This window comes from Bos indicus x Bos taurus, chromosome 10 (genome assembly GCF_003369695.1).
Source record: "Bos indicus x Bos taurus breed Angus x Brahman F1 hybrid chromosome 10, Bos_hybrid_MaternalHap_v2.0, whole genome shotgun sequence".
NCBI classification, from domain to species: Eukaryota; Metazoa; Chordata; class Mammalia; order Artiodactyla; family Bovidae; genus Bos; species Bos indicus x Bos taurus.
In genome coordinates this window covers 17,396,884-17,468,972 of record NC_040085.1, presented here as the reverse complement: position 1 = coordinate 17,468,972, position 72,089 = coordinate 17,396,884, and the positions used below count along the sequence as shown (strand labels likewise).

At 40.5% G+C, this 72,089-nt stretch overlaps 3 gene segments (V, D, J or C); all 3 read left to right on the top strand.

Annotated features, from left to right (window-relative positions):
- The first annotated feature begins 3,413 nt into the window (after positions 1–3,413).
- LOC113899360 lies at positions 3,414–3,881 on the top strand. The segment is given in 2 exon segments: positions 3,414–3,462; positions 3,622–3,881. Coding segments are annotated over 2 exon segments (309 nt in total).
- A 29,980-nt stretch (positions 3,882–33,861) lies between these two features.
- On the top strand, positions 33,862–34,756 carry LOC113899359. The segment is given in 2 exon segments: positions 33,862–33,948; positions 34,158–34,756. Coding segments are annotated over 2 exon segments (462 nt in total).
- An 11,958-nt stretch (positions 34,757–46,714) lies between these two features.
- On the top strand, positions 46,715–47,231 carry LOC113899330. The segment is given in 2 exon segments: positions 46,715–46,760; positions 46,876–47,231. Coding segments are annotated over 2 exon segments (402 nt in total).
- Positions 47,232–72,089: the final 24,858 nt, after the last annotated feature.

Here is a 72,089-nt window from a genome sequence, read left to right as displayed (position 1 = left end):
AGACTACTTCCCTTGGTATAAACAAGAACCTGGGAAAGGTCCCCAACTCCTTATAGCTATTCATTCAAATATGGGTGAAAAAAAAGACCAGAGACTGACTGTTTTATTGAATAAGACCACCAAATGTCTCTCCCTGCACATTGCAATCATCCAACCTGGAGACTCAGCTGTCTACTTCTGTGCAGCAAGGACACAGTGCTTCCCAGGCACCAGCTACCTGTACTCATACTTGTGACTGGGGAAGCCCCCTTCCTTTGGTGCAACCTTCAAAGTAGCATTTGTCATATTGTGTGCCTGCAAGTGGAAACTGATGCATTAGACAAGCATAGAATAAGAAGGTTAGGTTCAAGATGACCCAGAAAGTATGACACATTTTATGGATAATTGCTGCTTACTGAATTCTTGAAGGGAGTTAGCATTGTTTTGTTTTGAAATGTAAGATTGCCTTTACATTTGCCACTCACACTCCTTTTCTATAAATAACCTCTTGGTATCAATTCACAATCCTTATTATGAATGGGTTTTTTTAATACTGTGTTTTGAAAACAGCATTTATTATTTTTCTGATTATATATTTCATGCCAATTATAAGTAAATGTGTGATATCCAATAAATATGATATTGATAATTCTGCAATCATATAATATTGTGAATATTCAGCTTACCTTTTTAAAGAATTATTGTTACAATGAGCTTATAGTGTTTTTCACTTACTATTATATGTTGAATTGAGCATTCACCATTTACATAGTTGATTATGAGTAGATGTTTGTTAAAGAAATAAGAAAGGGTGACTCCTGCAATGCAGGAGACCCTGGTTCAATTCCTGGTTTGGGAAGATCTGCTGGAGAAAGGGTAAGCTACCCACTGCAGTATTCTTGGGCTTTGCTTGTGGCTCAGCTGGTGAAGAATCCACCTGCATGTGGGAGAGCTGGGTTCAGTTGCTGGGTTGAGAAGATCCCCTGGAGAAGGGAAAGGCTACCCACTCCAGTATTGTGGCCTGGAGAATTCCATGGGCTGTATAGTCCATGGGGCCACAAAGAATCAGACATGATGAATGACTTTCACTTTTACTTTAACTGGCATACATGATATATGAACTGTGTTAAAAACCTATAACTACCACTGTAAGTATACTTTTTGCAATTTAATGTATCCAAGATAGATCCACAAGTTCAGCTACTTTGTTAATTTCATTTTTGCTAATGATTGGTTTAAAAAGGAGTTTAGAATAGTTATTACATAGACAGCCTGGTATTGTTTCTTTTCAATATTTAAGATAAGATTATTTTAAAACACATTAATTCACATTTGGTATGAGAGTGTTAAAAAAATCTGTTCAGGACATGAAGGTATTTTGAATAGCAGAGGTGCTATCAGAAGAAACTTTCACTGAGAAGGGTAACAAAGTTGAATAACCTGAGGGGAAATTAATATTTTATATTAGTCAACTGATTGGTAGAAAAAGGTTGGGGGTTTTAGGTTGGAGAACAATTTGTGCCATGTGTGGTACTATCAGATTTAATGGAGATTCCAGGGCAGGATCTGAAAAAACTTCAACCAGTTTAGCTGAGGCTGTGATTACTTTGAAATAAGAAGGTAAGTTCTGTTCAACTTTAAGGGGTAGGCCACTGTAGGTAACAGCTCTCTGCTGTTTGCCATTGTCGACTAAAAAGATGCACAACGTGAGAGTTGAGAGCTAAGTTTTACTTGGGGCAAAATGAGGACTGCAGCTGGGGAGACCGAAGCTCAGATAGCTCTGAGAGACTGCTCCAAGAGGTAGCGGGGGAAAGTCAATATTTAAGATTTTGGTGAAGGGGGAATTCAATGCAATCAAGTGCTTACTTTACAAAAGATTTTCTGCTAGTCACAAGGAGCTGACGTCACCATGAAGGGATTTAGTGCATTTCTAGATATGAAGAGATGCAAGGACTGGGATCATGAAATCAGTTCCTGAAAATATCTAACCATGTAAAGTCCTGTTTCACCAGTTTCCCTGGAGCACAGAGTGCCTCACTCTCCACCCTGCACTCCCCTCAGCGGGGTGTTGAAGGTCAGCAGCTGCAGCAGCACAGAGTTCAGTTTCTGCAGAGGCAGAAGACAGATGCCCTTGCTGTTAGTCAGTGGCTGGCAAATACTCTTGGCAAGTGCCAGTTTGTAGTTGACACCATGTTGTTTAGTAATATCCTTAGGCATGGCTTTCCTTTTACATTCTTACACAAATATTATGATCAGTAGTGGTCTTATTTATGATCAACTGTCTTATGGAGGTCTCTTGTGGTATATTCCCTTAGAACTAGGTGCACAGAATATAGAGGCTTTGTGTGGCTTTTTGGGGCTTCCCTGGTGGCTCAGATGGTCAAGAATTTGCTTACATTGCTGGAGACCTGGGTTCAATCCTGGGGTTGGAAAGATCCACTGGAGAAGGGAATGGCTACCCACTCCAGTATTCTTGCCTGGAGAATGCCATGGACAGAGGAGCCTGGCAGGTCTGGGGTCGCAAAGAGTCAGACCTGACTGAGAGGGTTCCAATTGAATTAATCGGAACAATATAAATTCAAAGGTTTGATAACCTGATGACCAAAATCTAGCATCTATTTGCCCTCTCTGAACAGACCTGGGCTGTCAGAACAAATAGAGAAGAGAAAGGGACCACTGTGACAGGACTCCATGTCTGTGAGACTCATCCTAGCCTTCTGCAAAGGGAGATTATCTTTTCTCCTACTATTAAGTCCCAAATTAGATAACTGAACAGATGTTGTGGTGAAGAATTATAGTGATTGCTATATTGATATGTAGGTTGAGAAAGCTGCAGTAATTAACACAAACAGATTTTTCTTCTTTTCATAAAGCAATTTATTTTCTATCTTAAGTGAAAAAAGCATATGTAGATATGAGGATAAATGATCATTACATCTTATGTTGTTTCCATAATCCATTACATGCAGTATCTTAAAACAAGTTCCATCATAGATGCAACAGCTGAACATAGTAGTTAGTCAAATTATCACTCTTCCTTTCAATATCAAATTTGACTTGTTTTTATTTTCACATGTAATTGGTATCAACTGAAAATGGGTTTGGGTGGACTCCGGGAGTTGGTGATGGATAGGGAGGCCTGGCGTGCTGCGATTCATGGGGTCACAGAGTCAGACACGACTGAGCGACTGACTGAACTGAACTGAAGAGCTGGTTAATGCAAAAGGAAATTTGGGGTCAGTGAGACACTCTCCTGGTCCATAGAGAAGTTGACATGAGCCACATCAACTTGCTACTCCAGGAAACCCCTGTTTCCTGTTGTGGGGCAGCAGCAGCACATGCCCAGCAACTCTTCCCTCACCCTGTCAGGCTCACCTTGCAAGGCCTTGACATTGAAGAAGAAGATATTTTCCATCTAGTGGAAGAGCTGAAACATGCTTCTCTCCAGCCTTCTGAAAGTGGTCGTGGCTTCACTGTGTTTAGGTAAGGATGGTCCCGGTGGCACTGTGCCTCCTCTGTGACCTAAGGACTGGCGGAACAGGCAGTCTTATGGGAACCCTGGGAAGAAGTGGGGTCTAAAATAGGATTTCTTTATTCCATACCACTTATTCCTAAAGTTCTGATTCTATTTTCTTTCTTTAGGATCCATTATTGCCCAGAAGGTAACTCAAGACCAACCACAAGTATTAGGGCAGGAGAAGGAAGCTGTGACCCTGGACTGCAAGTATGACACCAGTGATTCACGTTATAGTTTATTCTGGTACAAGCAGCCCAGCAGTGGGGGGATGATTCTCCTTATTCGTCAGGATTCTTCTAACCAGCAAAATGCCACAGAAGGTCGCTACTCATTGAACTTCCAGAAAGCAAGAAAATCTGTCACACTTGTCATCTCAGCCTCATAACTGGCGGACTCTGCAGTGTATTTCTGTGCACTGAGAGACCCACAGTGAGTGTGTGTAGGAAGGACCTGCACGAAAATCCAGGGCCCTCTCCACCTGCTGTGGGGACCAGGGCAGGGAGTTGGCAGCACAGACAGGAAGCAATTAGGGCTGCACAGGCATAGGGTTAGAGAGAAGATATTCATTCTAAGAAAATAGTTCTCTAGGTTCAGAGGCCATATTCAGAGCTATCATTCATAAAAAAATCCTTATCCCTAAAATTTAGGTTTAAATTATTTATTTATTAAAAATGTAAAATTATGTATTCAGGACAAAAATTAGCCACATAAAATCCTTGCCATGTAGTGATTAGTATGAGCTAGAAGAATTGACTGAGGACATTCAGAAATGTCTGAATTACAAATCAGTAAAAATATGTGTGAATTGTTGGATTTTCATTTCAATTTATTCATGTTTTACCAAAAGTTTTCACTTTTATCTCAGGTTCAAAGGATTTGTTAACAAAATGAGCCATTTGTTATATACAAATAAGTAATATAGGTGTTTATTGGAGAATTATCTATGGTACATCACCAAATTCGGTTTTGACCAACATCCAGACTTGGATGGAGGTCAATACCCAGACCTGAGAGTTTTCAGCACTGGGAAGTCCCAGGTCACAGCCCATCTGAAGTCCCAATTATGAAAAGAGTCCTCTCCGTGGGTGAGACTTCAAAGATTGCAGTTCAGGGCTCCCATTTACAATCCCAGGGCAGCTGCAAACTGATATCATCATCAATCTGTGACCAAATTGCAGCTCTGGTTTCATGTTAATGCTGTTTCTTTAATCATATAAAACTTGGAGTGTTGCTAAGACTGGGGGGTCCCTCTAGGAGCTCAACAATCTCAAGATTCCTTCCCCATCTTATCCATGGTGCTGGAAGTCTTGTACTCACAGCAGGCAGTTACTTACAGTCAACTCACAGTCAGGGCAGTGTCCAGGCAGGTTAGAAGCAAGGTCAGAAGCCTGTTCTGCTTTGTCTCTGAAGCCCAAACAAGACTATTTAATTTTCTTAGCAATTCATTAAATATTAATTGACTATATGTTATATTACAGGCATTGTTTTGTCATGAAATCTCTGTGTGATTTTCCTTCTTTTGAATATCATGTTGTTTCACACCATTTAATAAATTCATTCATTTTAGTTTTGTTAGGTGAGTTAATAGTACCCTTAATTTACATTCTAAGGTGCCTACTTTGTGCTAATACTCATTGCTTCTTATTAACACCTCTATCACTGAACGGCTCAATTTTCATAATGTAAGTTTTTCCTGCCTCTCTTCAGTCTTATCCACAAAAAGATCAATAATTAGTGGCTCTTAGAAGGACATTTTGCGAAATACTGTATGAATTATGTTCTGTCTCTGGTCTTGCCTTTCACTGCACATGCCTCCAAAAGCATTTTTGCCATCATGTGCCTGATTTTTCACCCCTCTAGGCCCTCTCTTTCAATCATTGTTATAGAATCCCACCTCCTTCTACCTCGAATCCCATTTTTCTCAGTGTTTTAAAAGTTGAATGGTAATGGGTGGTTGCTAAGCTATCTTGTATAGTAGCTGCCTCTTATATTTGTATTTGAAAAGCAACTGTGTAGAGTAGAAATCTTCTTTACAATAAGTGAGGCTGGAAAACCTGGACAGCTACATGTAAAAGAATGAAATCAGAACACTCTCTAACATCCTACACAAAAATAAACTGAAAATGGATTAAAGGCCTAAATAAAAGACCAGATACTATAAAACTCTTAGAGGATAACATAGGCAGAACACTCTTTGACATAAATCACAATAGAATCTCTTCTTGGTCTACCTCCCAGAGTAATGAAAATAAAAACAAAAATAAAAAAGTGGAACCTAACTAAACTTAAAAGCTCTTGCATAGCAAAGGAAATCATAAATAAAACAGAAAGAAAATCCACAGAATGGGAGAAAATATCTTCAACAGAATTGACAAGGGATTAGTCTCCAGAACATACAAACAGCTCATGCAGATCCATAAAAAAAAAAAAAAAAAAAACAAGCAACTCAAATTAAAAATGAGGGAAAGATCCAATAGACATTTCTCCAAAGAACATGTACAGGTGACCAAAAGGCACATGAAAAGATGCTCAACGCCACTAATTATTAGAGAAATACAAATAAAAACTACAATGAGATGTCACTTCACCCTGATCTTTGGGCTTCCCTGGTGGCTCAGTTGGTTAAAAAAAATCTGCTTGCAATGTGGGAAACCTGGGTTTGATCCCTGGGTTGGGAAGATCCCCTGGAGAAGGGAAAGTCTACCCACTCCAGTATTCTGGCCTGGAGAATTCCGTGGACTGTATAGTCTATGGGGTCACAAAGAGTTGGACACTACTGAGTGACTTTCACTTTCACTCACACGATCAGAATGGCCATCATCAAAGAATCTACAAACAATAAATGCTGGAGAAGGTGTGGAGAAAAGAAGAAAAGGGAACCTTTCTACACTGTTGGTGGAAATGTGAATTGGTATAGTCACTATGGAGAACAGTATGGAAGTTCCTTAAAAGACTAAAAAGAGTGCTACCATATGACCCAGCAATTCCTCTCCTGGGCATAAATCTGGAGAAAACCATAATTTGAAAAAATACATGTACCCTAATGTCCACTGCAGCACTATTTACAATACCAAGGACATGGAAGCAACCTATATGCCTATGGAAAGAATGGATAAAGAAGATGTGGTACATATATACAATGCAACATTATTCAGCCATAAAAAACAATGAAATAATGTCATTTGCTGCAACATGGATAGAGATTGTCATACTGATTGAAGTCAAACAAAGACAAATATCATATAATATTTATAATACTTATATGTGGACTCTTAAAAAATGGTACAAATGAACCTATTTCCAAAACAGAAGTAGAGTCACAGAAATAGGAAACAAATTAATGGTTACCAAGGGGGAGGTAGGGGAGGGATAAATTAGGAGGTTGGGATTGTCATACACACACTACTATATATATAATATAGATAGATAACTAATAAGAAACCTACTATAGAGCACAGGGAACTCTACTCAATACTTTGTAATGACCTTCATGGGAATATAATTCTAAAAAGAGTGGATATGCTGTATATGTACAACTGATTCACTTTGCTGTACATTGGAAACTGACTTTGTAAATCAACTATACTCCAGTAAAAATTAATTTTAAAAAGTCTTAAATTTGTTTAATTCAAAAAATCTTACCATCCTAACAGACATTTTTTTTACCATATTAATAATTTTAAGTGTATAATACAGTGATATTAAATACATTTACATCATTATTAAATAGCAACATTATTCATCTCTAGAACTCTTTTCATGTTGAAAAGCTGAAAATTTGTACTCATTAAAGAGTAACTCCCCATTCCCCTGTCCCTCCAGCTCCTGACCACTACTATTCTGCTCTCTCTGAGTTTGACTACTGTAGACATCCTGTATAAGTGGAGTCATGCAACACAGGTCATTTTCTGTCTTCTTTCATTTATCATGATGTACTCAAGTTTCATCTATGTTGTAGCTAGCATGTTTTAGAATTTCTTTCCTTTTTAGGGTTGAATAATATTCTAGTGTAAGTATAGACCATACTTCGTCTATTCTTTTGTTGATATTTGGGTTGCTTCCACCTTTTGATGGAAACATAGATATATAAATATCTCAGTATTTTGGGTAAATACCAAAATTTCAATTTTTGATATAATTAGAAATGGAATTCCTGAATCATATGGCACTTATATTTTAAAATTTTTTAGAAATGTTTATCCTAGTTAATTTGAACAGCTCTCCTCTAGACCACTTTATCACAAGCCAGTTTCAAGGACTAAAGAAAGCTAGTGATCAGGAGCTGTGAATGAAGTTTTGGGACTCTGGTGGTTCACCTAAACCCAGAAAAATCTGTCATCTTTGCTATAGTGCATTGCTCCTCAGGTGCCTAACAACTGATCTGAAAGGAATGGCTTGAACTGCAGCTTGGATATTCTTTCTAATGTGTTGCAGTCCTCTTTTGGTGAAAGGGTCAAATCTGTGATTATTTAGTCACTTTTTATTAGTTCAATGTGCAGAAATAAAGAAGAAAGTTGTTAACAGACTGTATTGTGTGCGTGTGTGCTTTGTTGCTTCAGTCATGTCCAGCTCTTTGTGACCCCCTGCCGGGGTCCAGCCCTGGCTGATCCAGGGAGTTCAAAGCAGGGACGGCGTCGGCGAGCATCAGGATACAATAGCTTCAATTAGATATTAATTAGAGATGTAAAGAGTAATAGAATGAGGATAGCTCAGCAGGAAAATTCAGTGGAGAAAAGAGGCTGAGTAGCTTGGTTTACGCGGGAGACCAATAAAACTTCAAGACAAGAAGCTTGCACCACTTTACGTAGGCCACAGGCGTGCTTCCGTTCTCCCGAAGGAGAGGAGACACTGAGGCCTCCTCGGTCGGAACTTAGAAGCCCAGGCATAATTAGTAAGCATGGCGGGTTCTGCGGTCCAGATGGAGACTCAGCCAGAGTGAGAGACAGAGTGACATGGGGAGACCAGTCTTTCGAGGAACTGATCCCAATTCTTTATTTTTCATGGTCTACTTTTATACACTGAGATGTTATGCAAAAGTCACAGGGGGTCAGCAGTCCTGACTTTTATCAAAGTCAGGTGCTTCATACAAATGTATACAGAGGTCTTAGGGGTGTTACATCATCTTCTGGCCAGGGGGCCTGCTGACAATTTATGACCCTCTCCTTGTGACAGCGGTCAGTCAACCAGGACACTTATTTCTCCAGGGGTGATTATTCTTAAAACAGACGCCACCCAAATACAGTTACGTTCCTATAGGGTGAGGGTGTAGTGGGTTTTAGTTAAGGAAAGAATTTACTTAGCCTAAGGTCTAACATGATAAATATCAAAGGTTAATACTTATTTCTTCTATATATTCATTAATGTGTGTAAGGGCAGGGGATGTGGAGATTTAGCAACAAACATTTGCTCAACAAATGTAAAACCCTTCACCAATACAATTTCTAATCAGCCCATTATACTTATACTAATAGTTTTCTAACTTTTCTAAGGAACCTGTTTTTAGAAGGTTTAAAGCATCTCGTGCCTCTCACGGTTGGGAGGCTGTGAGCAATCACATGTGGCCGGACGAGCCTGTCAGGCAGGCTAGAGAACCTTCAGAGGAGTTTGTAGGTTAAAACACTCTTGTCATGCCCAGGAGTTTTTATTAACTGGAGCTCTAGGTTAACTCCTTCTCCGAAAGAGGTGGTAGGGGACAGGCCCCGTAAAGTCAGAGGTGTAGGTGGGAGCACAAAGTAGTAAAGTAGGCAGGCTCTGGTTATGGGGGTAGATGCTCAAGGATTTCCAGGGGGACTCCTGAGGCTCGATCCCGCCTTTGCGTATGTCGAGCCTCCTTCCTCATGACCTTTGCCACGGGCCGAGTGCCTCACTCTGGCCCCCAACAGTGAACTGTAGCCTGCCAGGCTCCTCTGTCCATGGGATTATCCTGGCAAGAATACCAGAGTGAATTGCCATTTCCTCCCCCGGGGGATCTTCTCAATTCAGGGATCCAACCTGCAGCTTCTGCATTGCAAGTGGGTTCTTTACCACTGAGCCACCAGAGAAGCCTCTGAAAATAATCTATAGTATAAAAAACAGGGAATCAAGTTTTGCTATCAGAGAGATTTCTATTCAAAATTATTAGTTCTGTCATGAACTTTCTAGACACTTGTGAGCCTTGTTTTATTATATAAAATGGGAGAGTGTTATATTCTTTGACATTTTATTGTGGCAAGTTATCAACAGTGTAGTCACAGGGACTGACAAGTAGCAGTTGATTAATTAATGAGAATAACCTCAATAGATACAGAAAAAGCATTTGAGAAAATTCAGCATCTATTCCTGTTTTAAAACTTACAGCAAATTAGGACCTAAGGAATTTCCTCAACTTAATAAAAAACCTCTACAAAAACTACAGCAAACACCATACTTGATGGTGAAAGAATGAATGATTCCCCCCTAATTTCAGCACTAGGGAAAGAATTTTGGCTCTCACCTTCTGTATTCAGTGTTTTACTAGGGATTCTAGCCAGTGTAAAAAGGCAAGAGAAACAAAAAACAGACAGCTTGGAAATGAAGAAGTGAACCTATCTTTAGTTACAGACAGCATAATTATCTGAGTATAAAATCCAAGTGAATCAATAAAAAAAAAAAAAAAACTATTAGAAAAAATAAGAAAGTTAAAGTCAAGTAAACACCTACCATATGCTCCAGGAATTCCACTCCCAGATATTCACCCAAGAGAAAAATGAAAGCACATGTCTATTAAAAATGTGACATACAATAGCTCAAAGCAACTTTGTAGCAGCCTCAAACTAGAGCTAACAAAAATGTTTGTTAACAGGTGAATACATTAACAAATTGTTTTATATCTATGTAATGGAAGACTTTTCATCAATACAAAGGAATGAGCCATTGATACTTACAACCATGAAAGAATCTTAATTATGCTGAGTGAAAGAAGTTAGACAAAAGAGTGCATATGATTCCGTTTATATCATATAAAATATGTAAACTAATTCATGACGGAAGTGCTGCATAAAAATTGGAGTAGGAGGTGGGGAGAGGATTGAGGGGAGATTATAAACAGATGTGAGGACACTTTTTTGGGTGATGCATTGTTCATTATCTTTATTGGAATAATAGCTTCACAATCGTGTACACATGTCAAATCTTTTTAATTAGTTTACTTAAAATAAGTGCAGTATAGTTTTGTGAATGTTGTGTATTAATTAAACAATTAAAAATCCAAATTAAGCAAACGTCTTTCTTCAATGTTGCATGAATCTTCCAATGTGACCTCAATTCCAAGTATTTCTCCTGTATGTTCTGGTCCTATATGTTTTTTTAAATGTGTGGATAGCAACTTTCTATTTATTTTCAACCCAGCATCATGTAAACATATTTTTTGCTTTCTGTTTAATGTGTCAATTTTTTTCAGAATTCCTCCCTAGCATAGTTCTGAGGCCATTTTTGACAACTGAGTTGGAAAATGAAGGAGAAAGGAAGGAATATATGAATCCAAAAGAGAATCTGAGCCTGATTTTATTACTTAAATCTACATCAGGGAAATTATTTGTATGGACTTTGGACTGATGAAGCTGCCTGATACAAATCTGTGGAGAGTAAACTCCAGGAATCAGACTGAGCTAAACTTCCATCTTTGTGTTTAGGGGAAGGCTTCCCCTGTGGCTCAGTGGTAAAGCATCTTCCTGTAACGCAGGAGATGCAGGAGTTGTGGGTTTGATTGCTTAGTCAGAAAGATCTCCTGGAGGAGGGCATGACAACCCACTCCAGTTTTCTTGCCTGGAGAATTCCATGGACAGAGAAGCCTGGCAGGCTACAGTCCATAGGATTGCAAAGAGTTGGTTACAACTGAAGCAACTGAGTACCCATGCATGTGTGTCTAGGGATGCATGGTTATAGGGTTTTGCAGAAGGTGTGTTCCACTCCAGAACTTCATCCTGATAGCCTTCAGGATTTTTTATTTTTTCAAAAATGAATATTCATAAACAGTAAGCTAAAGAAGTACTTGTTTTTGCTGCTGCTACTTCATAGCAAAAAACCAGTTTAAAAAATTTCCTTTCTCCCTGATCATTGATGGCCATCTTGCTCTAGGACACTAATTACAAAGAAATCTTATAAACCAGTATCGAACTGGCTGCAACAAAACCATCTGGAAGTTTCAAAAGTTATTAACTTCTGGGAATTCCCTGGTGGTCCAGTGGTTAGGAGTCTGTTCTTTCACTGCTGAGGGCCCTGGTTCCATCCCTGGGCAGGGAACTAAGATCCGACAAGCTGTGCAGTGGGTCAAGGAAAAAAAAAATTACACTTTTTGGTCTTAATCCTGAAAAGTACAATTCATGAAGTTATAGTTGGGATTCCTGAATCTGTCATTTAAATCAATCACACATTGATTCTATTATCACCTGTTGTATGAATATCAGCTATGTCTTTAATAATTTGAAAAGCTGGGAAAGAACAGACTAACTCATGCTCCAGGCTTTTGACAGAAATCCACATTTTTAGGTTTCCCAACCTGATGGAGGAAAATTATTTGATTAAAGTTTGGCAACAAAATGTGTTACATGGATGCTAAGAGAATCAGTCCTGAAGCTAGATTTTCACTAAGAGTATGGGGTTAATCTTGGCTGATTCAGATAGATTAGCCATCTTATCTTGAAATCAGAGAAATAGAAGAATAAGATATTGATGTCAGATCATTCTATAAGGATTTGATAAATTCAGTTATGATAGTTCTTTTGTTTTCATGTTTTAATGGTTTTGAAATTCAAAGTTATTTGACTATAGATAGGATAGTGTGAATTTTTCCCCTGAAAATATTTTATTAAAACGATAGCATTTCTTACAAATGATATTATTTTAGAAATGATAAAATACTATATTTCAAGTAGTAGTGGTTCCTGAATCAAAGACCCTTTATTCATTGTTTTTGCTTGGTATAGCAAATACTCAGTAAGCATGTAATAAATATAAGTCACTGCTCTATAAATTGGGGTACAATGCTGAGAAATAGAGATTCAGTCAATACTGGCAACTTCTTATTACTTCCTCTGTAATCAGCCACAAAACCCTTTTTTGACAGTCAGTGGATTATAGGTTGGCCCACATGGATACTTGAGACTATAAAGCACCATATTAACGTGCTTAAGAAAACTGATATCTTCTTAGCTACAGAAATACCTGGGATGCTTTGTTAAAGAACTTCCAAGTCAGGTAGTATCCTAAACACAAAACAGACCTGAGAGGTGTTGACAGCTGTTGATCAGATTTCCAAGCCCCACCTGAAGACTGACATATGCCTCATGGATAAAGTCAAGGATAACATTTTTCTGATTTGCAGAGGAGTCCAGGATACATGCATCACTTTTCTGTCCTGTAACACCAGAGGGTGCAGTTTTCTAACACAGACACATTTTCTGTGTGAAACTAAATTTCACTGTGACTTCAACATTTCTTCATGTTAAGAGTCAAGAACGTTATTCAGAGATACTCTAGAGATGAGTTCTTCTTCAGGCTTAGTGACTGTTAATACTCTTCCTGCTGGATAAGCAAAATGCCTTCAAAAATCTGGATTCTTTCCTCTGTTATGTCAACAAAACCTTTAATCATAATTTTATCCCAGAGCTTTATGCCTAAGATCACGCAGAACTCTTTTATTTTTCCCCAGGACAAACCCGTGGAGACTCAGTAACCCAGTTAGGCAGCTAAGTGACTCTTCCAAAAAAGTCTACCGTGATCATCAATTGCACTTATTCAGTCACCAGGTACCCCACTCTTTTTTGGTATGGTCAGTATTCAAGAGAAGGTCCACAGATCCTCCTGAAAGCCACGAAGGACAATGAGAAGAGAATCAGCAGAGAGTTTGAAGCCACATACCACAGAAAATCAAAATCCTTCCACTTGAAGAAAGCTTCAGTCCAAGAGTCAGACTCAGTTGTTTACTACTGTGCTCTGAGTGACACAGAGAAGGGAACTGCAGGGGGAGCTGAGCACACTCTGAGCAGCAGCGGGGCCTGGGTGCTGAGCATCCGACTATCTGATCCAATCTGTGGCACAGTCTATGGTGTTTTGTCTCTCAGTCTCTGGTTGATACAGAACTCATACAAATGACGAGGACATAAGAATCAGAAGTGAATATTCCCCATACCCAAATCTCATTAGTGAGTTTAGCAAAAGAGTATGACAGCAATAGTTCCTTGTCAAGGATTAAAGTAATTTCAGGGTAAAGTCATGTAAATAGTGAGACTTGGGGCCATTGAAAAAAGAAATAAGAAGCATTGGGATGCTCCTGTACCCTTGCAGAAAAATTTAGAGACCAGAAACATCAATTACATTTGAATAATTAGGGTGGATGACATGTTGTGTGTGTTTGTGTGTTTGTGTGTTCCGAGGTCATTCAGGGACTGAAGGTTGAAAATAGGAGGACTAAAATATATAAGCAGAGACTACCTATGTTCTGTACCAGAGCCTGTATAATAATCAGTGATCACTTCCCAAACCCAGCAGAAAATTGGAAGCTAGCCAGTGATGAATTGAGAAATGGCACATGTAAGTAAGAAAACCAAAATAATTAAAAACTTAAAATATAATAATTAAGTATTCACTTTAGGGAAATAAAATATTATTTAAGAAAGTAACATACCCATAGTCTTTATGATTCAACTAAATTTTCTTCTAGATAAGTTTTACCACCAATTTTTCCTTAAACTTTGTGTATTACTGAGGTTTTGGACTTTTGCTTATCAGCTAAGCTTTAAATTAAAAAAAATATTAAAGTTTATGAATGAGATGGAACTTCATTTCATTTAAAAGTCATTTATATGTTTTTGTGTAAATTTTCTATTCATGTATCTTACCATTCCCTACTGTGTTATGGGGCTTCCCAGATGGTTCAGTGGGAAGGAAATGAGGGTTCAATCTCTGAGTCCAGAAGAGCCCCTGCAGAAGGAAATGGCAACCCACTCCAATATTGTTGCTGGGAAATCCCCTGGACAGAGGATCCTGGTGGTCTGTAGTCCATGGGGTGCATGAAAGTCGGATGTGACTTAGCAACTAAAACAATACCTGTATTAGAGTCATTTAAATATAGATTTGAAAGAGTATTCTCTGTTAAGAAAGTTGTCATAAAAGTGTCATATATATGTCTTTAAAAAGTTTAACACAATCTTTTTGACTTTTTTTATGTTTGCTATGCAGAATTTTAAAAATAGTATGTAGTAAATTTATGAAACTTTTCTTTTATGGATTCTGAGTTATATATTTCATTGTTCACAATCTGTAGCACCTTAAATGATAAAATTTTATCTCATATTTACTTTAATTTATCTCAGATTACTTTTGGCTTTAAATTTGCGTGTGTGTGTCTGTGTGTGTGTGTGTGTGTGTGTGTGTGTTGAGGTTGAGGTTAAGGCTATCTGTTTTTCTCAGTTTTTGTTTATTTTGAGGCAGCTATCCAGGCTCAACATCTTGAATAGCTCGTTTTTCTTCTGATTTTTAAATGTTATATTTGTCTTTTTTCCTCTCTCTTTCATTTTTCCTGATTAAGATTTTCAACCCAGGCATTCTTTTCTGGTCAATATTTATATCTCAGTATTAGCAGTGCTTTTTGCCAGTTGCTTACTGGATATGTAAGGAATACATGTCCAGTCAACTTCAAGCCTGTGCTAGAAACATAGAGAAAACAATGTGGCTGGGAGAGCTGCCTTTGGAGAAGGAGGGAGAGATGAATCCACCCCACTGCATCACAAGATGTGTATGAAGCATCATCTCAGGCTATGGAAACTATCTGCCTGTGTTCCCAGCTCTGTCAGTCGGGGACCCAGGCAAAGTTGCTAAAAACATGTTCACAATTAGTCCTCACAAGGATGGGAGGTGGACAATCAACACTGGAGAACAAGAACGATTTTGTGTCATCTGTCTCCTTGAAGAAGATTTAAATAATGAGGACTGGGATTTAGAGTTTGGAAGAATCACATCTACTTGAAATGCCTTGAAATCTGCAGCTGCCTCAGTGTTTTGAACTCTGTCATTGCTTTGTAGGACATTTTAATTTTTTTTTCTGTTGCCACATTGATTTTTGATGAAGTTTGTAAAAATCTACTTTAGTAACTATCCTTGCTTCTGTTGAGGGTGCTGTTGAAAATTGATTACTGTATTTCGAACATCTTGCCCCTAATTTAAGCAGAACAGGTATGGACAGCTCTGTGGTCTAAGGCTCTTTCCTTCTCTCTCCTCTTCCTCTCCTGCTCCCTTTGCCTCTCTCCTCTCTTGTCTTCTCTCAGCTCTTCTGCTCTTGATTTTCCTGGACTGATTCTGTTTTCATCCTTCTCTGAAGTAAGCATTTCTAATCAACCATTTCTTTGAGCCATCAATGTTTAAAAATAATTTTATTGTGAAATATAACAAATGTTCACAAAAGTATGTAAAACTCACAATATATATTATTTCAGATCAGATCAGTCGCTCAGTTGTGTCCGATTCTTTGTGACCCCTTGAATCGCAGCACGCCAGGCCTCCGTGTCCATCACCAACTCCCGGAGTTCACTGAGACTCACGTCCATCGAGTCAGTGATGCCATCCAGCCATCTCATCCTCTGTCATCCCCTTCTCCTCCTGCCCCCAATACCTCCCAGCATCAGGGTCTTTTCCAATGAATCAACCCTTCACATGAGGTGGCCAAAGTACTGGAGTTTCAGCTTTAGCATCATTCTTTCCAAAGAAATTCCAGGGCTGATCTCATTCAGAATGGACTGGTTGTACCTCCTTGCAATCCAAGGGACTCTCAAGAGTCTTCTCCAACATCACTGTTCAAAAGCATCAATTCTTCGGCACTCAGCTTTCTTCACAGTCCAACTCTCACATCCATTCATGACCACTGGAAAAACCATAACCTTGACTAGATGGACCTTTTTGGCAAAGTAATGTCTCTGCTTTTTAATATGATATCTAGGTTGGTCATAACTTTCCTTCCAAGGAGTAAGCGTCTTTTAATTTCATGGCTGCAGTCACCATCTGTAGTGATTTTGGAGTCCAGAAAAATAAAGTCTGACACTGTTTCCACTGTTTCCTCATCTATTTCCCATGAAGTGGTGGGACCGGATGCCATGATCTTTGTTTTCTGAATGTTGAGCTTTAAGCCAACTTTTTCACTCTCCACTTTCACTTTCATCAAGAGGCTTTTGAGTTCCTCTTCACTTTCTGCCATAAGAGTGGTGTCATCTGTATATCTGAGGTTATTGATATTTCTCCCAGCAATCTTGATTCCAGCTTGTGTTTCTTCCAGTCCAGCATTTCTCATGATGTAGTCTGCATATAAGTTAAATAAACAGGGTGACAATATACAGCCTTGACGAACTCCTTTTCCTATTTGTAACAGTCTGTTGTTCCATGTCCAGTTCTAACTGTTGTTTCCTGACCTGCATGCAAATTTCTCAAGAGGCAGATCAGGTGGTCTGGTACTCCCATCTCTTGAATAATTTTCCACAGTTTATTGTGATCCACACAGTCAAAGGCTTTGGCATAGTCAATAAAGCAGAAATAGATGTTTTTCTGGAACTCTCTTGCTTTTTCCATTTTCCAGCAGATGTTGGCAATTTGATCTCTGGTTCCTCTGCCTTTTCTAAAACCAGCTTGAACATCTGAAAGTTCATGGTTCACATATTGCTGAAGCCTGGCTTGGAGAATTTTGAGCATTACTTTACTAGCGTGTGAGATGAGTGCAATTGTGCAGTAGTTTGAGCATTCTTTGGCACTACCTTTCTTTGGGATTGGAATGAAAACTGACCTTTTCCAGTCCTGTGGCCACTGCTGAGTTTTCCAAATGTGCTGGCATATTGAGTGCAGCACTTTCACAGCATCATCTTTCAGGATTTGGAACAGCTCAACTGGAATTCCATCACCTCCACTAGCTTTGTTGATAGTGATGCTTTCTAAGGCCCACTTGACTTCACATTCCAAGATGTCTGGCTCTAGGTCAGTGATCACACCATCGTGATTATCTTGGTCATGAAGATCTTTTTTGTACAGTTCTTCTGTGTATTCTTGCCATCTCTTTTTAATATCTTCTGCTTCTGTTAGGTCCATACCATTTCTGTCCTTTATCGAACTCATCTTTGCATGAAATATTCCTTTGGTATCTCTGATTTTCTTGAAGAGATCTCTAGTCTTTCCCATTCTGTTGTTTTCCTCTATTTCTTTGCATTGATCGCTGAAGAAGGCTTTTTTTTATCTCTTCTTGCTATTCTTTGGAACTCTACATTCAGATGTTTATATCTTTCCTTTTCTCCTTTGCTTTTCACTTCTCTTCTTTTCACAGCTATTTGTAAGGCCTCCCCAGACAGCCATTTTGCTTTTTTGCATTTCTTTTCTATGAGAATGGTCTTGATCCCTGTCTCCTGTACAATGTCACAGACCTCAGTACATAGCTCATCAGGCACTCTATCTATCAGATCTAGGCCCTTAAATCTATTTCTTACTTCCACTGTATAATCATAAGGGATTTGATTTAGGTCATACCTGAATGGTCTAGTGGTGTTCCCTACTTTCTTCAATTTAAGTCTGAATTTGGCAATAAGGAGTTCATGGCCTGAGCCACAGTCAACTCCTGATCTTGTTTTTGCTGACTGTATAGAGCTTCTCCATCTTTGGCTGCAAAGAATATAATCAATCTGATTTCGATGTTGACCATCTTGTGATGTCCATGTGTAGAGTCTTCTCTTGTGTTGTTGGAAGAGGGTGTTTTCTATGACCAGTGCATTTTCTTGGCAAAACTCTATTAGTCTTTGCCCTGCTTCATTCCATATTCCAAGGCCAAATTTGCCTGTTACTCCAGGTGTTTCTTGACTTCCTACTTTTGCATTCCAGTCCCCTATAATGAAAAGGACATCTTTTTTGGGTGTTAGTTCTAAAAGGTCTTGTAGGTCTTCATAGAACCGTTCAACTTCAGCTTCTTCAGCGTTACTGGTTGGGGCATAGACTTGGATTACTGTGATATTGAATGGTTTGCCTTGGAAACGAACAGAGATCTTTTTGTCGTTTTTAGGTACATACAAATTTGAGACTATGGTTTTTTGCTTATGAACTTTCTTTATGAATTTTAAAATTTCTCTGTATTAGGGTTCCCCAGAGAAACAGAACCAATAGCATTAATTTAATGTGCATGTGTCTTCACCTCTAATAATCCTATTCTGAAGGCCTAGTTTGTTATATGAGGGGATGATATGTTAGCTTTTTTAAGGTAAGTGTTTATGTGATATATCTTTTGCCATTCTTTTGCTTTCAAAATCTTTGGGCATTATATTTCAAGTTTGGAATAAATCCTCAGATATCCACACTCTCAAGTGTTCGTTGGCCTCCTATTTCACTGAGAAAATAGAAGCAATAAGAAAATTTTCACAAGCTCCTACACTTAACACTTTTTAAGGTAATTCACAGATTTCCATTTCTTTCCGTTGGTTACTGGAAATTTATTTCCTGCCTTTGATTGTATCATGTTTTCTCAATTCTTTATGCATCTTGTAGATTTGCTTTGTTGTGTGAGCTTTTGAAGCAGCAGATACCTCTCCCAGTATTTATGGTCTGTCTGGTCTTGACTAGAAGAGACCTTCCTCAGTCAGCAGTGCTAAATATGAGGCAAGATAGAGACCAGTCCCTTTGAGAGTGTACTCCTGAAGAAATTTGGACAAGGACCCGTTGGTTTCCTATCTTTTCATTTGGAGGAAACACCTCAGTTGTATCCTTTCTCCACCTTGCAGATCAGTAGTAGCTGTAATACCATGCCATTCTTTTTTCCTTTGCTGATAGCTGTTCTAGTGACCAAGCCCTGCCAGACATTCAGTGCTAAGTATGACCCAAAGCAAGTAGAAACTGGCTCCATGGGTGATGCTTTGAATTGTCTGACATAAGACCCCCTTCACTCTGTGTGGGGTTAAAACCAGTTCTACGCTGATTCCCAGTCTTGCAGGGCAGTGCTCGTTGTGGAACCACACTCTCCCTTCCCTTGTTCCTTACTATCCCAAGGGACCAGGCTCTGCTCCGTCCTGAATAGGGGGAGATAGAGACCATTCCTACTCTGAAATGATAGGAGTAAGGCCAGCTCCTTCTCCTCCCCCCATTAGCTCTCTTTTCCCCTGTGGAGGAAGAACCTCAGTTCTGCTCTTCCAGGTTCACAGGGCAGGACTGGCAGCAAAAGAGACGTCCTGCATTTTCCTTTGTTTCTCACTATCCCAAGGGATTGCTTTGTGCCTGTCATACTGGGCATGAGGTAAGATAGAAAGCCACCCCACAGAGCGTGCCCTGAGAGGACTGAAGGTCGGGTGCAAGCTCCAGAATCACTCCCTTCCCCCATGGGGGACACGGTGGGTACAGGCTATCTCCTTGGCACTGGGCTGAGCCCATCTGGCTGAGGGACGGATGTGGGTGAAGTGAAGTTGCTCTTCTCTCCCCTGTAAATGTGACTGCTCTCAGCTTGTTCTTCCGCGAGTGCGTTTACTTTTAGCTGGGTTTGGCATTGTCCTTCAAGGTATATTGTTGCTAACATCATTGTTAAGTCCATGTCTGTGGAGGAAGGAGAGATAGGGCTTCCTCCTTTGCCATTATGCTGATAGTCCACATCGTGTCTTTTAAATCTTTCAAAAATGTCAGGAAAGTGTTACCATATATATTTTCAGATGAGAAAACTGAGGCTTAACTCTCCTATCCAATAAGTCAGAATTCATACCGGGGTTTTTGAACATGTTTTATGTACTAACCTACTCTGTTTACAGAGACTTACAGGGGCTTATATTCAGTATTATGTTCAAAATAGTGAGAAGGAAACCTAGCAAGAAGCCTAACCCAAGTTTCTGAGCAACCATAGCTCAGACCCCAAGATGGCAGTATTTGCATTGGCCTTACCTGTGGGTATGATTGAGTATGAAGCAGCAAAATCTGGTCTTTGGCTCAATGGGGATGTAGTCTCTGATTGGCTAAGCATAATCCCTGAGAATCCTTTGTTAATGTAAAAAAATAAAAGGTATTGAAAAGACAAGTCAGTTTTGGGGGACAGCCCCGTGCAGAAGAATGGAGATGCATGTGAGATCCTCCCTGGTGGTTTTGTGGCTTCATTTTTGTTGTAAGTTAATGAAGAGTTTTAGCCAGGTTGACACAGTAAGTCCAGGGAATATTTTTAAAAGTTTTCAAAACGGTGTATTGCATGTATTGCTTTGGGGTAGAAGGAGAGAAGAATTTGGGACCGTGTTATGGTTCGGCTGGGATTCATTCTGGAAAGGAGTAAGAGATGCAAATTAGAAAGCAATAAAAATGGGTGAGCTATCTCTCAGATCTCTCTTTGCTTTTTGAACAGGCGTGAGTGGCAAAAATCAAGTGGAACAGAGTCCTCCATCCCTGGTGGTCCTGGAGGGAGAGAATTGCACATTTCAATGCAATTTTACAGTGAGCCCCTTTAACAACCTAAGGTGGTACACACAGGACACTGGGAGAGGTCTTGTTTCCCTGATAACCATGACTTACAGTGACAACAAAAAGTCAAATGGACAGTACACAGCGACTGTGGATGCAACTGCCAAGCATAGCTCCCTGCACATCACAGCTGCCCAGCTCAGCGATCCAGCCTTCTACATCTGTGTGGTGGGTGCACGATGCTCCCCAGGCACTCACACTCTGTACAAAAACCTGCACCTGGAGGTTGTCAAGGAGCATTTTTTGAAATGTTGTATGCAATTTCAAAGTGAGCTAATGCTTCTCTTTCAGACATAGATGAATTTGTATCTACTAACATAGAGGTATCCTAGCTCAACACAGACAGTTAACTGCTCACCTGGTTATTCCCAAGGATAAGACCATCATATTGCATTACTACCCTGAAGTAGATGATAATTTTGATTAAAAGGGAGAAGTCAGCTCTGTGTGGGGTCAAGCAACTCGTAGAATGTAGATTGAGTATAAAAGCAAAATGTTGACGAAGCTGATGACAATATTTGGTAAGACTGCTAATGTCTTTTGCATTTGCTTTCTTTATCTCACAGGCATTATGCACAGAAAATGACAATACCTTCCTTCTTGTATAATTTAATGTAGATTGGAAGAAGAATCCATATAAGACTTATGAAGCAGGGTCCGGATATAAGATAATTATCCTGAGCTACAGTGTCAATAACTAAATTCATATATATCAGCTCATTGAGAAGGTTTTTCACTGATTGGAGAGAAAAGAGTCTTACAAGATTTTCCCTGGAAAGGGTTGATTTTAATTATTCAATTTTTATAACTTGTACATGGTAGATGGTCAAGAATTTTATATAAGTAGAAAGATAAGAGAAAAATCTAGGAGATAAATAGTAGATGTATCTCTCCAACTACTCTGCAACTACTCTACACTTGATCTTGATGTGGTCCTCTCTCCATGTTACCTTTTCAGAGATCAGAAGACACTGGGTGAGTGTGTGCACAGGGGCATAGATCTGATTTCTGATTTGCTGAGGAGTCTCTCAGATTCTTGTGACAGCAAATTCATGAATATGCACTCAGATAAACAAGTTGCTTGACCTGGTAGTGTCTGAGAGCTCACAGATTCCAACCTGAGTTCTCATGAGTCTGGAGAATGGAAAAAAATAGTGAAGTCTTTGGGAGTTTCATTCCTGGTTCTTTTTTGGCAGCTGTGCTGTGATTTGGCTGTCTTTGAAGCTATGAATTAAAAGGGCAGATCCTAGTAATCTCTATAAATCTGAAAGTTATAGAAGGGTGGCTAGTGTTACTGGGGTCAGCTGGGGGGGGGGTTGTGAAAAGGAAACATATTCTTTCAAAAAATAATTGGCCATTAATATATCTCCTTTGTCTCTGGTTCTCTGTTCAAACAGGGGTGAGCAGCCAATATAAATTGGACCAGAGTCCTTCATTCCTGAGTATCCAGGAGAGAACACATGCCGATCTTAATTGTACTTATCAAAAGAAAACATTTTACAACTTCGTTTGGTTTAAGCAGGAGCCTGGGAAAGGACTTGTATCTTTGTCTTTAATTCAATCAAGCCAGAAAGAGGAGGTGGACAAAGATTTTAAAGAACTCCTGGGAAAAGAGAAGGTTTACAGTGTTTTGCGTATCTCAGCCTCCCACTCTGGAGACTCAGCTACCTACTTTTGGGCTTTGCATCACAGCGCTCTCCAAGCACCTGCAGCCTGTCCCACAACTGCCAGCTGCGCCTCTTGACAGGGGTCTAGCCTTAGGGTAGGAATGAAGGTATTTCCTTTATTCACAGAGAGAGTTTTCTTAAAATCTCTGTCTCCAAATAGAAATCAAGGATAATCTATCCCTCCCTTATGTGATGAATCTGAATTTATATTGAATTAAATTTCCTTTTGTTACTATTGAAAGTTCATTCCTCAGTGCAAATTGTACTCCTCCTGGGCCTGTTTGCCGAGATTTCTTTTCACAGTCTACCCTTCAGGTGAGAGGGCAGGCCCCTTTGTGCTCAGGCTCCAGTTCAGAAAGCAAGTTTTCACCATGCCGTACCCTCACCAGTAGCGTCATACTCATTGGTTCATAGTCTTCATGATATTTTTTTATATCTGTGTACCATTTATACAATTATTTACTAATTTAATATTAAATTTACTTAATGACTGTGCAAAAAGTTATCCTTGTTTTAATGGATGTTAATATGAAACCATATATTTCATGTGCAGGTTATATTTTTTCTATTACAAATTAAAATAAAACCTTATATGTAACATATTACAAATTAAAATAATACCTTATCTGCAACAATTACAATTTTCTTTTATGTACTGCCTACCATGACCTCTTGCATCAATCATACTTTAGGAAATACTGATTCAGTCCATGCCGTTCATTTCATAGGTGAAAGAATTAGGATTTACAGGATTTGAATGGCCACTTAAAGCATGACTTATAGCAAAAGGGAAGCTGGTAACAGAACTCAGACACTCTGACTTTTTGTCAATTGCTTCTTCCACTAAAGATAAAAACTGGATCCAGAGTTTGAAGGAAGGAGTCTAGTATTTTAAATTTAAATTAAGCTGAAATTTTATTACTTAATTATATATATTAATTTTAAATAAATTAAAAGATATAAACACATTTAAAAAGAGAACACTACCATAATTTCATGGCATAAAGGTTATGACTATCACCAGTTTTCAGAATTTTTGGTGCATGTATTATACAGCTATATTTTTCTGTGAGAGGGACTATAATATACCTGGAGTTTATAAACATATTTGTTTTTCTCAACATTGTAGATATTTCCATGTCAGAAAACATATCTTAAAGGCATAATTTAAAATGATTGGCTAATTTCCATTATTTAGATGTATTTAAAAAACTAATCACTCTTTGGTATTTTTCCAATTATACAGTATTATAGACAATATTTTTATGAACAAATATCATTTAAGTTGTAGTTTCAATGGAAGTGAAATTGCTTGGATAAGGGAAAAAAACATGACACTAAATGTTTGGTTTCCATGAAGAGATTTTTCACCAAGCTATGGCTTCAACAGCAACCCATGAAGCTGCTGACTTTCCAATTCTATACCAAGTCAGGATATTACTACTTTAAATTAGTTTTCATTTTACTAAGTGAAAAATTTCAGTTTTAATTTTCTTTTATTTTAATCAGTAAGGTTTTTGTCATTACACATTTTGGAATAAAAAATAAGATTAGAAAACATCAGAGTACCTCATAGAGAATAAGAACTAATATATTTTCATAAAAGTGAAAAGGCTGGCTTAAAACCCAACATTCAAAAAATTAAGATTGTGGCATCTGGTCTTCATGGCAGATGGTAATAGATGGGGAAATGCCGGGAGCCTGTGAGGCATTCCGCTCATGACAAAGGTCATGAGGAAGGAGGCTCGGCATACGCAAAGGCGGGATCGAGCCTCAGGAGTCTGCCCGGATATTCTCGAGCATTTTCCCCCCCAAAAACCAGAGTCTGCCTACTTTATTGCTTTGTGCTCTCACCTCTGACTTTACTGGGGGCTGTCCCCTACCACCATCTCTCTCTCTCTGTCAAAGAGTTAACTTACAGCTCCAATTAATAGAGTTCCTGGGCAATTAGGAGTGTTTAAATCCAAACCCCTCAGATGGCTCTCTAACTCTCCTGACAAGTTTACCCGGACTCCTGCAGCTATGCATACGATTGTTTACAGTCTCCTAGCCTCCAGAGGCATGGGAAGCTTAAGATATTCAAATAGCTTAGAGCCTCTCAGAGAGTTAAAAACTGTCAGAATAAACTAGTAAAGGATTTCATTGATGAGTCAATGCTTGTTGCCAAGTTTTCACATCCCCTGAATTGTATCCTTGAATGTGTATTAATTAATAGTTGGTATATAGTAAAAAATAAGTAATGGCCTTGGTGTTAGTAACTTTAGACCCTTAAGGTAATAAATTCTTTTCTTTGTTGTAAGCCCATTACACATCCGCCCTATAGGAATGCAATTTTATCTTTGGAAGATGGTGCCAAACCTTAAAATAATTACTCTTAGAGAAAATAAGTCTTTGTTGATAAGTTCTTGTCAAGAGTCATAAAATGTTAGTAGGCCTTCTGGCCAGAAGATGATGTAAATCACCTAAACCATTTGTATACGATAAATTTGCAGGAAAGAAACCTTGGTGTTTGATAAGAATCAAAGACTGCTGACTTTGCATCCCCTATTATCCTCTATGTGTAACTTAGGGTATAAAAGCCCTTGTTAAAAATAAAGCTACGGGCCTTGTTCACCAATGCTTGGTCTCCCCATGTCATTCTTCCCTTTAACTTCCAGCTGAGTCTCCATCTGGAGCGTGGAACCCACCACACTTACTAATTATGCCTGGGCTTCTAAGACCCACTCGAGAAGGTGTCTAGGGTGAGGCACCTTCCGCTATTCGAGAGGGCGCCTGCGGCCTACATAAGTGGTGCAAACTTCTTGTCTTGAAGTTTTATTGGTCTCCCGCGTAAACCAAGCTACTCAGCCTCTTTTCTCCACTGAATTTTCCTACTGAGCTATCCTCATTCTATTGTTCTCTATATCTCTAATTAGCATATAAATAGTCGCCTAGGCCGTCTCTCCTTCGAATACCCTGGATCAGCTGGGGCTGGTCCCCAGCAGGGAAACAGTGATAGATTTTATCTTCTTGGGCTCCAAAAGCACTGCAGATGGTGACTGCAGCCATGAAATTAAAAGATGCTTCAAAGCTATCACAAACCTAGACAGCATATTTAAAAGCAGAGACATTACTTTACTGAGAAAGTTCCATCTAGTCAAAACCTTGGTTTTTCCAGTAGTCATGTATGGATGTGAGAGTTGAACTATAAAGAAAGCTAAGTGCTGAAGAATTGATGTTTTTGAACTATGGTGTTGGATAAGACTCTTGAGAGTCCCTTGGACAGCAAGGAGATCAAACCAGTCCATCCTGAAGGAAATCAGTCCTGAATATTCATTGGAAGGTTGATGTTGAAATTGAAGCTCCAATATTTGGCCACCTGATGTGAAAAACTGATTAACTGGAAAATATCCTGATGCTGAAAAAACTGAAGGCAGAAGGAGAAGGGGACGATGACAGAGGATGAGACAATTGGATGGCATCACTGACTATATAGACATGAGTTTGAGCAAGTTTTGGAAGTTGGTGATGGACAGGGAAGACTGGCATGCTGCAGTCCATGGGGTTGCAAAGAATTGGACACGACTGAGTAACTGAATTGAAATGATCTTTTCATAAAATAAAATGTAGTAAACAAAATTTGGAAAGCACTGTTCTGATCCAGGTTACCTTCTAACTTGTCTCTTTTCTATTACCCAGAATTTTGATATTCAAAATATAGACCAGCAATGTTAAAACTTGTGCAGAATCCCAGGATCGACTCCAAATCTACTGAATTTGAATCTTCATTTTAACAAATCCCCAGGTGATTCTACCACTTTCAAATTTGAGAAGCACTAATCTAACTGGTAGCAACAGTGATTTTTTAATTATAAATCAAAGTTGTTGCTACCTGCCCAAATGCTTCAATGGATTTCTATTGCCTCTAGAATAAAATACAAACTCTTGACTATGGTATACAAGATTCTGCACAATGTGAATCTCACCTGACCCTTCAATCTTACTTCATAACTCTCTTCCCTGACTCTCTGTGCAGTCACAATGCTGATCTTTCAGTTTTCTAAACTTGTTACGTCTTGTCCCACGTTGGGTCGTGTTCTTTCATTTGTCTGCAATTCCTGCCCCCTGCCCCCCCGCCCCCGATCTTGGTGAGCCTGACCTGTTTTCATCCTTCAGGTCTCAGGAGGAGAAGGGGATATCAAATATCACTTGTTTATGTTTGGTCACTAATTGGTGTCCAACTCTTTTGTGACCCCAGGGACTGTAGTTCACCAGGCTTCTCTGTCCATGGGATTTTCCAGGCAAGAATACTAGAGTGGGTTTCTATTTTCTTCTCCAAATATCAGTATTGTAGATAAAACCTTCTGACTTTTGCTGAACTTCCTGACTAGTGTAGCCATCCACAAACCCTTTCTTAACTCTGTATCAAACACCCTGGTCATATCCCAATGGTAATAACCATAATGAGCAGGCATATTTTTGATTGACATGTCAATATATTCATTGCTAGTAACTCCAGTTAGATTATAAATCCTGTGAGGTCAGTATTGTTGTGTGTTCTGCTCATGGGCTTTACTCTTAGTGTCTAGAACAGTGACTGGCCTATAGTAGTCAGTTGATAAATATCTACTAAGTAAATGTTGTGTGGGCCTTCTCCCTCTTTGCTTTCCTTTTCCCTTTTTGTCATTTCCACCCTTGAAACTCTTAACTACATATATGTTCTCATTGCTTCTTAGGTGGTATAATTCAGTTATCTCTGGCTCTTACTTGAAGACTCAGGTTCCAGCCTTCCTTTGCTCAGTAGGCTCTGGTAAATAATTAGATCCATGCAGGGTCTCAGTCTGTCATCAGTCAACTGACTTAACTTTGTATAGTGTAATCTTAATGAACTGGGTCAACTTGAAAGCTAGAAACCCTGCAGTGAAATATGTAAAAGAGAGAAAAAAAAAAAAAAAAGACATGTCCCAAAGACTTTGGAAAATATAAAAGGAATTTCAAGTCAAATAATTATAAGCACATGTCAAAATTTGATTTCAAATTACTGTAAGAGAAAGTCTCAGGAAACATATTCAAATAATTAGCCTTGGTAGAAACATTTTATAGGAAATAAGTTTTTTTTTTTTTTTTTTAAGCTTTGATTAGAGATCATAATTATGGTCAGAGGGCTGGTTCATTTTTATTCTACTTTTGATTGTGTACTGGTATTAGGTTCCTCACATGATTAATAGTCATTTGAGGGTGTAACACTAATTTCCCAGGAGTCTTTATTTCATTACAGTATGTAACAGAATTCCTAAAGCATTTCATTAGAAATAATAGTTAAGGCCCATGTGAGGCTATAAAGAATATCCTTCAGAAAAGATCCATTTTAGACCAGTTTGGGGAAACATTTTTCTCAAAAGTAATTCAAGTATTTATTATAGTATCTCTAAAGGTGGCAGAGAGGGTTTTGTCAGGTCTTGATCTTACTTCGAAGAAGGCAATGGCAACCCACTCCAGCACTCTTGCCTGAAAATCCCATGAACGGAGGAGCCTGGTAGGCTACAGTCCATGGGGTCTCGAAGAATTGGCCACACGACTGAGCGACTTCACTTTCACTTTTCACTTTAATGCATTGGAGAAGGAAATGGCAACCCACTCCAGTGTTCTTGCCTGGAGAATTCCAGGGACGGGGGAGCCTGGTGGGCTGCCATCTATGGGGTCACACAGAGTCGGACACAACTGAAGCGACTTAGCAGCAGCAGATCTTACTCTCTTACAGGCTAATAGCTTGTTGTTTCTTTGGTGCTATCAGTAAAGTCACAAATCCTGTGTCAGAGATGAAGGATGTTATTACTTAGGACACAGCAAGCAGCATGAACACTAGCATATTTGCTTCAGTTGCCTTTGTCCATAAGTCTCTCATGGTGATTTAAGGGGTGTAAATGGATGCTGTGCATGTGATGGGACTGTGTCACAGCTGATGAATAGTGAGCTTGGGGAATTCATTGCTATTTTCACCAAGCAGTAAGCAAGCTCACTCTTTGTCTCAGAGAAGACATTACCCCATCCATCAAGGTTACATGCTGCAAGCACAACTCTGAGAAATGGTTCAGGTTGAGTGGTAATGACCTTACGTTGTTGGTAAACCCAGAACATCATGTAGAAGTATAAGAGACTCACAGCGAACTGCCTTTCAACAACATTCACTTCATGGTTCCAAATTGTATTCGTTTCTAGAAATTTTTCTTGAGAGTTTGCCACTCCATCCACTGTTCTTATTTCTCTGAATGACAAAGACTGAGATTAAATCTATTTGATTTTTCTCTAACAACAGTTAATTAAATCCACTATTAGCAGGTCTTCCCTTGTGGCTCAGTGGTAAAGAATCTGCCTGCAATCCAGAAGACGCAGGAAACAATGATTCGATCCCTGGGTTGGGAAGATACCCTGGAGCAGAAAATGGCAACCCATTCCAGTATTCTCAACTGGAAAATCTCATGGACAGAGGAGCCTGGCAGGCTACAGTCCAAAAGAGCTGAACACAGCTTAGTGAATAAATAGCAACTGTGAGCAGAAATTTGTACAGCAGAATGAGACCAGTCTGCATGATTAAGCTCAATCGTGTCTCCTAGGATCCCAGATTCAGTCAACTGTGAGTAAGTTCCAGGATATAAACAGCTTGGACGTAGTATAATATTCATTATGACCCATGCAAGGGAACTGGAAACACTGGTCTTTGGTTTAATTTCCAAAAAGGGACCAAAGATCAACCATCCTTCCCAATGGAGAGATGTTCTTTCTTCCCAAACACAAACATATAACTCCAAGGGAGACAGATTGGTCCAGTTTTAAATTTATTATTAAACTTGATTACAATCATCATTATATCACTTAGTAAGTTATATGAGCAGTGTCATTCATGAGGCATAATTCAAGATGGGCAGACACAAAAGCATATGCATTTGAATCTGCCATACTGAAACAAACTTGTGCTGATTTATAGGTTTGTACACATAAGGGGTTGGGAATCCATGTTGAACAGCTTCCATTGATGACATCAGGCACAGAAGAACACTCCAGGAAAAGCCATATTCATACCAATTTTTCTGTTTTCACAGACCATATGGTTGTTCTGCTTAGGCTGCAGTACTGGGTCTAGGATACAAAGACAGCATGAACAATCTTCCCTTAGAACAAACACAAACTTTCCAGGGTCTAAGGTGTTCCCTTCTCTAGTACCACGGTTGTTGCTCCTTTTCCACTACCACAAAATTGGTGTGATCATTCTAGTAGCTATAACTTTGCCATTTTTCCTAGTCATTTCCTAATCACACTCAAAACTTTTGTATAGAATGATAAGGAGCAAGAGGAATAGGGCATTTTCACACCATTTACAGAGATCACTTATATTCACCACCTTGGGCCTACTGGGCCATTTAAGGGAATTCTTAGAGCAGTGTATTCAAGTAAACCATAGTTATCTCCACAAGCTAGGGCAGTATTTATTCAACAGGAGAATCTAGGTGGCTGAACAAGAATTAAATAATTTTAACACCATTTTGACTTGCCTACTGCCAAGAAGGTGGACTAGCCAAGCTGGTCAGAGGTTCACTCTTCAGGGAAAGAAGGAAGCATCATGCTCTCTTTCCACTTCTGACAAGCTGTAGTAGGTGTGCTTTTTTTTTTCCTACTCAACCTGTTAAGGAAAGTTAGAAACCCTGGACCACATGTAAAAGAAAAACATAAGAATTTGGAGAGAAGAAGCCAGACTAGCTTAGGAACCTGGGGCTTGAGGAATGATAGAGCAGTGAGTTCCCTGAGCTTCCTTTTGCCTCATGTAACTCAAGTGAGTCCTGGAGAAGCCAGGAACCTGGAAATGCCAACAGATGTAGACAAAAAAGGCCATGAAAAGTCTTCTCTCTGCAGCCAAAGGTCCAGGAAGAGGACAGCTTAGAAAGCCAGGAAACTTTAGCACATTTACCTGTACACAGAGGCACACACCACAGACAGCTGTGCAGCAGCCGAGCAAACACATAAGTAGAAGGAAACGGACGCATGGCAGGAAAGCCCTGTGGTGTTTTCACTCACCCTTGTTCCATCTTTCCATCACTGGATCCATGACAATTTTTAGATAGCTGCCTGCATCCCCAGTGTGGGTTCTGGTGGTGGAGGGGGAAGAGCTCTTTGTCATGAAAGAGCAGAGCTTCACTGCTTTAACCTGTCTCGTAGCTCCCTCAAGGACTAATGCAAAGGACTTGTCTATGTCACCTAACTCAGCACTCTCTCAGGGCAGAGAAATTGTTACACAGAGAACATTTTCTAAGAAAAATTCAACAGTAGATTTGAATAGACAGGAGAAAGAACTTGAAGATAGGCTAATTGAAATCGTCCAGTCAGAGAACAGAAAGAAAAATGAATGAAGAAAAATGAACTGAGACTAAAGGACCTGGGGGACATTGTCAAATTTTCTGACATAAGTATAATAGGATTCCCAGAAGAGGAGGAGAGTGAGAAATAGCTGTGTGAGTTTTGTCGAAAGCAATGTTCTCTTAAAGAAAAGGATCTCACCATTAGCATCTTCTCCCTCATCCTACTTCCTACACAGTCATCAGTGGGAATAGGGAGGACCTGACCAGTCCATCTTTGATAGATACTGTTTACCTAGTTCTTGAGCAGAAAGGGACCTGCTGCATTGCTGTCTCTAGCCACTAGCTTCTACAAGGGCATGAGGCAGGAGGCGAAATGAGAAGGAACAGTACTTGTCTGTGCTTCTTTTTCTGTTAGACTCAGTTAAGCTTCTTGCATAGTAGCCCTCTGATAAACCTGGTTTGCTGGTTAGGGTACAATAGAAAGGCAGAGAGTGATTGTTGCTGTTCTTATCTAGTTGCTAAGTCATGTCTGACTCTTTTGCAACCCCATGGACTATAGCCTTGCCAGGCTACTCTGTCCATGGGATTTTCCAGGCAAGAATACTGGAGTGGCTTGCCATTTCCTTCTCCTGGGGAATCTTCTCAACCCAGGGATTGAACCCATGTCCCTTGTATTGCCAGGCAGATACTTTACCACTGAGCCATCAGGGAAGCTTCTTAGAGAGACTGATACCAGACCCATAACTTCGGAGATTAATCCTGAGATGCCAGGGCTGTGTACAAGAAGAGGGATTAGACCCATGAACACGTCCTTTGGGTTTTATTTACACTCTAGGTACTGAAGGCTGGTCCATCTACTACTACCATCAGCCCAAGTAAGCGATGATTCCACAGATATGCCACTGGTACAAAATGAAATTAAGAATTAAGTCCTTGACTTTGTTAAAAATCTGCCCAATTTGTGAGCTGGAAACATGTTTTTTCAGTTAGATTTTAGGTCATTGTGTCTTGAAAGGATTCTTTTGAGTTAGATTAGATTTCTTTAAAAATAGAAGTGGGGAATTAAGATAGAAGTGTTGGCCTGATATGAAGAAAAGTTACACAGATCCCCTGAATCATGAGAGCCTCACCCAGATTTCTATCACTAGAATATTTTAGGACTAGTTTTTCAGTGTGAGAGAGTGGCCATTAGATAAAACTGCTTCTAATCAGACAAGTGTTGCCATTTGATGTAAAACACACATGTAGACATCACTCTATCCCCACACACATTGACTTGGACCATATGCTTCTCAAATTTTTAATTTTTTTTTATTTCCAATTATTTTTATTTGAATTTCTTTGCTTAGCAAGAATTAATATTTCTTCTTGTCTAGCTCAAGTAATCCACCTACTATTTCTTGTTTTTAAAAACATTACCATATGGACAACTGCAAGAATACAATTACAATTGTAAAATACATTACAATATGGACAATTGCAACATTAGAGTGAATGGAGTTATTAATCTCCACATGATATTATCCACCTTCAACTATTAACAACTCTTGACCATTGTTTCCTCTCTACTCTCACCTACAATTTCCCTCTATAACAGATTATTTTGAATCAAATCTCAGATATTATAATATTCACCATAATTATTTCACTATGTATCTTAGCAAATTTTATTTTCATCAGTTCCTGCTGGAGTCCAACTCCAGCAACCAGGGATTCAACCTGAAGAGATGGATGGTGTCGGCCAATGAGACAGCCTCTCAGTTTTCTATGAACTGCCTGTTTATTCGAAATTTAAGATTCTCTTTTATACTTTTACAAAAATATTAGGCCAGTGGTTTGACATTTTCAGTTCCCCCTCTCCCAGATTTATTATCTCCATAAATCATTGTTGCTCTTCAAACAGAGTTCCTGCTTCAGTGATTCTCTCAGAATCAGCCTTATCATCTATTACCTACCTCTTCTAATGTGTCCTATAGTTAATTTGTGATTACATTGCAACTCATGCTACATTCCTCAGTTTACTATTTATCTTCCTAAGTCCTGTTTGCCCCTAACATCCTGAGCTCACTATCTCTTAAAAAGGCTTCTAGCTATAGTGTCTCTAAAAATTCCTGATTTCTATAAGCTATAGTAAAATATGCTAACTTTACAACATTCCTTACATCTTTAACTTCTCACTATTTTAATTATTTCTAAACCCTAAATTCAGTAAACTCCTTTGCCATAAACATTCTCCTCACAAATAGGCTTCAGATGTCAATCCCTCCCTTGGCCTCAAGCTACAGCCTATGTGCTCATCCTGGAACACTCTTTTGTAAAAGTCCTTGAACAAATGTCAATGATTAACTTAATAAATTATAATATATATTATTATGCTGCAGAAGGCTTTGTGCCTTCTCATGCTCCTCTCAAGACCAATAAGCACCTTAATATTCCTTTTCAGTCAACTCAGCCGAGGAGAGGAAAAGACAAGTCAAAATTACAAGGCCTAACTCCTTCATCCCAGGATCCATGCCTGCGGAATGAGGAGAGGGGGCTGGGGACTGTGCCTCCATTTTGTCAGTAATACCTAACGTGGCTCCCAACAAGTTCTCAATGTAAGGTCTATGTTTCAAATATTTCTTTGATCAAGGTCTTGAGTCCACAAGATGGCAGTGTCTTCTCAGGGACCCTGCTCATGTATTCCTTCCTGTGTGTGTGTGTGTGAGAGAGAGAGAGAGAGAGAGAGGGGGAGAGAGGGAGGGAGAAAGTGGGAGGAGAGAGGAGGAGCTCGGTGATGTGTTGCATGGGTAATGAAAAAAGTCTCTTTTGTCTTTGATAGAACAGGCTTTTTTTATGATTTCTAAAGCAGAAGAATTGAAATGTCTGAGCTCGGCTCTTTTTTTTTTTTTTTTTTTTTTTTTAGGGCTTAAAATTTGAATCCTCAGTGAACAAGAGGAGGAAAGAATGATGAAATCCTCAAGAGTTTTACCAGTGATCCTGTGGCTTCAGTTGATCTGTAAGTTTGGGGCATTTCTACGGGACCATAAAATACACTATTTGGAGTCACTGTCCCTTCTAGGCTCATGGAGAAACATGAACACTATTTCCCTTAAATAAGGGATGGTAGAGGTGGGAGGCCTGTGAAAAGATAACTTGAATTCTGGAGATGAAGCATCACCACCTAACCCACCTTCTCTGACTGAACGTTTATGTCTCTTTGCACAGCGGTGAGCAGCCAGCAGAACACAGTGGAGCAGAGTCCTGCGTCTCTGCCCGTCCCAGAGGGAGAGGCCGCCTCTCTCGGCTGCACTTATTCTGACAGTGCTTCTCAGTACTTCATATGGTACAGACAGTACCCTGAGAAAGGCCCTGAGTTTCTGCTGCAAGTGTATGCCAACAAAGACAAAGAGGAAGGAAAATTTACAGCGCAGTCCAATAAAACCAGCAAGCATGTCTCCCTGCGTATCAGAGACTCCGAGCCCAGCGACTCAGCCACCTACCTCTGTGCAGTGAGCACACAGTGCTCCCCAGGCACCTGCAGCCTGTGCCCAAACCTGATGGGGCCCCGGCAGTGCCTCTTGGAGAGCTTAGGCTGCAGGGCACAGACATTCTGTTACCTCTCTAGATGTAGATGAGGATTAAGAGTAACAGTGTAGAAGGTTTGATTGATTAGGGAAGTATTTTCATAATTCTGAAAACAGTTGATTCTGAAGGGAAATTAAAGACACAGTTTGGTCTGAATGACTGAAATATTTTTCAATCTTCTTATTGTACTCTAGTTTTGTACCATAACTTTACTCACTGGAATTGGTATTATGATGCTTTTATATATGACAATATTTTAAAATGATAACTGAGATACTCCCTCAAGTTCCTGGTACATTTTGCTCTTTCCCATGTAGTTATTCAAGGTGTTTGATATTCATTGCTTTACAAAATAATGGAAAAACATAAATGCAGAAGTCTTTTTTTAAGTTTTTTTTTTTTTTTTTGATGTGGACCATTTTTAAAGCCTTTATTGAATTTGTTACAATATTGTTTCTATTTTATGTTTTTTGCTTTTTGGCTGTGAAGCATGTGGGATCTTAGTCCCCAAACCAGGGATTGAAAGGCACACAAGTGGAAAGAGAATTGGAAAGTCCCCCTGTATTGGAAGGCCAAGTGTTAACCACTGGACCTCCAGGGAAGTCCCAGAAAGGAGTCTTAAGCAACTATTTTGAAAAAGTTGTAAGTCATGAATTATTTTAGTTATAGATCTGCCACCTCATCTTCACCCATCTTCATCTTCAACTGCAACCCCATTGGCGGATTAGATAAGGATACATTTGATGGGTGGATAGAAGGACTAACATCAGAAGGTGAGAATTGGTTGAAACAAAAAGCCTAGACAGTTGCAGGAATTCAGATCAGAGGTTTATGTTACCATTTTTGAGTAAAGGCTGAGTACAACTCAAAGTTCCAGGTGTGAGCCTTGTGGGAGAGTGCATTGATTCCTATGTACTTGAGTGTGGCTGGGGATGGTAGAGAGAATTAGCTACAGCCATAGATTATCCCACACCTACAGCAGGGTGTAGGGGTACAGATTTCCTGAGAAGGATCTCTGAGTAACCAATGTTATGGTGATTAAAGACCTACATGGATCAGTTATCAAAGACGATATGGTATGAGGATGTTTTAGAAAATGTTGGTGAGAGAGCTGGGAATACCAACAAGGATATGAATATCCACCCTCTCCTGACTCACTGGCACTGTGGAATTGTCCTATAACTTATGCCAAAGTTCAGGGAAGATGTTTGTGATCTGATGGAAATCAACTGATGCTTTTGAACTGTGGTGTTGAAGACTCTTGAGAGTCCCTTGGACTGCAAGGAGATTAAACCAGTCAATCCTAAAGGAAATTAACCCTGAGTATTCATTGGAAGGACTAATGCTAAAGCGTCAACACTTTGGTCACCTGATGCAAAGAGTTGACTCATTGGAAGACGCTGATGCTGGGAAAGATTGAAGGCAGGGGAGAAAGGAATGACAGAAGAGGAGACGGTTGGATGGCATCACAACTCAATAGACATGAGTTTTTGCAAGATCCAGGAGATGGTGAAGGACAAGGAAGCCTGGCATGCTACAGTCCATGGGGTTGCAGAGTCAGATATGACTGAGTGACTGAACAACAACAAATAGATCCAGGGAAAAAAGTTAGAAGTCACAGTCATTGTAAAGCTGAAGTAGTGGTCTGTTAGACATGACATTGTTTATTTAGTCCAAAGAGCGGGAAAAGCTGGAAATGACTAATTGAGATTTTTACTCAGTTTTGTTCACATAGTCACTGACTAAAAGGATGTAAAAGTATAAAAGACTACAGCCCATGGGGTCGCACAGAATCAGACACAACTGAAGCAACCTAGCATGCAAAGAAGGATGTAATCTAATCGGAATTTGCTTCAAGTTCTCAGTCTGGAAACTTATGACTCAGAAATATTTCCAAATCGTGGGAAAAGCACTTGAAAGGCAATGAGAAAGAGTATGAAATGTATTGAGCTCAAGATACTGGAATTCTCTTTCCACTTGTGTGTCTTCTGGTGCCACTGGAAAGAACCTGGTTTGTGGTGCTGGTCTGATTATCTTTTGTTGCTAAATTATCTTTTGAGTGACTTGATTTCAGGCTATACTCATGTATATTTCAGGATAGGTTTAGGATTAAGTGAGGTGGCATATTGCCTTACGTTGACTTCCTTAACAAAGCCAAAGTTGGGATTTCTGACACCCATCTTATTTTGAGAAAAGCAAGTTAAGTGGGGAGGGGAAGTGGGTAAAAATGAATGTGGCTGAGCTGAACTCTTGATCCAGCCTGATTTCATGGGGGTCTCTAGAGCATGAAATGCCCCCACAGAATTGATCCCTCCCACCTTGAGTCAAGGGGCCATGCAGCTGATCTTAGAATAAGGCATTCATTGGAGCATGGGTATACTTACTGGAGAATGGTGTAGATCAGTTTTCTGGGAAAGAGGGCAGCTATGAGCCAAGCATAGCCAACATTTGCAGCAGCTGGGTATTGGGTCCACTGGCCTGGAAAAGGGGGTCTAGGCTGACCACCAGCAGTGTCTACTACTAGCATGGAACTCTCTTGTCATGTGAGTTCATTCAATAAATGATAGACTTGAAAATTATTGTATTTACAAAGTTAATTTCTTTCTCTATTTCTTGAAAGTGAAAGTGAGTCACTCAGTCATGTCCAACTCTTTGTGACCTCATGGACTCTACAGTCCATGAAATTCTCCAGGCCAGAATCTTCTTGTTAATTGGGAAAAGCGAAAATCAAAGTGTTAGCTGCTCAGTTGTGTCTGACTCTTTGCGACCCCATGAACTGTATAGCCTACCAGGCTCCTCTGTCCATGGAATTCTCCAGGTCAGAGTACTGGAGTGGGTAACCATTCCCATTCTCCAGGGGATCTTCCCAAGGTCTTCTAAATTGCAGGGATTGAACCCAAGTCTCCCAAATTGCAGGTGGATTCTTTACCATCTGAGCCACCAGGAAGCCCTTTCTATTTCTTAACAATCTGGAAAAATTAAAATAATGTATGGTAAAAAACTTAAGAGGGAAAAATTTAAAAAATACAAAGAATTAATATTCAAAGCTAAGACTCCAGATTTTTTGAGAGTAGTGACCAAGGAACCATTATATTATTCTCTTAGATCCTTTGGTCATTCTCCAAATATGCATTTCCATATGAGACCATAAAGCATGACATTCTGCCACAACTTTGTTTCCAGATATAATGACTCTCATATTCACAGTTGATGACTTGGTGCTCCAAGGTATGGAAAGAGATACCATCTCTACTTATTAATGACTAGTGTTACTTTGTTCTTGGTTTATATTTAAGAATGAAGAACTGGGTAGTGGGATGGACTTCTTATGTCATTGTGTCCCTGTTCTCCACAGTTTCTTCCTGAATGGGATTCTTGGCCAGTAGTCTGGCCATGTGGACTTACCATGTTACTTGGCAGGCTTCTTTTTAGGATGAATGAGCAGGGAACTGCTTATTAACTTGTTTCTTCCTCTCCTTTCCACCTAATATCAGTTTGAAGTTGGCTTAGCTCTGTTACTTCCCTTGTACCTCAGACGGTAAAGCGTCTGTCAACAATGCGGGAGACTTGGGTTCTATCCCTGGGTTGGGAAGATCCCCTGGAGAAGGGAATGGCAATCCACTACAGTATTATTGCCTGGAAAATCCCATGGACAGAGGAGCCTGGTAGGCTACAGTCCATGGAGTCTCAAAGAGTTGGACACGACTGAGCGACTGCACTTCACTTAGCCCTGTTAAGTACTCACAGAAAAAAACAGCACTCCAGGTGTTTTGTTTCAACTTTAGTGAACATCAGGTGCCCACATACAGGACAGCCTGCTATGCTTCTCACATGTAAGTCCAGCAGCAGGGAGACTAGTATAACTATTCCACAGAGTGACCTTCAGTTCGTCCCCATGTGCTGTCCCTCCTGTCCTCCATCACACTTATCCTCTCTCAGTCCAGAATCTCTACAGGTTCCTAAGGAGTAAGTTTCCTTCACTTGCATGTCCAATAAAATCTTATAGTTCATTCTGGGCTGTGCTTTCTTCCTCTCTGTCTCACCCATCAGAATGCTCACATCTACTTTTTGTCTTATGGGAACTGTTGATATATTTCATCTTTTTATTTTTTTCATATTATGGATTTAGTATCATCCTGTTTATACTTGTAAATTGTATCCCAGTGGGACGTTTGGTGAGAAAGGAGGAGAGTACATATGTTTGATCAGATATTTTGAATCATATAAAATTTCTTTTAATATAAATTTATTTATTTTAATTGGAGGTTAATTACAATATTGTATTGGTTTTGTCATACATTGACATGAATCTGTCATGGGTGTACACGTGTTCCCCATCCTGAACCCCCCTCCCATGTCCCTCCCCATCTCATCCCTCTGGGTCATCCCAGTGCACCAGCCCCGAGCACTCTGTATCATACATCGAACCTGGACTGGTGATTCATTTCACGTATGATAATATACATGTTTCAATGCCATTCTTCCAAATCATCCCACCCTTGCCCTCTCCCATAGAGTCCAAAAGACTGTTCTATACATCTGTGTCTCTTTTGCTGTCTCGCATACAGGGTTATCATTATCATCTTTCTAAATTCCATATATATGTGTTAGTATACTGTATTGGTGTTTTTCTTTCTGGCTTACTTCACTATGTGTAATAGGCTTCAGTTTCATCCACCTCATTAGAACTGATTCAAATGTATTCTTTTTAATGGCTGAGTAGTATTCCATTGTGTATATGTACCACAGCTTTCTTATCCATTCGTCTGCTGATGGACATCTAGGTTGCTTCCATGTCCTGGCTATTATAAACAGTGCTGCAATGAACACTGGGGTAGACATGTCTCATTCAATTCTGGTTTCCTCAGTGTGTATGCCCAGCAGTTGGATTGCTGGGTCATATGGCAGTTCTCTTTCCAGTTTTTTAAGGAATCTCCACACTCTTCTCCATAGTGGCTGTACTAGTTTGCATTCCAACCAAGAGTGTAAGAGGGTTCCCCTTTCTCCACACCTTCTCCAACATTTACTGTTTGTAGACTTTTGGATCACAGCCATTCTGACTGGCGTGAAATGGTACCTCATTGTGGTTTTGATTTACATTTCTCTGATAATGAGTGATGTTGAGCATCTTTTCATGTGTTGTCTTCTTTGGAGAAATGTCTGTTTAGTTCTTTGGCCCATTTTTTGATTGGGCCGTTTATTTTTCTGGAATTGAGCTGCAGGAGTTGCTTGTATATTTTTGAGATTAGTTCTTTGTCAGTTGCTTCATTTGCTGTTATTCTCTCCCACTCTGAAGGCTGTCTTTCCACCTTGCTTATAGTTTCCTTTGTTGTGCAAAAGCTTTTAATTTTAATTAGGTCCCATTTTTTTATTTTCATATAAACTTTCAAACTGACCATATGATTTGGTCTTACATGTGAAAGAAAATCTATCAACAGGATCAAGAAGTAAATAGAAGCACAAGGGAGAACTGATTTCAAACTAGGACAAGTCAACGGAGTGCTCAGAAAGAAGGAAGTTGTTTTGACCTTGTCAAAAGGACTCCAGCTGACCAGACTTTCATTTCAGTGGAGATTTCTCTGCTTAATTTTTTCAGCATTAGGTTTCAGTGTTCTCTATGCTAAAATAAATTGGGTAGGGAAGTCTTTCATTAGAGTTACATCTTATTATTAGACCACAGAAGGAGTGCTCCTTGAATGCAGACCCTCTCTCCTACCTACATGGGATGCTAGTTGCTTTGCTGTGTTGAGTGTCTGTGTCAATTTACTGCTGTGTCCTCTGTACCTACAGAAGTTCTTCTCATTCCTGCTCTCCTGGCTTCACTCCTTCCCTCTTTATTGAGTTTATATAGTGTGTTCTTATTTTTCTCACAATTATTTCCAGAATTCATTTATATGTGTGCTATATTTTCTTTACTGTTAGAATGTAGCTCAGGTTTCTCTGCAGATACTCCTCTGTTGACATTCTCCTTAGTGTGAGGTCCCCTTAATTTGGCACCGTATACCTGTCTGTTCTGACCATTGACAACTGGAAGGGGACTTTCCCTTTCTGCACATAAACATGTGGTGCCCAAGTCATTTTTTTTTATGGCTTTAACAAGTATCAAAGTTGTTCACCTGAGACCGAGTCATATTTAGACTTTATAACTGACAAAGAGAAGGAAATGGCAACCCACTCCAGTGTTCTTGCCTGGAGAATCCCAGGGACGGGGGAGCCTGGTGGGCTGATGTTTATGGGGTCACACAGAGTCGGATACGACTGAAGTGACTTAGCAGCAGCAGACTGACAAAGAAACTTGTTGTTTTTTTTATTAATTTGCATTGATTAAATAATTAACGTTACATGTTCCATTCTGATGTTAAGTAAAAGTCCCTGATCTAATTTACTCTTTCCCCTTTAACACCAAACAAAGGAATAATCTCTCCCCATCCCATATCTGTTATGACATTCATATCCATCTTTCATTTTTTGAATGTGATGCTCACTGAACCACCTGAGTCCAGCAAGGAGCCCAGTCATAGACTTTTAACATTTCTGTCACTTCATTGCATTATTTTTATGTCTCCTACACAAGATTTGAATATTATTCAGATTGTCTCTGTATCTTAATAGGAAAATTTGCCTACTTATATTTGTGTTTACATGCATTTATTGTTCCAGCTAGTATTTTTAACTACTTGAAGCAGTGTCTTTGTTTGGACCAAAGTACAATAGACCAGGTGGATTATAAACAACATGGATTTATTTGTTTCTCACCATTCTGGAGGCTGGAAGTCTGAGGTCAGGGTGCCAGCATGGTGAGTTTCTGGTGAGATCCCTTCTCTGGTTTACAGACTGCTCACTTCTCTTTGTAGCTTCACATGGAGAGTAGAGAGAGAAACAGCCTATCTTGCATCTCTTATAAAGCCACAAATCCCACAACAAGGGCTCCACCCTAATTGCCTCTCAAAGACCCCACCTTCAAATGTAATGACATTGGGGGATTAGAGTTTCAACATATGAATTTCATAGCAAATAATGATGACATTTGAGATTATAGAACACTCCCTTCTTGAAATTCTTTATTTAGATTTAGAGACGGAGCACTTTCTTGGTTCTCTTCCTGTTATCAGTTGCTCCTTCTCAGTTTCCTTTGAGGGTTTTTCCTTCATCCCCCTGATCTCTAAACATTGGAATGCCTCAAGAATTTATTCTTAGAACTCTTTACTTTCTACCAACAATTTATTTCCAGCTAACTGTATCCAGTCTCTTGGCTTTAAAAACTATTTAAATATCAGCATTTATATCTGAAACCCACCTGGCTCCTCTGATTTCTGAACTTGTATATTAAATGATCTATCTGACATCCCCATTGGGGCATCTTCTTGGTATATCTCTAGGTGATCTCCTGATTTCCACCACTCCAGCTACTTCACCCTCTATACCTCCCAGCTGCTTTTTGTGAATTCATCCTCATTTAGGCAAAAGGCAGCTCTGTCTATGAAATTCTGTAATCACCTGGTCAGAAACCTTGAAGTTGCCCTTATCTCCTCAATTTTTCTCATATCGCCATTTGATCTGTTAGGAAAGTCAATTAGCTCTTTCTTCAAAGCAGGCCCAGAATTGATCACTTTTCACTTCCAACTCTGCTCTTACCTGATCCAAGCCACTCTCATGTCTTGCCTGGGGGTGGCAATAATAACCCTACCTGATCTCTTTCTTTCTTTCTTGCCCCTCTTCAGTCTGGTCTCCACCCAGTGGAGTGAGCTTTTGAGAACATAACTCAGATCATGTGGCTTCTGTGCTCACAACTCTCCAGTGGTTTTTCATCTCACTGAGATGAAAAGCAGATTCTTACTACAACCTGTAAGACTACTCCATCTGGTTCCCTGCCCCCTCTCTGACATGAGTCACTGTCTCCTCCTTACTCTCTCCACCTTCACCACATTTGATGTTGCCCTGACATGGCAATTGCTTTCCTGCCCTGGGGTCTCTGCAGCTCTTCTTCCTGTACCTTGAGTGCTTTTCCTCCAGGTAGCCACCTCGCTTATTCTTTCACTTCATTCTGGCCTCTGCTCAGGAGACAAGCTTGGAACATTTATTGTGGCACTTGAGGGTGGTAATAGTTGGAAAAAAGAAATACAAAGTGTTTCTCAGAAAATGAATTCAAAAGCTGTATTGCAAATCTATTCTACATTAATCCCCCTGCATACAAATGAGTTCCATTCTGAGAGTGTGTGCACAACTCCAATTTGTTTTTAAGTCCAACAAAGCTAGCTTTGTCCAACTAAGCAATCGATTATATAGTACTGTACTGCAATAGGTTTACAATACTTTTCAGACAAATAATACATAAAAGACAAATATGAAAATAAGAAAAAAAAATAAAATTACAGTACCTTGAAAATTATACCAGATATGTGAACTGACTTAAGTGACTGGACATGAGAATGCATGTTTGCATCTTTGAAAGTTTGAAACTTGAAGGTTCGTATAAAGGGGACTTAATTATTATGAAGCAGGGTGGTAGCATCAATAGGTCATCAGGATGTATAACTGAGTTCCATAACTCAAGTTGCAAACTGTATACTATTACACATAGAGAGGAGAGATAGGTTAATAATATATTCATATGTCCTTTAAAATTTTGAAATGCATAATAGAACAGAACACTTTACCTCATATCTCCCAAATTACTTCCACTGGTCTGTCCATCTCCTACTCTTATTTTCATCTAGAAAGTGTCTCTAGTCTTTAGTCTACTCCCAACCCAATATCTCTACGTAACCTCTGATAACATTTCTTTCTATCATTTCCAGGAAAAAGACAAAGTGATTTTGTTCTCATTAATTTTTTGTCTGACTGTTCTCTGTTATAAGAAATGTTTCCTTATTTCTGGATTCATTTTGTACTATCTCATGTGCCACTTTGTATATGAACACACACACATACACACACGTTCTTGTCTTTCCTATTACACTGCAACGTCTTGTAAGTAGACAGAGCTGAATTCAGTTTTTAAGTTTTAAAGACTTAGAAAAAGATCTCACTCATAGAAAAACTTTGAAAATTTGTTGTGGACTTATTTTGAGATAGATTGGAAAAATTTCATTCAACTTTGAAGATGAAATTTGACAAAATAGTTTAAGATAGTAGTTTCCATTAACTAACATTTTGAAGAAGGAATAAGTTTACTTAAAAAATCCCCACGCAAGCTGACAGGTCTTTTGTTCCTGATAATTTGTAGATGGTCCTCTAGGAGAGAATGGAGGGCTAGTGGCTGCTGATGAGTTAGTTGACCCAACAATTTTAGACCACTAGGGGCACTCTGCTGCTGCTAAGTCGCTTCAGTCGTGTCCCACTTTGTGCGACCCCATAGATGGCAGCCCATCAGGCTCCACCATCCCTGGGGTTCTCCAGGCAAGAACACTGGAGTGGGTTGCCATTTCCTTCTCCAATGCATGAAAGTGAAAAGTGAAAGTGAAGTCGCTCAGTTGTATCCGACTCCCAGCGACCCCATGGACTGTAGCTTACCAGGCTCCTCTGGCCATGGGATTCTCCAGGCAAGAGTGCTGGAGTGGGGTGCCATTGCCTTCTCCAAAGGGCACTCCAAGCTACTCCAAATGACAAATTTTTTTCTCAACGTTTGAGAAGAATTTTGGTGAACATTTAAATTAGGGTTTCTGGCAGTTAGGAAAACATCTGAACTAGTCAGATGGGGAACTGGGGCATCTCCATATACTCATCTGTGAGGAAGATCTGTTGCTTTGAATGGTATAAAGAGATGATTCCCCAGCAGAATTGAGCATCTGATTAGGGCCATGGTGAAACTAAAAGTTCAAGAAGAAATCACATGCATTACCTATCTAGAGTTTTGATACTCATGACTAAAAATTCTAAAATATGAGCCTTACGGACATTTCACAATTATTTCAATGATTTCTACCTTCTATTACACCTCCATTTCTCTCAGAGACAAAAAAAAAAAGAAGAAGAAGAAGAAGAAGAAAGGAGATAAGAAGATGAAACAGAAGAGAAGTAGTGCACAGAAAAGAGAGAAAATAAAAGAGAGACTGGGGAGAAAGAAATAGGAGACAGCTACTTGAATTGTGGCCCCTACTTCATAGTTACAGAGCAGAATCAGTGTGATGCACTTGCAAGGTGAGTGGGGAAAGTGCTGGAGAGGAGCAGAAGGGAGGTGGAATTGCCATCATGTACATGTCCTGCTTCTCTTCCATCAGTCAAAATCTTGTTGGAGACACTGTATTTTTTCATGATAATTATGTCTGAGGTTTACATAATTCTCCTAATTTTATTTATTCCCTCAAGAGGATTCAATAAATAAGCAATGCATTCAGTGAGATATTCCTTCTTTGTGAGAGCTTCCTTGTAAATGAATTCTCAATCATTGAAAACTTTGTGTACTGATTCTTGGCTAGGGAAATTGGGTCACTGACCCTGATCATTTTTTTCAGACTTTATTTTCCCCAGATGAAGCCCATATTTTTCTCTGAAGTATCCTTTCCCTTTCTTTACTCCTTTCTGACATGTCTGATTGCTGGGGCACTTTAAGTGGAGGCAATGCTGTGAGAGTGAAAAGCCTAGATATTTCTGTACCTGTGATCAGCAGTGTCTTAGGCAGTAGGGCACTGGTCTCAGCAGCAATGCCAGTACCTTGCTGAAAAACTAGAAAAACATGTCTTTGCTCTCCAATCTCGTTGTACTCCTCTCCATTTAGGACAGATGGCATTCAACCTGCTACTTTCTTCTCAGCTATTTGGGGGCTAGAGAAAAGACTTTCTCAAAAGAACTAGCTTCCTTAGAGGTCCACTGATCTCTGCATGCAAAGCTTTCTTCACAACCTATAGTTTTCTGCTCCTTATCCTGGAGTTCCTTGCTATTGACCCTAGATTTAATATGAGCCCCAATGGAATAACTCACTTGAGCTCTGTTGGCACAGCGTTGGCTGGCTTCAACAGAAAGCTCCTTGGCTAAACACAGGGGATCAGGAACATTTTAAATCTACCCTCTTTCTACAATTGCCTTCTTTTTTTTTTTAATTTTATTTTATTTTTAAACTTTACAATATTGTATTAGTTTTAGGCAATTATTACAATTGCCTTCTTTTTAGTTCAAATGATTGTTACTTTGTTAATGAACAATTTAAAAATAGACTGTAGATCTAAAATTCTAAAGGCCCATTCCTGGTGTGAGGAAGGTCAGAATCAATGATGATGAATGGAAAATAACTCGGTATGGTAATGTTTAAGCATTTCACTAACAAACCTATACAGAAGCTTAAATTTCTGTGAAGTCTGATCTGCTAATATTTTCCTATACTCTTTCTGACTTTTGTGCTTAGAAAATTCATGACCATCCTAAATTTATTAAAAAAATAACTATTATTTTAAAATATTAATTATCTATACTTAGAATTTATTTCGGAGAAGGCAATGGCACCCCACTCCAGTACTCTTGCCTGGAAAATCCCATGAACGGAGGAGCCTGGTAGGCTGCAGTCCATGGGATCGCTAGGAGTCGGACACCACTGAGTGACTTCACTTTCATTTTTCACTTTCATGCATTGGAGAGGGAAATGGCAACCCACTCCAGTGTTCTTGCCTGGAGAATCCCAGAGACGGGGGAGCCTGGTGGGCTGACGTCTATGGGGGTCGCACAGAGTCGGACACGACTGAAGTGACTTAGCAGCAGCAGAATTTGTTTAATAACACATGCTAAGGTAGGGGTCCAAATTTATTTGTTAATCTCTAGACGACTCTACATTTTTGAGGGCATGTTTTATTGAATATACCATCTTTTTCCTATTTTTTAATTACTAAATTTTCATAAGTAACTTGTATGTTTGGACTTTCTATTATGTTCCATTGATGTCTGGATCTTTCTGGTAACAAGCTTCTTTACTTAACATAGCATTACACTTTGTTTTACTAACTGGAGGAAATTCCTCTCCATTTTGTTTCAGAATTGGTCTTCCTGAAGCCTGAGATTACCTGCAGTATCATATTTGGCCTCTAGAGGGAGATGCTACACAACTTGAACTCCATAGAAAGCCAGAAAGCCACCAGCTCTTTGAGGAAGAGCTTTTACTTTGCGTGCCCTGTAAACCCACTCACTGCTCTGTCAGGGTGTCCATGTGGCTGAATTGTTTCCAGGAAAAACCTGCAGAAAGGAGCCTCCTGCTTCCTCAGAGCTCAGACATGAAGCGCACCCTCATCGCAGTGCTTGTGGTGATATTCACACTTGGTGAGTAAAGTCTCTTTTTATTTTATCTTACTATGGTCTTCTGATTCAGAATTGGCTTAACAAAATATTTTGCTCTGTTTGCAAGTCAATCCCTGACCCAGAATTTGTGTTACAGGAGGAACAAGAGCCCAGACAGTGACTCAGCCTGAGAGCCACACCTCTGTGTCTAAAGGGGCCCCAGTGCAGGTGAAGTGCAACTATTCGTATTCTGGGAGTCCTGTGCTCTTCTGGTATGTCCAGTACCCCAGACAGCGCCTCCAGTTACTCCTGAAACACACCTCAAGAGAGAGCATCCAGGGTTTCACCGCTGAGCTCAGCCAGACTGAGGCATCCTTCCATCTGAAAAAACCCTCGGCTCAGGAGGAAGACTCAGCTGTGTATTACTGTGCTCTGGTTAACACAGTAGCTGGCTTCACAAGAGAAGCAGAGCACAAACCCCCTACAGAAAGCATTTCCATGTTCCTTATTTGACCACCGTGGGGCATTGTCTCTCTAGAGACTGACTCTGAATTTACCTCTCAGATACAGAGTTGTCATCAGTTGTCAACTAGCTGTAGAATTGTTTTTAAAGGGAATTCTCATTATCTACTCTGTATATATTAATTTTAAATAGTGTATTTATTTTAGATATTAGTACCTGGAAAAATACTTCTGAAATAAACCTATGTAACAGCATGAAAATTCTCTTCTTGGCCCAGATGGGCTCCCCAGGTTTAAGTGATACAGTCCCATTTCTCCGACTCTGCTGCCACCTCATCCACACCCACGTGTATCATCACCACATGCTGAAATTCCTTACAAGTAGAATGGTACTTCCTGACATGTGATTGCTGATCTTTCTGCAGCTAATGCCTTTCTTCTCATGCACTTGATGGACTCATACTATCCAAATAGGGGCCATCAGGAGAAAAATCGTGGCAAGTTGAAAAAGGAAAGTTTAATATAAAGAATTATTAACAAATAGCAGAGCATTATTTACTAATGAACTCTAAAGAACTCTAGAAAGAACTCTAAAGAACATAAGAATAGCATCTGTAGGGAGACACTGTTATCTTTAAGACTAAGCCAGAGTTTCACAGAAAGTGACACATTATAATATGTACTCTCTTCTCCTGAGTGGTGATTCAGGCTTCACTGGGGAGTGTGTGACTGTAGCCTGCTGGATGGGGAAGTTTGCCGAGGTGCCAGAAAACAAGACTAACAAGCAGAAGAACAGCTCCCAGGGTTCTAGCACAGTTTGTAGGAAGCTGGCAAAGGAGCACGGCTGAACTTGCTCAGGTGCCTGTGAGACTTGCCAAGAAAGCACACGGGGGCTGTCACTAAACGTTGCTGGACGTGAGCATCACGGGTGCCCCACAGGATGGCCAAGCACCCAGAAACAAGAAGTGCGGAGCGCATGCCAGGACCCGGAAGAGAAGCTGCCTCTTCCTGCCAGGTCCTTTCCATCCTCTCTACCCACAAAGCTTAACATTGTGCCAGCTGGCAACGAGAAATGTTTACAAGGCCCATGTCTGGAATTACCCTCTGAATCTATGAAGGGGGAATTTGTAGTTCAAAGGCAATAAGTTGATAACTGTCACATCTTTCATACACACCCCTCCACACACAGCTGAACTTTCAAGCAAGGGTGAAATGACTGTTTCCATCTCACAAGCTAAGTCTGTCCTTTGAACAAGTGAAGAAGTTCTCATCCTTTCTCCCAAATGAGGAGACCCGTGGTCCCAACAGTCACTACAGATCACTGGCTGTATTAATTACTTCTAAAATTCAGAGGAAATTCCACTGAAAATTCTGTTATACGCAGACTAAATTCTAAAGTTAATCTCTCTCAAGTTGTATATAGAATAAGTATAGTGAGGAGAAGGAAGAAGGAAATGGCAGTGTACACAAAGGAACACATGAAAGTAAAGAGCAAGAAGAAAATGTAGGAAACTACTACATTCTTTGATTCCCAATTTGGTGGTGATGTTGCAATTGATATAGATGACTTTTTTTCTTATTACACATTTTATATTTTCCCTGCTCACAGCCATAACCTCCGTGAATTGGGTTACTTACCTAGTGGTGTGATCCAATTCTTCATTCTCAAAGGATCTGAGTACTCAAAAATCTTGTCTTTTTATTGGTTGTTGTAACTTAACATTAACCTTTAGTATTGGGCATGAAAGTGCCAAGAGGCTCCCCTAGGAAATCTCTTGGGTTCCAGACTGCCGAAGTCCAGCCCCGGCTGATCCAGGGTATTCAAAGGGGAGACGGCGCCAGCGACTATTTACATATTCATCAAAGATATAAAGAGTAATAGAATGAGGATAGCTCAGTAGGAAAATTCAGTGGAGAAAAGAGGCTGAGTAGCTTGATTTATGCGGAAAATCAATATAACCTGTGACACCAGGTTAGCTCTGACCACGGAGGCCGCAGGCGCCCTCTCAAATAGCGGAAGAGTTCCAAAGAGCAAGGAGAGATAAGAAAGCCTTCCTCAGGGATCAAGACAAAGAAATAGAGGAAAACAATAGAATGGGAAAGACTAGAGATCTCTTCAAGAAAATTAGAGATACCAAGGGAACATTTCGTGCAAAGATGGGCTCAATAAGGGACAGAAAAGTAAGGACCTAACAGAAGCAGAAGATATTAAGAAGAGGTGGTAGGAATACACAGAAGAACTGTACAAAAAAGATCTTCATGACCCAGATAATCACGATGGTGTGATCACTGACCTAGAGCCAGACATCCTGGAATGTGAAGTCAAGTGGGCCTTAGAAAGCATCACTATGAACAAAGCTAGTGGAGGTGATGGAATTCCAGTTGAGCTGTTCCAAATCCTGAAAGATGACGCTGTGAAAGTACTGCACTCAATATGCCAGCAAATTTGGAAAACTCAGCAGTGGCCACAGGACTGGAAAAGGTCAGTTTTGATTCCAATCCCAAAGAAAGGCAATGTCAAAGAATGCTCAAACTACTGCACAATTGCACTCATCTCACATGCTAGTAAAGTAATGCTCAAAATTCTCCAAGCCAGGCTTCAGCAATATGTGAACTGTGAACTTCCAGATGTTCAACCTGATTTTAGAAAAGGCAGAGGAACCAGAGATCAAATTGCCAACATTAACTGGATCACCAAAAAACCAAGAGAGTTCCAGAAAAACATCTATTTCTGCTTTATTGACTATGCCAAAGCCTTTGACTGTGTGGATCACAATAAACTGTGGAAAATTCTGAAAGAGATGGGAATACCAGACCACATGACCTGCCTCTTGAGAAATTTGTATGCAGGTCAGAAAGCAACAGTTAGAACTGGACATGGAACAACAGACTGGTTCTAATTAGGAAAAGGAGTACATCATGAGAAACACTGGGCTGGAAGAAGCACAAGCTGGAATCAAGATTGCCAGGAGAAATATCAATAAGCTCAGATATGCAGATGGAACAACAGACTGGTTCTAAATAGGAAAAGGAGTACATTCTATGCAGAGTACGTCATGAGAAACACTGGGCTGGAAGAAGCACAAGCTGCAATCAAGATTGCCAGAAGAAGTATCAATAAGCTCAGATATGCAGATGATACCACCCTTATGGCAGAAAGTGAAGAGGAACTAAAAAGCCTCTTGAGGAAAGTGCAAGAGGAGAGTGAAAAAGTTTTCCAGAAAAATAAACGAGCCAATCAAAAAATGGGCCAAAGAACTAAACAGACATTTCTCCAAAGAAAACATACAGATGGCTAACAAACACATGAAAAGATGCTCAACATCACTCATTATCAGAGAAATGCAAATCAAAACCACAATGAGGTACCATTTCACGCCAGTCAGAATGGCTGTGATCCAAAAGTCTACAAGCAATAAAAGCCAGAGAGGATGTGGAGAAAAAGCAACCCTCTTACACTGCTGGTGGGAATGCAAACTAGTACAGCCACTGTGGAGAACAGTGTGGAGATTCCTTAAAAAACTGGAAATAGAACTGATATCGACCCAGCAATCCCACTGCTGGACATACACACCAAGGAAACCAGAATTGAAAGAGGCACGTGTACTCCAATGTTCATCATAGCACTGTTTATAATAGCCAGGACATGGAAGCAACCTAGATGTCCATCAGCAGACGATTGGATAAGAAAGCTGTGGTACATATACACAATGGAGTATTACTCAGCCATTAAAAAGAATACATTTGAATCAGTTCTAATGAGGTGGATGAAACTGGAACCTATTGTACAGAGTGAAGTAAGCCAGAAAGAAAAACACCAATACAATATACTAATGTGTATATATGGAATTTAGAAAGATGATAACGACAACCCTGTATGCAAGACAGCAGAAGAGACGCAGATGTATAGAACAGTCTTTTGGACTCTGTGGGAGAGGGAGAGTGGGATGATTTGGGAGAATGGCATTGAAACATGTATAATATCATATAAGAAATGAATCACTAGTCCAGGTTCGATGCAAGATACAGGAAGCTTGTGGCTGGTGCACTGGGATGACCCAGAGGGATGGGATGGGGAGGGAGGTGGGAGGGGTGTTCAGGATGGGGAACACGTGTATACCTGTGGTGGATTCATGTTGATGTATGGCAAAACCAACACAATATTGTAAAGTTTAAAAAAAAAAGTTGGCTTAAAGCTCAACATTCAGAAAACTAAGATCATGGCATCTAGTCCCATCAACTCATGGGGAATAGATGGGGAAACAGTGGAAACAGTGTCAGACTTTATTTTTTTGGGCTCCAAAATCACTGCAGATGGTGATTGCAGCCATGAAATTAAAAGACGCTTTATAACCCTGTGTACGAGACAGCAAAAGAGACACTGATATATAGAACAGTCTTATGGACTCTGTGGGAGAGGGAGAGGGTGGGAAGATTTGGGAGAATGGTATTGAAACATGTAAAATATCATGTATGAAATGAGTTGCCAGTCCAGGTTCAATGCATGATACTGGATGCTTGGGGCTAGTGCACTGGGACGACCGAGAGGGATGGTATGGGGAGGGAGGAGGGAGGAGGGTTCAGGATGGGGAACACATGTATACCTGTGGCGGATTCATTTTGATATTTGGCAAAGCTAATACAATTATGTAAAGTTTAAAAATAAAATAAAATTAAAAAAAAAAGACGCTTACTCCTTGGAAGGAAAGTTATGACCAACCTAGATAGCATATTCAAAAGCAGAGACATTACTTTGCCAACAAAGGTCCATCTAGTCAAGGCTATGGTTTTTCCAGTGGTCACGTATGGATATCAGAGTTGGACTGTGAAGAAAGCTGAGTGCCAAAGAATTGATGCTTTTGAACTGTGGTGTTGGAGAAGACTTTTGAGAGTCCGTTGGACTGCAAGGAGATCCAACCAGTCCATCCTAGAGGAGATCAGTCCTGGGTGTTCTTAGGAAGGACTAATGCTAAAGCTGAAACTCCAATACTTTGGCCACCTCATGCGAAGAGTTGACTCATTGGGAAAGACTCTGATGCTGGGAGGGATTGGGGGCAGGAGGAGAAGGGGACAACAGAGGATGAGATGGCTGGATGGCATCACCCACTCTGTGGACATGAGTTTGAGTGAACTCCGGGAGTTGGTGATGGACAGGGTGGCCTGGCATGCTGTGATTCATGGGGTGGCAAAGAGTCAACACGACTGAGTGACTGAACTGAACTGAATGTAATCCAGTTGTCATCAGGCATCTGGGAAGTCTCTCTGGGGAATGACACCGTATCAGGGACTCAGTATTAGTCTGTGTCATTGACAGATTGGGCACTGAGCAATAGCATCAGCGAGGTCAAACTTGGTAAGGGGAAATCAGTGTTTTTGAGCTCATGCATGACTTTCAGCACTGCTAGCAAGGCCGGATCACGAGATCATGAGGCCAAAGTGATGAAGCAGGTTGCACTGAGATGTTCCTTCCTCTGCAATCTCTGCAACTTTTGAGAGTAATTTGAGAAGGATCAGTGTTAACTCTTTCTTATATGTTTGGTAGACTGACTCTATAGCTTTGGAGTCCAGTTCTCTGACCATATTGGAGATTCTGAGGCAGACCCAATATTAATTAACTTATTCATTTTCTATTTAATTCAGCCAGAGTCAGTGTCTGTTACTCATAAGTAAGAACCCTGACTCATATACAATCTCATTCCAGCATGAGGCAAATTAGGAAAAAAGAAGAAGGACAGGGTATCAGAAGTGACTGAAGAAGTCTAACCGTGCTCCTCAGAGGTACTCTGTAAATAATGGGCATCAGTGTTCTTTCTTCACTGAGTTTTTAGTGCATAAAATTGTATCTGTATCCATTCTCACTCTAGGCTGGAACTGGAGTTCAATAAAGGCAGAGAATAGAACAGCTTTGCAATCTTCTCTGAACCAGCTCTAACACACTTCATCTTCCTCAGGTGGTTCTCTCAGCAGGATGATGTTGCCCCCACAAGATGGCAGTGCCTGTCTCCTCAGACTCACTTTGTTTGAAATCAACATGTTTGTATTGAAAGCAAAAAGACTAAGCTTCCTTTGATTGGCTGAGTAAGAAACCTGAGACTCTCTCTGGGACTCAGAGGGACTGAATGAGTATACTCAAAAAAGAGAGCTAGACTGAGGGACCTGGCTTTATTTCAGGGCGAGAGCTGTGTCTTCCATGATCCCCCTGAAGAAGAAGAATGGAGAAGCTTCTGGCCCTGTCTTTGGTGATTCTGTGGCTTCAGCTGGCCAGTGAGTTGGGGCTCTTGGTGATGGGAAGAGGGTGACCAAAGTTTAGAACTCACAAGACTGAGGGGCAAAATCTTCTCTTTAATTGGGAAAAGTGAAAAGTGAAAGTGTTAGCCGCTCAGTCCTGTCTAACTCCTTGTGACCTAATGGACTGTAGACCGCCAGGCTCCTCAGTGCCTGGAATTTTCCAGGCAAGAACCCTAGAGTGAGTTGCCGTTCCCTTCTCCAGGAGATCTTCCTGATCCAGGGATCAAAGCCACATCTCCTGGACTGCAGGCAGATTCTTTACCACTGTGCCACCAGGAAAGCCTGTTAATTGGGAAATGTACCCTCAAATTATGGAAGGAAATGCAAATGCTAGCGATTGAAAATGCAGTGACTGACTCCTGGCCTCTGTCCTTGTGTTTCTGCCTAGAGGTGAATAACCAGCAAGGAAAACAGAAGCTTCAGACCCTGAGCATCCAGGAGGGTGAAAATGTCACCATGAACTGCAGTTATAAAAGTATTACTTTAACTGCCTTACAGTGGTACAGACAGGATTCAAGACGAGGCTTTGTTCACCTGATTTTAATGCGTTCAAATGAGAGACAGAAACATAGTGGAAGACTGCACTTCACACTTGACAACTCCATCAAAAGCAGCTCCTTGTCCATCATGGCTTCCCAGACTGAGGACACTGCTACTTACCTCTGTGCTCCAGACACACAGTGCTCAGCTGGCACCCGCAGCCCCAGCGCAAACCTGCCAGAGCTGTCTCTTAGAAGCCGCGACAGTGTGCAGAATTGGTGGTTTTGTCTTCCCACAAAGGAGAGTCTGCAAACGGCTAGCGACACAAAAGGGAGCTCCTCTCAAATTCCTGAGTTTTTGGTAGCATGTCTATAGTAAAGGGCATGGGATTTAGAATGGGAAGCTGAAGTGCCAAATTCAGCTCTGCCCACCCTGGCTGTGTCTTCAGGCATATCATGGATGTAGCAGCCTTCAGTGTCCTCAGTTTAAACAAAGGATTTAGACTGATGAGCTTAAAGACCCTTCAAGTTCTAATTTTACCAGGTCACTTCTGGAGGATGAAGAAGGACTTCTCAGTATTAGAAGGGCTCATCTGTTATATGTGCAGATGAGCACATATAACATCTGTTATATGTGCAAGATGCATGAGATGATTTTAGTATTTCTCTAATTCCTGTATAGGAAACAGTAGATTCATCAGACATTAGAAATAAAAAGGATTTAGGACTGTTTCCATGAAACTTTTCACTTTAAAACTGAGGAGTGAAAATGTTATGTAATAATAGACACGAAGATCTCAGTATTTAGAGTAAAAGATACAAAGATGTGAATCTGATTCTGCCATTTATGATTTGTATGATTTCTAAGCATCAATTTCTCCATTAAAGAGATGGAAATTTATCCAAAAGTCAGAATTTTTCCCCTTAAAAGTGAGAGATATATGTTTTCTGCTATCAGCCCTTAAAATATTGTTTTTTAAAAGTGGATACTTCTGTTTATTATCACATATATAACAGTTTTCCATCCATTGTATTCTTGTTCCTGGTAAGAATGGTTTTCTTGATACAGTTTTGATGCTACTGAAAATGTATTTGTGGACTAAGGACATTTGTATTTATGTGACACTTGGTGAAAAAGGTAGGAGAGGGCAGGGGAAAGGTTGGTAGGACTGTGGTTCCCACATTCCAGACCTTAAACTACCAACATCACCTGTGTCAGAATCACCTAGAACACCTTTGAAGACCTGGGTTATTAGGAGTTTACTCAATCATACTGATACAGTGATGGATTGTATTTTTATCAAACATCATTTATATTAGATATTGGCTCAGCTTCACATCACAAAAAACTCAGATAATGTTTTTAACAAGCTGGAGTTTACTTCCCTCTCATATAAAGCAGCTCTATCACATGTACCTTGTGCAGTCCAGGGCTGGTGTACTAGCTTCATAATCTTGGGAGGAATCAAGGGTCTTCTTTCTAGCTGTTTCTTGTCCTTAAATTGTCACTTTTGTTTATATACTTTGCTGAAACAGCAAGAAATTCATCCACTTTATACACGTTCCAGAAAGAACATCAAGAGGCAAATAAGTACATGCTGGCCAAGTCAATCATTTTCAGAAGCTTCACCAAGCACCTTCTATTTGCATTTAATTTATCAGAGTGTTAGTCCATGTCCCCACATTTCTTCAATCAGCAAAGGAGCCTGGGATATCAATATTTTTTCAGTCTCAGCATGTTGTTGCTCACAACAAAATTGTTGTTCTCAATTCAATTCAGTTCAGTCGCTCAGTTGTGTCTGACTCTTTGCAATCCCATGGATTGCAGAATGCCAGGCTTCCTTGTCCATCACCAATTCCCAAATTGGTGATGCTCAAATTGATGTCCATTGAGTCGGTGATGCCATTCAACCATCTTATCCTCTGTCATCCCCTTTTCCTTCTGCCTTCAATCTTTCCCAGAATCAAGGTCTTTTCCAATGAGTCAGTTCTTCACATAAGGTGGCCAAAGTATTGGAGCTTCAATTTCAGCATCAACCTTCCAATGAATATTCAGGACTTATTTCCTTCAGGATTGACTGATTTGATCTCCTTACTGTCCAAGAGACTCTCGAGAGTCTTCTCCAACACCACATTTCAAAAGCATCAGTTCTTCGGTGCTCAGCTTTTTTTACGGTTCAACTCTCACATCCATCCATGACTACTGGAAAAATCATAGGTTTGACTATATAGACCTTCTTGGCAAAGTAATGTCTCTTCTTTTTAATATGCTGTCTAGGTTGGGATGTCAGGATCTTTCCAATCTCAGCATGTTGTCATTCACAACAAAATTGTGATTCTACCATAATTGAAAAAGACACGTGTACTCCAGTTTATTGAAGCACTATTTACAATAGCTAGGACAAGGAAGCAACCAGATGTCCATTGACATGAATGGATAAAGAAGTTGTGGTACATATGCACAATGGAGTATTCAGTGCAGTTCAGTTCAGTTCAGTTCAGTTGCTCATTTCTGTCCAGCTCTTTGCAGCACGCCAGGCCTCCCCGTCCATCACCAACTCCCGGACGGAGTTCACTCAAATTCACGTCCATCGAGTCGGTGATGCCATCCAGACATTTCATCCTCTGTCATCCCCTTCTCCTTCTGCCCCCAATTCCTCCCAGCATCAGAGTCTTTTCCAATGAGTCAACTCTTCACATGAGGTGGCCAAAGTACTGAAGTTTCAGCTTTAGCATCATTCTTTCCAAAGAACACCCAGGACCAATCTCCTTTAGAATGGACTGGTTGGATCTTCTTGCAGTCCAAGGGACTCTCAAGAGTCTTCTCCAACACCACAGTTCAAAAGCATCAATTCTTCGGCACTCAGCTTTCTTCACAGTCCAACTCTGACATCCATACGTGACCACTAGAAAAACCATAGCCTTGATTAGACGGACCTTTGTTGGCAAAGTAATGTCTCTGCTTTTGAATATGCTATCTAGGTTGGTCATAGCTTTCCTTCCAAGGAGTAAGCGTCTTTTAATTTCATGGCTGCAATCACCATCTGCAGTGATTTTGGAGCCCAAAAAAATAAAGTCTGACACTGTTTCCCCATCTATTCCCCATGAAGTGATGGGACCAGATGCCATGATCTTAGTTTTCTGAATATTGAGCTTTAAGCCAACTTTTTCACTCTCCTCTTGTACTTTCATCAAGAGGCTTTTTAGTTCCTCTTCACTTTCTGCCATAAGGATGGTATCATCTGCATATCTGAGGTTATTGATATTTCTCCCAGCAATCTTGATTCCAGCTTGTGCTTCTTCCATCCCAGTGTTTCTCATGATGTACTCTGCATATAAGTTAAATAAGCAGGGTGACAATATATAGCCTTGACATACTCCTTTTCCTATTTGGAACCAATCTGTTGTTCCATGTTCTGTTCTAACTGTTGCCTCCTGAGGTGCAAATAGGTTTCTCAAGAGGCAGGTGAGGTGGTCTGGTATTCCCATCTCTTTCAGAATTTTCCACAGTTTATTGTGATCCACACAGTCAAAGGCTTTGGCATAGTCAAAAAAAAAAAAAAAATAGATGTTTTTCTGGAACTCTCTTGCTTTTTTGATGATCCAGCAGATGTTGGCAATTTGATCTCTGGTTCCTCTGCCTTTTCTAAAACCAGCTTGAACATCTAGAATTTCATGGTTCACATATTGCTGAAGCCTGGCTTGGAGAATTTTAAGCATTACTTTACTAGCATGTGAGATGAGTGCAATTTACGGCAGTTTGAGCATTCTTTGGCATTGCCTTTCTTTGGGATTGGAATCAAAACTGACCTTTTCGAGTCCTGTGGCCACTGCTGAGTTTTCCAAATTTGCTGGCATATTGAGTGCAGTACTTTCACAGCATCATCTTTCAGGATTTGAAATAGCTCAACTGGAATTCCATCACCTCGCCTAGCTTGGTTCATAGTGATGCTTTCTAAGGCCCACTTGACTTCACATTCTAGGATGTCTGGCTTTAAGTGAGTGATCACACCATCGTGATTATCTTGGTCATGAAGATTTTTTTTGTACAGTTCTTCTGTGTATTCTTGCCACGTCTTTAATATCTTCTGCTTCTGTTAGGTCCATACCATTTCTGTCCTTTATCAAGCCCATCTTTGCATGAAATGTTCCCTTGGTATCTCTAATTTTCTTAAAGAAATCTCTAGTCTTTCCGATTCTGTTGTTTTCCTCTATTTCTTTGCACTGATCGCTGAGGAAGGCTTTCTTATCTCTTGTTGCTATTCTTTGGAACTCTGCATTCAGATGCTTATATCTTTCCTTTTCTCCTTTGCTTTTTGCTTCTCTTCTTTTCACAGCTATTGGTAAGGCCTCCCCAGACAGCCATTTTGCTTTTTTGCTTTTCCATGGGGATGGTCTTGATCCCTGTCTCCTGTACAATGTCACCAACCTCTGTCCATAGTTCATCAGGCACTCTATCTATCAGATCTAGTTCTGTAAATCTATTTCTCACTTCCACTGTATAATCATAAGGGATTTGATTTAGGTCATACCTGAATGGCCTAGTGGTTTTCCCACCTTTCTTCAATGTCAGTCTGAATTTGGCAATAAGGATTTCATGGTCTGAGCTACAGTCAGCTCCCGGTCTTGTTTTTGCTGACTGTATAGAGCTTCTCCATCTTTGGCTGCAAAGAATATAATCAGTCTGATTTCGATGTTGACCATCTGGTGATGTCCATGTGTAGAGTCTTCTCTTGTGTTGTTGGAAGAGGGTGTTTGCTATGACCAGTGCATTTTCTTGGCAAAACTCTATTAGTCTTTGAACTGCAAAGACTTGTATTCCAAGGCCAAATTTTCCTGTTACTCCAGGTATTTCTTGACTTCTCACTTTTGCATTCCAGTCCCCTATAATGAAAAGAACATCTTTTGGGGTTGTTAGTTCTAGAAGGTCTTGTAGGTCTTCATAGAACCTTTCAACTTTAGCTTCTTCAGCATTACTGGTTGGGGCACAGACTTGGATTACTGTGATATTGAATGGTTTGCCTTGGAAACGAACAGGGATCATTTTGTCATTTTTGAGATTGCATCCAAGTACTGCATTTCAGACTCTTTTGTTGACCATGATGGCTACTTCATTTCTTCTAAGAGATTTCTGCCTGCAGTAGTAGATATAATGGTCATCTGAGTTAAATTCACCCATTCCAGTCCATTTTAGTTCGCTGATTCCTAGAATGTCGACATTCACTCTTGCCATCTCCTGTTTGACCACTTCCAATTTGCCTTGATTCATGGACCTAACATTCCAGGTTCCTATGCAATATTGCTCTTTACAGCATTGGACCTTGCTTCTATCACCTGTCACATCCACGACTGGGTATTGTTTTTGTTTTGGCTCCATCCCTTCATTCTTTCTGGAGTTATTTCTTCACTGATTTCCAGTAGTATATTGGGCACCTACCGACCTGGGAAGTTCCTCTTTCAGTATCCTATCATTTTGCCTTTTCATACTGTTCATGGGGTTCTCAAGGCAAGAATACTGAAGTGGTTTGCCATTCCCTTCTTCAGTGGACCACATTCTGTCAAACATCTCCACCATGACCCACCCAGCATGGCTTAGTTTCATTGAGTTAGACAAGGCTGTGGTCCATGTGATTTGATTGACTAGTTTTCTGTGATTATGGTTTCAGTGTGTCTGCCCTTTGATGCCCTTTCGCAACATCTACCCTCTTACTTGGGTTTCTCTTACCTTGGACATGGGGTATCTCTTCATGGCTGCTCCAGCAAAGCGCATCTGCTGCTCCTTACCTTGGACGAGGGGTGTCTCCTCACCAACACCCCTCCTGACCTTGAACGTGGAGTAGCTCCTCTCGGCCCTCCTGCACCCGCGCAGCCACTGCTCCTTGGATGTGGGGTTGCTTCTCTCGGCTGCCGCCCCTGACCTCAGGTGTGGGGTAGATCCTCCCGGCTGCCACCCCTGGCCTCGGGCGGGGCATAGCTCCTCCCGGCCACTGACCCTGACGTCGGACATGGGGTAGCTCCTCTATAAAAAGGAACACACTTGAGTCAGTTCTAATGAGGTGGATGAACTTAAAACCTATTGCGCAGGGTGAAGTAAGCCAGAACGAGAAAGACAAATATCATGTGTTAATCCATCCATATGGAATCTAGAAATACGGCGATGATGAACCTATGTGCAGGGCAGCAAAGGAGATGCAGACATAAAGAACAGACTTTTGGTCACAGTGAGGAAGGGAGAGGGTGGGAAGACTTGAGAGAGTAGGACTGAAAACTATATGTAAAATAGATAGCCAGTGGGAATTTGCTGTATGATGCAGGGAACTCAAAGCTGGTGCTCTGTAACACCCTAGAGGGGTGGAATGGGGAAGGGGTGGGAGTGAGGTTTAAGAGGGAGAGGACGTGTATATGCCTGTGGCTGATTCATATTGATCTATCGCAGAAACCATCGCTAGAGTATAAAGTAATTATCCTCCAATTAAAAATTTAAAAATATAGTATATACTCAACAAGGACCCACTGTAGTGGACAGGGAAAACTGCTCAGTATTCTGTAGTAACCTAAGTGGGAAAAGATTTGAAAAAGAATAGATACATGTTTATGTATAACTGAATCACTTTGCTGTACACCTGAAACTAACATAACACTGTCAATCAACTACACTCCAATATAAAATAAAAATTTAAAAAAATTGTAGTTCTATTAGAAGTAGTAGAAAATGAGCATTCTATAGGCAAATAGCAGTTTCTGCTGTACTCTCAATTTATGCTATATTGGAGAAGACAATGGCACCCCACTCCAGTACTCTTGCCTGGAAAATCCCATGGACTCAGGAGCCTAGTAGGCTGCAGTCCATGGAGTTGCTAAGAGTCGGACACGATTGAGCGGCCTCACTTTCACTCTTGACTTTCATGCATTGGAGAAGGAAATGGTAATCAAGTCCAGTGTTCTTGCCTTGAGAATCCCAGGGATGGGGGAGCCTGGTGGGCTGCTGTCTATGGGGTCGCACAGAGTCGGACACAACTGAGGTGACTTAGCAGCAGCAGCAGCAGCAAGACTCACGTAGGTTTTTTGTTTGTTTGTTTAGTTATATTCATTTTTGAGATACTGTATTCAGTCTACTTCCCAGTTCTGTTGACTTTGCTTCCTAAAGGTCCTCTAGCAGATGTCACAATCCCCACAACCCAATTCACCTCCACAATCCTCATTAAAAATCCATCTCAGTCTCTTGCTCAACACTTGACACACCCCATCACTCTTCCATGTAGTCCCTTTTCCATAGTGAGAGCGATTTTGCCAGAGTGCAGATGTTAGCATGTCAGTCACCTGGATCCCCATTTGCTCTTAGGACAAAGAAAAGCTACCTCTCCAACTTCAATTTATTATGCATCCCTAATCTCTCCATCTCTGTCTCTCCCTCTCTCTTCAACAATACTAAGTTGGTCAAAGGCACTATTTTCCTCTTATGTAACCCATTCATAGATATTTTAGGTGATTTTCTTATTTTTTTCTTTTCCTAAAATTCTTTTCCTTGCTTCAAAAGAGTCAGTTCTAATGAGGTGGATGAAACTGGAGCCTATTATACAGAGTGAAGTAAGCCAGAAAGAAAAACACCAATACAGTATACTAACTCATATATAAGGAATTTAGAAAGATGGTAACAATAACGCTGTATACAAGACAGCAAAAGAGACACTCATGTGTAGAACAGTCTTTTGGACTCTGTGGGAGAGGGAGAGGGTGGGATGATTTGGGAGAATGGCATTGAAATATGTATAATATCATATATGAAACGAGTCGCCAGTCCAGGTTCCATGCATGATACTGGATGCTTGGGGCTGATGCACTGGGACGACCCAGAGGGATGGTATGGGGAGGGAGGAGGGAGGAGGGTTCAAGACGGGGAACACATGTATACCTGTGGCAGATTCATTTTGATATATGGCAAAACCAATACAATATTGTAAAGTTAAATAAAATAAAATTAAAAAAATAATAATAAATGCCTACTCATTCTTGTATACTCGTCCAAGAGTCAGTAGCTAAGGAAAGCTTAGTGGGTATTTTTAGAATTATAGACCTCTGCATTTTCAGGTTTGTAATTTATTTTTATTTCTTTCATTATTTGTTTAAGGTCTATTTTCAATCCTACTCTGTGATCTCCTTGATGATAGTGTCCGTATCTGTGTTTTTCATTCTTGAAAACTCAGCATCAATGTGTCTTAGGCATTTGCTGTTGTTGTTTAGTTGCTAAGTCGTGTCCAGCTCTTTGTGACCTCATGGACTGTAGCCTGCAAGCCTCCTCTCTCCATTGGATTTCCAGGTGAGAATCCTAGAGTGGGTTGCCATTTCCTCCTCCAGGGGATCTTCCTGACCCAGGGATCGGATCCACATCTCCTACATTGGCAGGTGGATTCTTTACCACTGAGCCACCCAGGAAGTATCTTTGGCATTAGCATCATTCAATTTCCTTCTTCTTTTCTATCCATTAATGTGTTCTTTATTTTAAGCCTCCTCAAAAAGCTATGCTAATATTTAGTGAAAAAAGTAATTTTAGAGGTTTATGGATAAATTCTTGGAGTATAGTGAGGATTGGCAAAGGATAGCCACAAGGCAAAGTGGCTTGATACTTATGTTTATAAATAAAGTTTTATTGGAAGACAGCCATGCTCATTTATTTATGCATTGACCATGGATGCTTTGTGCTATACCAGCATAGTTGTAGCAGAGACTGTACGACTTCAAAACCTAAACTATTTACTATTTGACCCTTTATAGACAAAAAAGTCTGCCAACCTACAGGGTGTAGGAATTACATTAGAATTTTTCGATTTGGATTTTTTTTGTTTGATGACAACAAATTAAATATTTTCTATCATATTTCTAATATTTCTAATCATCTGTTGGGAGAATTTAGAATACTCCCCATCTTCTAATTAAAGACAAATGGAATAATGACACTTTACAAATAAAAGCATCATAGGTCTTTAAATGGATAAAAGTTTTAAGAATATTTTTAAACATTTAAAAAGTTTGAATGTATCAACATGCAATTCAGTAGAAAAAGAGTAGCAGTAAATGCACAAGATTTTTTTTCAGTGCTGATTTTTTGATGCTTTGTTCAATAATAGAGTTATATAATGATGACTTAAATATATTTTTTTGAATAGAAGTAAAAATACTGGAAATCACAGTAATTCAGACAATAGTGCAGAGAAGGCAATGGCTACCCACTCCAGTACTCTTGCCTGGATAATCCCATGGATGGAGGAGCCTGGTAGGCTGCCGTCTATTGGGTCGCACAGAGTCGGACATGACTGAAGAGATTTAGCAGCAGCAGCAGCAGCAGACACTAGTGCATTAAGCTCCAAATCATCTTAATCAGGTGAATTATTGAATGACACAATAAATAGCTTTCTTCTAATGAGATTTCACCACCTCTTTAGTTTCAGTAAAATATCACTTCTCACATTAATGTTTTAATATGAATTTTATTAATTTTGTATTTTATATGCATAGACTTCCCTGATAGCTCAGTTGATAAAGAATCCACCTGCAATGCAGGAGACCCTGGTTCGATTTCTAGATTGGGAAGATCCGCTGGAGAAGGGATAGGTTACCACTCCATATTCTAGAGCTTTGCTTGTGGCTCAAGTGATAAAGAATCCGTCTGTAATGCGGGAGATATGGGTCTGACTCCTGGGTTGGGAAAATCCCTGGAGAAGGGAAAGGCTACCCACTCCAGTATCTTGGCCTGGAGAACCCCATATAGTTCACGGGGTCGCAAAGAGTCGGACACGACTAAGCCACTTTCACTTTGGTGATTAACTGTGAACCAAAGACGTTTATACTTAACCTGAGTTTTGTATGTATAAAGGTGCTATAATATTTTTTAAATAGTCGGTATGAGAGTGGTCTCTTATATGAAGAACTGTGCCTTAGTTTTGAGAAATACCTAATGCTCCTGTGTTCAGACCCTAGACATGCCGCTGGAAGCAGCTCATCATACCGCGGGCCTGAGAACTATTTCTCGTAGAGACCATACTTCATAAACAGATCATTGTACACCCGGACATGTCTCCTCATTCACTTATTCATTTTTCAAATATTTTTAAACCATTTGCTCTGAACTAGTGTTCTGTGTATTTTGAGAAGTTGGCCACTGAGATTAATAAGGTTAAGTTCCTCATCTCAGGTGCATCAAACCTAGTTTGAAAAACAACACACAAATGATTCCAGGATGGTGTAGAAATGACAGTGATAGATGTGCGTACAAGGTACGGTGGGAAGAGAGGTGGGTCCTAACTCAGCCTGAAGGACTGGATCAGCACTTTCATAAGGAGTAAATTGGTTCTTAAAGAAGGAATAAGAAGTTGCCTAGGCAAAGATTCTGGGCAGAAAGGAAGAACATTCTAAGCAGAGACAGCTCATCCCCTGGTTCTAGGGGACCAGTGAGGGAAATGACAAGAAGAGATCTCGGTTCAGTCTTTTTTCACACTCACACTATAACTTAAGTTGCCTAAATGAGCTTATTGTTCAATGCGATCAGACAATAGATGCTGGGCCTGGAAAGCCTTAAGGGAACTGTATTTCTCTGCATCTTAAAGACAGAGTAATTACCATCTATCTCAGCCTCGGACACCATTGCAAAGTCTGCAGAAATTATTTGGTGCTTCCTTCCTTGAGCCCTACGCTCACCCTAGATACCTATTTCCCTTCTATGCCTACAACTTGAGCTCCTTTTCAGGGTAAATACCAAAAGATGTACAGCAGACTGCAGGAACAGAGGGAGAACGACAGAGGGCGCTGCTCCCTTTCGTTGGTGGTTTGATACAAATTCATCTTTCTTTTCTGAGAACCTTTCTCTTGCTCAGCCTATAGCATGATCTTGTAGAGGAGTTTGTCTTGCATAGCACATGAACCAAGATTTTCTTGAAGATTTCAACAAAAGATCAAGAAACCAGAGGAATAGTTTTTTCAACTTTCGTGTATCCCCAAACTCAGCCTCCCACTGCTTCTGAGCCAGCTATGCTGTCTGCTTTGTGCTTAGGACTTGTGATCTTGTTGACAAGGCGTGAGTAACATTGATTTAAAATTTCTAAGATGTTCTATTCCTTGGTTTTAGGATGTCATGTAACCTCTATCAAGCGGGAGATGGTCCCTCTTCCTTAGCCAACTTAACAAAGTCTTACTGTGTGTGTGTGGTTTTTTTCTTTAAGGAGGGACCCGTGGAGACTCGGTGACCCAGACAGAAGGCGTTGTTACCCTTCCCGAGAAGGCATCTCTGACTCTGAAGTGTACTTACCAGTCCAGCTATTCAGGTTTTCTTTTCTGGTATGTCCAGTACCAAAACAGAGAGCTTGAGATGCTCCTGCAAAGCTCATTAGGAAACCAGAAGGTGACCAACAGAGGTTTTGAAGCCACTCATATCTCGAGAGACAGCTCCTTCCACCTGCAGAAATCCTCCGTGCAAACATCAGACTCAGCTGTGTACTACTGCGCTCTGAGTGACACAGTGAGAGAGGCCGCAGGGGGAGCTGAACACAAACCCAAGGGCACAGATGGGGTCAGGCTGTGGGCAGCTCTCCAGAGTTCTGTGCTAGAGGCATCATCAAAGTAGTTTCAGCTCTGAAGCTCAGAGCTAAGAACCTTGGAATTCTTGGATTGCCCTACAGAGAGGAATCTGGGGCGGGACAGTGTAAAGAGGAACCTAAGTGCTTTTCTCCACAAATGCCTGTTTTCAGCCCATTCACATTCCCCCTAAAGACACAGAATCCCTTGAAGTGTCATTAACTCTTCAGTGACAATTCAGTTGATATATGCTGAAATATTTCACAACCTGTTAATGAAAACTCCCAGGAACATTGTTAATGGATGGCTGTGTGATCTGTAAGGTAGTCTCTGGCTTTAATAATTCAGACTAGGATTGTATGTCTTGCTGAGATACACCTGCAGACACTCCATCTTCAGTGACTAGGAGCTTTATTCTCTCTTCCCTTGACTTTTCCATCCCTATGGCTGCTACAGCAATGCTGCTACCTAGGTAAGTTCCAGGAGGAGAGTTTTCTGACAAGATAATCCTTCTGTCAATGGCCCTGTGGGTCAGACTAGTCCAATTGGTAAATATTGCAGGCATGATGTGTTTTGTTTGTATTAAAACAGGGTACAGGATATTCTCTTTGCCAATAATAACATCACCTCAGGGGAAATTTATTCATCAGTGAGTCATATTTCTGATATATGGAAAAAGTGTTTATGTACTCTTACAATAAGCTATCTTTGGAGTGGAGTGAGCTTTTCACCTGCTCCAAGAAACTAGGAGAAAGTATCACCCACTCCCAAGGCAGGAACATCTCCCCACTCCTATGCTCATGAGCAGGGAATGTGGAGCCACTTGGGCTCTGCATCTCTGCAACAATCACGCGCATTGCACAGAGCATCCCCTCTGCATCTCTGAAGGTTGAACTCCTGTCCGTGCCTTTGGGGACCAGACTTTCTGGAAGGACAGTGGGGGACACAGAAGGTGTGAAAAGAGATATGTTTTACTGCCAGGCAGTCAGGGAGATGTGGCCTAGACACTGATTATTTGTCATCTCATAATTTATAAACACAGCAATCAAAATACAGAGTTTAATATTAGAATAGTTTTAATGGTCCTGGAGGATGTAGTCCCCATCCTCATTTAACAGGGTGGATGTCAGGACACCTACCTGAAGGTCAGTGCAGACTTCCTCCCTAACATCCTAGAGTCCTGCACCCTGGGTGTTGGCCACCTGAGGACTGGGGGTTCAACATCTTGATAAACAGGCCAGAGAAAGGGAGAGGGAGATGAAAAAGCAAAACGAAATCTGAACCATGAAAGGAAAGTATCCAAGCAGGTTTTATTCCCCTGGTGGTCAATGTGTCAGCACTCTACTTCCGGTCTGATCCCTCATTCCACATCTGGGTCCAGGCTAGGGGGACTACAGACAGGGCAGAGGATTTTTTTTTTTTTCCTTACCTGCTCCTCAGTCAACTGAAAGCAGTTTGAGATAGGAATCATGTCTGGTTTAGGTTTCCATGTTGTAGACAACTCTGTAAGTTTCCAGAATGAATGCTGGAGCCTAGGGATTCCTGAACATGCACAAAAGTTTAAGAGAACCTCAGTGATCCACTGAGCCAGAGAGTCCTGCCAGCATGAGAACTTAATTCAAGATCCTAATTTTAGGGGGAACTTTGGTCCAGGGGATAGGACTCTGCACTCCCACTGCCGGGGTCCTGAGTTTGATCCTTGATCAGGGAACTAGATCTCACAAGCTGAAATTAAGACCCGGCACAGCCAAAAGCAAAAACAAAACAGAACAGCTCAGCAAACAGCTGTGCATTAAAAAAAAAAAAACCCTAATTTTAGAAAAACAGGTCATTTTGACTGTTGAGAAATTCTATGTCCACTAACAGGTATCATTTGAAGAAGATTGCTCTTGTGTTCAACTGACTTGGTCCTTGCCATTTAGAAATGTTTATTATTAATTGAAAGACAATTGGAACGCTACAGGTAAAAGGATGATACTAGAACCCTTCCCAACACCGAACACAAAACAAACTCAAAATGCATTAACAAATTAAGGCCAGAATCCATAAAACTCTTAGAGGAAAACATAGGCAGTACACTCTTTGACATACATCACAGCACGATCCTCTTTGACCCACCTCCTAGAGTATTGGAAATAAAAACAAAAATAAACAAATCGGACTTAATTCAACTAAAAGTCACAGCATTGTTCCTGGGTTGACAGCACTGCCCTGAGAGCCTGTGTCAGGCAACCTCCCTCCCAGCTGTCTGAAGCCGCAGCGTTGCCATGCCTTAGAATGGTTTATGTCAGTAAAGAACAATGTTTTGACTTCTCACCATAATACAGTCTTACTTTGCATAAGGTAAACCCAACCCTAGAGAAAACAAGCTATGAAATGACCGTGTTAAATCTTCTTCTGGGTTCACTTCACTGGCACAAATAATTGCACAGGAAACCAGACCAATGGGCTGACAGACACTGAGCAAACAGTCCTTTCCACAGAGATTCCTGACTCCTTAATAAAACAAACAAACAGAAGACAGAGGAACACCACGCACACGAGCCTCTGGAATGAAGAGTGCCCGGCTAACATATTAAGTATCTAAACTTGACATCCTAAAAAAAATCCTTGCTGCTAAGTCGCTTCAGTCATGTCCGACTTTGTGCGACCCCATAGACGGCAGCCCACCAGGCTCCCCCGTCCCTGGGATTCTCCAGGCAAGAACACTGGAGTGGGTTGCCATTTCCTTCTCCAATGCATGAAAGTGAAGTCGCGCAGTCATGTCCAACTCTTAGCGACCCCATGTACTGCAGCCTACCAGGCTCCTCCGTCCATGGGATTTTCCAGGCAAGAGTACTGGAGTGGAAATGCTTCGCTGAGTTAAAACCACTATGTGACAAGAAGTGAAACGATAGTGATTGTGTTTCAAGAACCGAAGTCCCTAATTAAGCTCAGCTGTCCCTCATGAGGCTAAAGGGGTAAGGTTGCTGTCATCCAAGGATGGGTCAACTCCACCCCACTCTCCCCCTCAACCCCTGCCTTGCGCTTATCTCTCTCTCTCTCTTTTTTCAACATTCCTCCTCTCTGGTACAGAGGTCAACAATTTTTAGGTATTTCAGAATCTCCGTTCTCCTATCCTGTCTCAATCCCACAATGAGACAGCTGCACTATTTTTGGTAAATCCCTCATGCACTGGTGCCTAGAAGCTGCCTCCATGAAGTAAGCTGGGCAATGTTAGTGCTCATCTCATCTGTTTTCCTTATCTCTTGTGCTACCTGATGTTCAAGGTCCAAAAACAGTTTTCCAATTGGAAGATCAACTCTACCATTATCAGTGAAAAAGAAGTCACGTATTTTACTTTTATTGTATTTTACAAATCTGTCATTCCATGATAAATCAGGATAATAACCTTATCACTTAACTACACATTATTTGACATCTGCCTTAGGTAAAATTTTCTGCACGCCATGTTGACAGAGTCAACATGAATATAACTACTTCAGAGAAATGACTTGGGTTGAGGAGGAAGCACTTTCCATTCAGGGGGATCCTTCTCTGACCCATGGGAATCTTGGAGACACATGCAAGGAAGAAACCTGACTATTCCATCTAGAAATTGTAACTGGGGTTTCTTGCGAAGCTAGAGATACCTGTACCATGCAAAAAAATTATAGAAGTAATAATAAAATATTTCTCTAAGTACGCTTATGTTTAGGACTCTCTTCTTAGGGCCCTGTCCCATTCTCCTATATGTACCCCACAAGCTATTAAGAGAAATAGGTCAGACCGCACTGTGGTGCAATTTTCACGATCACCACCAGAGGGCGGGGCTTCATTCAGATGCTGTTCCTCATTGTATTCAGGAGCTGATTTCACTTGCCTGCTTTGTGGCCACAAAACAGAACATTGCTGCAGTACAGAAAGGCGCTCTCAGTTTCTGAGTGACGAGCTTCTGTAACATCCAGCTGGAGACTAGATTTGTTAGACTGGTGTGTTCCAGGGAACAAGGATCGTTTTCTTTTGGGAACATGCATTCTTCCACTCACTCAGTTCTTCTGATCATCTTAATATTCAGTAAGTAACATTTTATTCTAAATGTTAATGATTTTTCACTTTCTTATAATTGTGTGTAAGTTTTATTTTTCTTCTCTGACTGAAAACTCCCCTCCTGTACATTTCTACGATAACAAAGTGATTCTCTTCCAGGAAGGACCAGTGGTGACTCAGTGAACCAGTCAGAAGGCCCAGTGACTGTCTCAGAGGGGGCTCCCATGACCCTGAACTGCACTTACCAGACTGCTAGTTCGGTTCCCTATCTTTTCTGGTATGTCCAGCATCTCAACAAAGCTCCTCAACTCCTCCTGAAGGGCTTAACAGCGGACAAGAAGGTAGAGCATGAAGGTTTTCAGGCCACTCTTGTTAAGAGTGACAGCTCCTTCCACCTGCAGAAACAGGCAGTGCAAGCATCAGACTCGGCTGTGTACTACTGTGCTCTGAGTGACACAGTGAGAGAGGGCTGCGGGGGAGCTGAGCACAAACCCAGAGTGCAGATGGGGCTCTGGCTGTGGGCAGCCCCGCAAGGGGTGTTGTTTCTCTCTCCAGAGGTACTGTCAAAGCACTTCCAGCTCTGATACTCAGAGCCAAGGACCTTGGAATTCTTGGATTGTCCTACAGAGGAATCTGGGGCAGAACAGTGTAAAGAGGAACCTAAGCACTTTTCTCCAAAAATGCCTGTTTTCAACCCATCGACATCCCCCCAGATGGCATAGAATCCCTTAAAGTGACATTAACTCTTCAGTGACAATTCAGATTATATATGCTGAAATATTTCACAATGTGTTAAGGAAAATTCCAGGGTACACTGTTGATGGATGACTGTGTGACCTGGAAGCTAGTCTCTGTTTTTAAAATTCAGGCCATGATTATGTATCCTGCTGAGTTTCACCTGCAGACACTCCATCTTCGGGGAATGGAGCATTATTCTCTCTTTCCTTGACGTTTCCATCCCTTCTGGTTGCTCCAGAAATGCTGCTGCCTAAGTAAGTTCCCAGGAGGAGAGTTTCTGAGAAGATATTCCTTCTGTCAAGGGCCCTGTGGATCGGAGCAGCCCACTCTGTAAATATCGCAGGTGTTGTGTGTATTGTTTGTATTCAAACTGGGTACAGGGTATTCCCTTTGCTAGTAACTTCATCTCAGGGAAATGAATGCCAAAGAATGTTCAAATTACCATACGATTGCACTCATTTCACATGTTAGCAAGAGTATGTTCAAAATCCATCAAGCTAGGCTTCAGCAGTACGTGAACCAAGAATTTCAGTCGTAGAATCTGGGTTTAGAAAAGGCAGAGGAACCACAGCAGATCCAATATCTGCTGGAAACAGAAAAAGCAAGGCGATTTAAAAAATAATCTATTTCTGTTTCATTGACTACGCTAAAGGCTTTCACTGTGTGGATCACAACCAACTGTGGAAAATTCTTAAAGAGAAGGGGATACCCAAGAAACCTCTATGCAGGACAAGAAGCAACAGTTAGTACTGGGCATGGAACAATGACTGGTTCAAAATTGGGAAAGGAGTACATCAAGGCTATATATTGTTTCCCTGCTTATTTAACTTATACATGGAGTACATCATGTGAAATGCAGGGCTGGATGACTCATAAGCTGGAATCAAGATTGCCAGGAGAAATATCAACAACCTCAGATATGGGGATGATACCACTCTGATGGCAGAAAGTGAAAAGAAGCTAAAGAACCTCTTGATACTGGTGAAAGAGGAGAGTGAAAAAGCTGGATTAAAGCTCAACATCAAAAAATCTAAGATTATGGCATCTGGTCCCATCACTTTATGGAAAATAGATGGGGAAAATGTGGAAACAGTGATAGATTTAATTTTCTTGGGCTTCAAAATCATGCAAATGGTGGCCACAGCCATGAAATTAAAAGATTCTTGCTCCTTGGAAGAAAAGCTATGACCAACCTAGACAGCATATTAAAAAACAGAGACATTACTTTACCCACAAAGGTCCATATAGTCAGAGCTATGGTTTTCCCAGTAATCACGTATGGATGTGAGAGTTGGACCATAAAGAAGGCTGAGTGCCAAAGAATTGATGCTTTCTAGCTGTGGTGTTGGGGAAGACTCTTGAGAGTCCCTTAATGCAAGGAGATCAAACCAGTCAATCCTAAAGGAGATCAATCCTGAATATTCATTGGAAGGACTGATGCTGAAGCTGAAGTTCCAATATTTTGGCCACCTGACATGAAGAACCGATTCACTGGAGAAGACCCTGATGCTGGGAAAGATTGAGGGCAAGAGGATAAGGAGGCGACAGAGGATGATGGTTTGATGGTATCACTGACTCAATGGACATGAGTTTAGCAAACTCTGGGAGATAGTAAAGGACAGGGAAGGACACACAACTCCTGCAATATTTACAAAGTGAGCTGCTCTGATCCACAGGGCCCTTCAGAAGGAATATCTTGTCAGGAAGCTCTCCTCTTGGAGTTTACTTAGGCAAAGCATTTCTGGAGCAACCAGAAGGGATGGAAAAGTCAAGGAAAGAGAGAATAAAGCTCCTGGTGTGCAGCAGTTCA